At 36.2% G+C, this 72,089-nt stretch overlaps 3 protein-coding genes across 3 annotated transcripts; 2 read left to right on the top strand and 1 right to left on the bottom strand.

Moving 5' to 3' along the window:
• The first annotated feature begins 569 nt into the window (after positions 1 to 569).
• Positions 570 to 2,040, top strand: LOC110441706 (proline-rich extensin-like protein EPR1). The gene is made up of 2 exons (XM_021484925.1): positions 570 to 698; positions 1,324 to 2,040. The coding sequence occupies exons 1-2, from the start codon at positions 570 to 572 to the stop codon at positions 2,038 to 2,040; spliced, it is 846 nt and encodes a 281-aa protein (XP_021340600.1).
• Positions 2,041 to 20,215: 18,175 nt separating this feature from the next.
• LOC110441702 (potassium voltage-gated channel protein Shaw-like) lies at positions 20,216 to 29,530 on the bottom strand. Its single transcript, XM_021484922.1, has 2 exons — positions 28,958 to 29,530; positions 20,216 to 22,089 (listed from the first exon to the last, which is right to left on the bottom strand). Exons 1-2 carry the CDS (start codon positions 29,420 to 29,422, stop codon positions 21,217 to 21,219), a joined length of 1,338 nt encoding a protein of 445 aa, XP_021340597.1. The 5' UTR covers positions 29,423 to 29,530; the 3' UTR covers positions 20,216 to 21,216.
• Positions 29,531 to 37,598: 8,068 nt separating this feature from the next.
• On the top strand, positions 37,599 to 46,095 carry LOC110441705 (nuclear speckle splicing regulatory protein 1-like). Its single transcript, XM_021484924.1, has 8 exons — positions 37,599 to 37,641; positions 38,092 to 38,167; positions 38,501 to 38,572; positions 39,681 to 39,809; positions 40,277 to 40,484; positions 41,235 to 41,328; positions 42,923 to 42,994; positions 45,177 to 46,095. The coding sequence occupies exons 1-8, from the start codon at positions 37,622 to 37,624 to the stop codon at positions 45,796 to 45,798; spliced, it is 1,293 nt and encodes a 430-aa protein (XP_021340599.1). The 5' UTR covers positions 37,599 to 37,621; the 3' UTR covers positions 45,799 to 46,095.
• Positions 46,096 to 72,089: the final 25,994 nt, after the last annotated feature.

Consider the following 72,089-nt stretch of genomic DNA (forward strand, 5'->3'; position numbering starts at 1 on the left):
CTAGCGAGGAAAGACGGTCTTGGTTTGTCTTGGTACTATTCAGTAAAAAATATAAAGTGAAACCGACCTCTGCTAAACTATATAGTCATATATATAGAATCAATTAATTTTCTAATCATGATATTAGACATTGCTTATCAGATTCCTTTTCAGTACGTTAATAAAAGCAGCTCAGAAAATCAAATGAATTAGCCCCCCATCCCCCAAAAACAGAAGGAAAAAGTACATAGTGATGGTTGGTTATCATGTTTATCTCATTCGAGTTAGTTAATTTTCAAATTGTTAAAGACCTCGAACAGTAATGTTGGTTAAAGAATGAAAAATGAGTGTGAAAATTAATATTGTAATTATTCTGTTATGCTGAAAATGTTTCCCAAAAAAATATATAAAAAAAGTGTCGACAAAGATGTAAATTAGAAATCAGTATGGAAAATTCCAATACTATTTCTAATATTTCAGTAGAGTGATCTATCAACATTTTGATTCCATCTCCGTCAATCACCCCCCACATTCATATACCACTATAAAAAGGTGCTTCCACATGTTTCTACCCCATTTAGTTCATCAACATGGCAGAGAAATACTTTTTTGGACATGGACTATATGCCCAATTATCATCCTACAAGGACGAGACCTACGTCCACATCGATGGCCGTAATGGACGGAGCGCGAGTGTGACAGGTGCCGAGTTCCTGAGTGTAATATTAATACTGTAATAATATTATTGTAGGATTGTACTGTAAGATGGATGCAACAGTGCCTGCTATACCAGTGTGAACGCACGGTATGGGTGAATGTAATGCTATGTAGTATACAATCGTAATAGTATTGTAAAATGAATGTAATAATGTATATCACAGTGTATGATGAGTGTCATTGTATGCGCAGTGCGTTATATTGTCTATTATAACAAGGTATGATAGTACGTATGAACAGTGTAATAGTGTGCTTATCATTGTATGAGAAGTGTAATTGTTTCCACTATATTATTGTACGCTAGCATAGTAAGATGAGTGCTTTACGGTCAACCATATCATTGTTATATTGTACTTTATGATGACCTCTTCTTGCGCACAACAGTGTGCCTGAGTGATAATACAAATCTCTGAAAATCTCTGAACCTGTCACAAAACTATGACCTCCTCATGGAGGGAATTAACCGGCTGAGGCGGGTAAGTGTGAAAGTTCTAAACATATTTATATTACAACATGTATCAAACTGGTTATACGAGATGAAAAGCGTTTAACACTTCCAAATCCTGCTGTTTATACTTTATTGTATAATGATCAGTAAATGTTGATATTATATGTGTTATGTTTTAGGAATCGTGCTCGCCAAAAACACCCACAGCAACACCAGGCCTACCTCCGATATCAAAAACCCCCACAGCAACACCAGGCCTACCTCCGATAGCAAAAACACCCACAGCAACACCAGGCCTACCTCCTATATCAAAAACACCCACAGCAACACCAGGCCTGCCTCCGATATCAAAAACACCCACAGCAACACCAGGCCTGCCTCCGATATCAAAAACACCCACAGCAACTCCAGGCCTACCTCCGATATCAAAAACACCCACAGCAAAACCAGGCCTACCTCCAATATCAAAAACACCTACAGCAACACCAGGCCTACCTCCAATATCAAAAACACCTACAGCAACACCAGGCCTACCTCCAATATCAAAAACACCTACAGCAACACCAGGCCTACCTCCAATATCAAAAACACCCACAGCAAAACCAGGCCTACCTCCAATATCAAAAACACCCACAGCAACCCCAGGCCTACCTCCCATATCAAAAACACCCACAGCAACACCAGGCCTCCCTCCAATATCAAAAACACCCACACCAACACCAGGCCTACCTCCGATATCAAAAACACCCACAGCAAAACCAGGCCTACCTCCAATATCAAAAACACCCACAGCAAAACCAGGCCTACCTCCAATATCAAAAACACCTACAGCAACACCAGGCCTACCTCCAATATCAAAAACACCCACAGCAACACCAGGCCTACCTCCAATATAAAAAATTATGAGTAATGCTTTGTGTTGCTTTTCTACTGCAGATACTCTTCATTTCTAACAATTGATATTCAAATGAAAAATGAAAATTATGCTTATTTGACTTTAATACTCTTCATAGACTCCAGACATGGTATTACCACCAGTTCCAGTACGTCAAATTCTGGCACCAGCACCGGCTAACGTGGCGAGTACATGCTATTTTCACTGTTTGATTATATAATAGTTAGCTACAGGTTAAGTACTAAATATCAGATTCCTATACTCCAATGTTCACGTGAGCGTCAAACACTTTTACTAACACATTGTATGGCCGCGCAATCCTATAAACAAATATTGTTTCACTGTCCTCTGTAAGTATTATTCATATTGACCATATTTCGATTTTATATGTATACACCAAACATGATTGAGAAAATACTAATCAAGCGCTTAATCATTTCCAGTCTGACGAGCCACAAATGAAAACAGAGGTGACTTCCCCTCAAAATCAAGCAGCTTGGTAAGTTTCAATACACCATGAATACGTTTTACCTACTATTTCTATAGATTTCGAGGTCTCCAGAAGGTGAGTGTAGTATTTAAGTTCAGCTGTACTCTAATCGTTTTCCCGCACATATTTTAACAAAATATCAAAAAGCGTTTCATCCGTTACTGAATAATTTTCTCACGAAGAATATTCATTTTTATTTCAGCTGACCGTCGACTTTCAGGATATTGAAGTCAATGAGGACGTCATGAAGGTCCTCCTCGCCTCTATTGACTTGTAGGTTATAATTATTTGATTTCTTAATTTGAGTTTTATTGGGGAAAAAATAGATGAAAAATCAATATGTAGTAGTAATATATCCCAGGGTTTTAACATCACACAACTGCCATACTCTTTGTGCATGGCCACAATCCTCTTGTGAAATGTCTTCTTTGGATAAATCACCATAGAAAGATGATTTTGGGGATAACCGAACGTCAGAAAACTTGGAGTCGTCCGTCAAGTACTGGTAATGATAAATCTCCTTCCTGAGCAAGATTTCCCTGTGTTCCGGTCGAGTAAACCCTTCCTAAAATATTTGAAATTGTCGTGTCCTTTTTCTTAGAGATTGGTCACCAATGTATCCAGTGAACTGGGCATAAAACGGCACGAGTCCAAAAAGCGTAAATTCCCGAGTGAAAAGGAGATGTAGTTTTTCATGTTTTGTGCTATGCATGTGATATTTTGCTCTTTGTATTTTCTTATTGCATCCCAGAGTATGTGTCCATCGAACCGCGACATGTTGTGATAAAACACTGGAATGTGTTTTGGGTGTTTAACATTCAAATTACATTTGTTGCAGGCAGCTCCCCGGAACACCCCCCCCCCCCCCCCCCCCCCCCGTCACGTGGTAATGGTCCTTTAGCTTGTCTTTGTTGTTTTTAAAGTACTTGTTGCATAGATAACATTTGTTCGTATTGTCAAAAGTCTCCTGATCTTCTTGGGTCATGGCCATGGGTTCCATGTCACTCAAAGTTTGCTGGATTTCTCTTTCTTCTTCAATGAGATAATTAATAAACGTTTCTACCACGTTAGGTCCACGTTGACTCATAGTGGTAGATACATGTGTACGTCTTCACCCTTGAGGATATGACTGGTACTTTTTATCTGTGTGTGGACTTTAATCTATCAAGAGATATCCGTATTTTGCTGCAGTGGCCGTTTCGTAAGCTTTTGTGAAATATTGAGCTTTGGTAGGAAATATCTGTCTCCCTAAGATATAGACTTGCTGCTTATCTCTCTTGATTTTGAAAAAAACCGATATAATGACTATTCAGAGAAATCGTACGCATGCACTTGCCTTTAGAAAATGCATTTTGTGTCAAAAAGATGACGGTGGTATTGTGATGATGACAGCCGACCGTAAATAAATGTTGTACGTCGACACTATTGCACACCGTTTCCATCAAATCATCTAAAATTAGTAACAATGGTAACCCGTCCCACCACCATTCTTCTAAATTTTCTTTTGTAGTTATCCCTTCGTGAAAGGTTAAGTTTTTATGATCCGTGTGGTAAAGGATATTGTATTAAATAGGTACAGAGTGTCGAATTAAACTGTATGGGTGGTGATGTTTCGATCTTTACACAGTCTGATGTCACGTAATGATGTTTACTCGTAGATATATACATAGGCTGGTAACGGTGATAGATAGCAACACAATAACTCCTGTTAGCTTTAGTATCGTAAAATGGATCTTGTATTTGTCAGATATACTGTCGTAACTGCTGGATAAACATGTAGTGAGCATGATGCTTTCTGTTTCACAATCCTTCTGATCCATGTTTTCGGTAACAGTGACATTCGAAGACTGAATCAGTTACTAGTATTCATCGCCATATGAAGCCGACAGTATAACGACCTGTTCCAATAGTACTAATCTGTTACAAAATTATTTAAATGCTTTTGGCCCCCTACGCGGTAAAATGTCTAATAATTTTCTTGCTCTGTCGAATCGGTTGTTTTCTACGATGATACCTTACACCATGTACTTGGGTAGAATATTGGATTTGAATAAATGATCTGTAACATATAATGTCGGTAGACGTTCTACGAGCAACACTCGGTTCTTTCTTAAAACGGATTTGTGCACACTGTCCATCATAAATCGATGTTCTCCTGTCTGTAATTTTCAAACTAACCCATGTGTCGATATGAACAAAAAGTTCTAACAGTTTTGATTTAAGACGGGTGAATTCAAACGTTGGAAATAAACTGGACATTTAATAATTCTCTTATCTCTGACAAGGGTCTTCAAATAGTTCGGGAAATGTTTAGCACGCTTTTTTTTTGCCAGGGAGAGCACCCGGTGACCTCACGGGTTTCAGAGAAATAAACCGGGCATTTAATAATCCTCTTACCCACACATTTAAATCGACACCTGAAACGTTGTCATACGTTTTGGGTTTTGATCTAATGGTACGGTAATTTGATAATTTTTATTGTATTTGATGGTCAGTGTGTTTGTGATTCAGATCCGGTACATATTTGTTGTGTAGTTTTCGACATCATAATACGAGCCAGGGAAAATATTCTACAAAAGTTTATATATATACCTTTTCCATATTAACACAGAAATATTAGCCATTGTTTTTTCTTATAACTTTTTTCATATTTGGTTTATTTTCACAAACATTAACGACACAATACCAGCACAAACACACACGTACCTACATACAAATGTACCTACCTGTGCATCTAATAAAGGGATGTATACCACGATACTTTTGATAACATTTACTAAGAAATGTTTTTAGACACTTATTCATCTCATTTATTTTCACAGACACAAACATAGAAACATAAAAACATATGAATGCATACATCTATTAAAGTGATATATAGAAGAATACTTTTACAGCATTTAAATAAGTTTCGAACATTTTATGTATATACCAGTTTCATATTTACTAATTTTTTCTTCTTCATTTTCATAGACATACACAGCACAATGCTAACATACCGACCCATTAAACATAGTTAAACTACCACACACGTACCTATAACATACGTCTAATAAAGTGAGGTATACCACAATACTTTGATAACATTGAAATTAGTTTTGTCATTTCTAACAGAGATAAAATATTCTACAACAGTTTTTATATGTACCTGTTCAATCTTTACAAAGAAATTTTAGACATCGATATACAAACACACACGTACCTACATACAAATGTACATACATGTTAATTTTAGAAAGTGATAAAAAGGACAATATGTTAATAGCATTGAAATAAGTTTTATCATTTTTAACAGAGATGAAAATATTCTACAACAGTTTATATATATACCTGTTCATTATCTACTATTGGTGGAGGACACAAGGAGGCGGAAAATCCGCCGGGATTGTCGAACGGTGTTTATGAAGCGAATACCGTTGAAGTAGATATTCTAGAGCTCGGTTCACACACGTGATAGACGTTAACTTTTGATCGTGAAGCGTGTGATGAACGTCGACATTTTTTCACTGGATGCACGTGATTGACGTCAAGGTTTTTTACTCGATGCACGTCACTGACCTTATTTTTTTCTCGATGCACTTGACTGACAATTATCTTTTTACTCGATGCACGTGGTGGACGTTGATTATTTTACTCGATGCACGTGACTGACGTAAACTATTTTTACTCGATGCACGTGGTTGACGTTAATTCTTTTTCTAGATGCACGGGGTTGACGTAAAAATTTTGACTGAATTCACGTTATTGACGTTAAATTTTAAGTTGTAAGTGCGATCTCTCCGTACATAGAAAAAAAGTATTGGAATCTATGTAAAGGTCTGAGATCTGAAGTCAACGTAGTTGCATGACGTTAAATATTTTGAATTGATTCACTTGATTGACGCCAAGTTTTTGATTCGATGCACTTGATTGGCGTTTAATTTTCATCATTACATGTATGTGGTACCGTTCGTGATGCCAGGTTTTCGGTCAGATGTTAAACGCTGGGTGTAGTTATTTTGTATTAGATGTACGAAAACGATGTCAAATTTGATCTCGTTGAACGTGTTTGATGTATCGCCGGTGTAAATAAAACCAAAATGAATCGCAACTCCTCTCGTCTCTTTCAATCAATCAGACCTCGCTTCTTAACCGAGCGTATGATTTATAGCACTACTTGGCAAACTAACTAATGTTGTATAAACGAAAACTGGTGCCCACCCATCCCCTGCACGTGGTCCTAACATGGGAACGCTTCAGACTTCCACTCCATAACCATGTATGCAATTGGTGAGTATGAAGAGATGAATATACAAAGCTAGCAGGATTTGCCCTAAGGGCCTGACACATTCTTGATAACTTTATCCCTCGGTCGTCACATTGAAACTGTCGAAATCGACACCCTTTAACCATATACACATTTAAAGATTTGGAACCGAGGATCGTCCCGATTTCAGATGACTAAATGCCACGATCATAACTATAACAAGGTCGAGATCCCTACCCGAAAACGATATAAACAATTGTTGAATGTTGTACGCTAGACACGAAGAGTTGAACACAATGATATCACAAAGGAATGAAGTACAGGGGTCCGGTTTAGTTTAAATCAATTTTATTGCAACAAAAGACAAATGTATTGGACAAAAGTTATTGCAACTTACTTACGTCCTTTCCGTAACAGAAAATATATATACAAAATTAATGTGTCACGCAATAATCTAATACAGATTTATATATGTATATATATATAAGATGTTAAAGATGGGTTACAACAAAAGAGGTAATGATAGGATTAGGGACACCAACGTATAGTGTTTAAATATGTATTCGGAGAGTTTACTTGAGATCGCGTATGTGATTTTCCCAATCGAGTCGGCGTAAGTAGTATAACTAATCTATACACACATATCCTTCTGCTTTTCTAAAGTTCAATCACATTCCGTGCCGCATTTGCTTTTCTCCTGTGTCACTCCAAGTCTTTCTGTTAATTCTTGTCTTACATACTTAGCCGACTAGATTAGGAAAACCGGACACGCACTCTTTGTCATATGGAAACGGTTATGATATTGATGGACGCTAAGATTAAAGTTAGTACACAGAGATCGTTGGTGTTGGAAAAAGGGAGAGGGGCTGGAATGAGAGAGGAGGGGGAGGGGAGAGACAGATGGGAATAGTCGAAGTAGGTATCCTGGTTATTCAATAAGACTGTTGGTTATTACATGTTAAACCGTTTGGAGCTAAAAATGAACAGTTGTACAGACCTACAAATTTGAACGTTTAGATTGTAGTCAAGGTTTGCATCTCCGAAGAGAAGGTGGTCCTATCCTTGGGAACGGATCCGCAGCGTCATAACATGGAGGTGATTGAGATCCCAAACATATCACATGGATATACATATATGTATACGATTCTCTATCGAATTCGATATGATGCCTTCATTAGAAATGGGATTATATTGCAGTACAAAGGAAGAGTAAAAACTCCCCTGGTACATTGTAGCCAACGTTCAAGAGAGTAGTGCAGTTCATACACTCTCCTGATCGTAAAATAAATCCAAGTCCGTTTACGTTATTACGGGATTTTTCGCGTTATTACGACTTTTATTTTCGCGTTATTACGTATTCACTTCACGTTATTACGTGATTTTATTTCAAAGTCTAGACATTGTTTTTCACAAAACAGTCATTATTTTCCTAGCGTTGATCAATTTGTAGTGAGAATGAACCAATTCACGTAATTCACGCTCATTGCATAACAACGAAATGGCACGACAAACATTTAACGTCGATCTTACACACCGAACCAAATATTTACACTTAAAACGCGACATCGATAGGAAATTTTCACAAGACCGACAATTTGGCGTCGCGCAGTCGCATCGACCTCGAAATTTACAGTTCACCTCGTAATTTACATACGACATAAAGGCATAAAAGGTCTTCTGATAGGAACGAAAATTACTTGTCGCTCACACACATCCGGTCGAAAACTCACACTTCATAAGCGACTTCGAAAGAAAACCTCTACTCGTAACACATCGACACGACCGAAAAGTTGACGTCGTGCAGTCGCATCGACCTCGGAATTTACACCTCGGACAAGTTATACAGAGCGTGCTTAAGGAAGGAAAATATGTGCTGGGGAAGGCAAAGATTAGAAAATGGTTGGAGAAGCAAGAGGACCACGGGGTGCACGCTAAAGTGACCAGGTAGTTTCGGAGGAGAAAAAGTCATCTCTCCTTTCATAGACTATCAGTGGGACGCCGACACGGCCGTCTTGGCGTCTCGCGCAACGGAGAACGACGGGTACGGTTACTTTCTGCTGGCGATCGACGTGTTTTCTCGCTACGTGTGGACGGTTACACTGCGCATGCTGCGGGGATCGGAGATGGTAAAGGCTTTGCGCTCGATGTTACACATGTATATGTAGGTACGTGTGTGTTTGTGCTCATATTGTGTCGTTATTGTTTGTGTAAATCAAAACATGAAAAAGCAATTAGAAAAAATAAACCTATGGCTAACATTTCTTTGTAAATATGGAACAGGTACATATAAAAACTATTGTAGAATATTTTATCTCTGTTAGAAATGATAAAACTAATTTCAATGTTATCAAAGTATTGTGGTATATATCAATTTATTAGATGTACAGGTATGTACATTTGTATGTAGGTACGTGTGTGTTTGTGCTGATAATGTGTCGTTAATGTTTGTGAAAATATGAAAACAGTGATAAGAAAAAACAAACAAATGGCTAATACTTCTGTGTTAATATATATGGAACAGGTATATATATAAACTGTTGTAGAATATTTTCCCCTCATATTATGATGTCGAAAACTACACAACAAATGTTAACCGGATCTGAATGTGTCACTATTATGTTAGCTGAACCTTTTCATTCGTAAAATATGGATCGATATTTACTTGAAAGTACACTTTAAAAAAAACATTTGTAAAACACTTTCGAGAGAAACATGGTTAATGGTACATTTGTATGATCAAATATGTTAATCGTTAAGTAAAGATCTTTATAAGTATCTATATGAACGTATAAATATGTTATAAACAGAGCTCTTCTATCTGAACCGATTTTGGAAGTTTGATTGCGTTCGTGTTTTTTCCTGCCCTGTAAATGTGTATATGGTTAAAGGAGGGGGATCTCAACCGGTATAAAGTTATGACCAAGAAACTAAATCTCTCAAGAACGAAGCCATACCCTGTGGTCAACCCTGCTAGGTTTTTTTTAATATTAATCCCATCCTAATTCGCAATTTCATATATGGTTATAGAAAAAAACAACCATAGCAAAGAGTCAACTAAAGCTTAAAATCGATAAAACTAGAGCCAAAGAGGATTAAACGCAGGGCGTTAATTAACGCAGAATTAGCGGTTAACGAATCGTTAAATTTAACGACATCACCGGGCCCTGGTGTTATTATTTCTGTAATTGTAATGTGAAGGTTATATATGGTGAAGTGGTCATACTTAGCGATGCGATGGTTATATTTGGTGTAATGGTCACACCTTACATTATGTGGTAGTTTTATTTGATGTAATGGTCAAACTTTCCATTTTGATAGTTATATTTGGTGTAGTGGGCAAACTTTCCAATTTGACTTTTATATTTGATGTAGTGGTCAAACTTTCCAATGTGATGGTTAAATGTTGGTGTAGTGGTCACACGTTTTAATTTGATGGTTTCGTTTGGTCAAATGTTGACGCTTTCCAACATGAGTGTTTCATTTGGTGATGTGTTAGCCCAGAATAATAGAGTTGTATGTACTTTTACATATAATTATATTCATCAATTCGCGATTTGTACTGTTCTGAAGACGATACCATGTTATTGAATGTTACGAATTGTAAAACTTACTAGGAGGTTGAAATGGTCGGAAGGTAATGGTTTGGTGCCGCAGATGGTCATTTTGAGACCTGGACATTATCTTCATTCAAAATTTGTATTTCTATCTTACGTATGTAAATGAGCATTTCTGTTATATTATTTAAGGGTGCCTATTTTCAAATCCAAACTCGTGCATATTTGTTTAAATGAAAATGTATTGATTTCAATCAATGCCTCTAATGAATGTGTCATTGAATTGAGTAGACTTGTTCCACATGATTACCCTTGATTGACATGACAAACGAAAGCAATAAAATTGGCATAGAATTGTTCTAGATTTCGCCGTCATATCCTGTGGTATTATTACGCTGAAATATATTATTTATATAAATCTGGTGGTTACACAATCATACGTGATGTTGAAATGCAATATCGTTAATTGAGTAACCATGAAATGCTTAATTATATTTCAATAATACATTTGGATACACGATAACTTGTGTATATTACAGGTATGTTGATCGAGTTGTCATAGCAATATCACTCTTTTCATCAATTTCTAAAATAAAATCTGCAGTCGAATGGAATTATGTATTACACTTTGTATGGGTGTGATACAATCATATGTGAATAAAGACACCTTCAATTCAATGACTGGTATTTTTATATTCCTCGGTATAAACATACCAGGCTCTTCTGAAAATGGTTTTCATATGTTAGAGTTGTCCTAACCCCAGAACCTGTTCTAGGAATTTCTCGATAGCAACTGCAAAGCTTTTTATCTGAGAGGGTTCAGCTTAAATAATGTAACGGATGTCCTGATGACTTTCTTGTTTGATATTTTTACTATCTTTTCTGATTGAAGCATTTTCACTTTGCTTGACATCGTTACTGCCTACCCACATGACAGGATTAACCGAGGTACACTGGTTTTGTTTAGGTTCACAAGAAAATATCATTTCTCTGGATGTCACTATAGTTCATGTTGCAGTCTGTTAGTATTGGCTTCGAGTTTATATTTTGTCATAGAAGAACGGCGTTTCGGATGGTTTTCGAAGACCAAATTGACATACCATCCTGTCTTTGTCCATCGATAAACCAATGACGTAACAATCAATTTATCCTCTCAAGAGAAGATAACTCTGCAATATGCAAAGACGGAATACTACTATTGTCTGATGTTTTTCATCCGGGGTGTTTGATCTTTTCGAATAAATTTTATTTTACAACAATAACAAAACTGTTTCTTTACATTTTAAAATCATCTTTTCTCTGTTAAGAAACTGCAATCCATACATCAGTTAATCTGTAAAAAATGTTTGCTATAGGAATTACAATAGCATCAATAGTGAAGCGATAACTCCTTACTGATTACACACGCATTCAGTGAGGAACAAAAAAGCGCGATGAATTTTCACTTTGCCTCGGATAAACAACGGATAAACGCTTAGTTCTGGTACATATGTATTATGTATATTACTACGAATCCGAAATAAGCCTTGAACATTTTCTTATCAAAGTGGAATGAGGAATATTAGCTAATGTTTAGATGGAAATACCGAATTGATAACAACACGAAGTCAATTTTATCTAAAGTGTTTTGTAAATAAAGGTACCGTTAGATATAAAACGTATCCCCAAAATAAAGACTTTCTTCCTTTCATTCGACAGCTTAGATATGTTGCTTATTTCAATCCCTTGTTTTTCTGACGTCATCTCTCATTTTTGGAATAGAGCGAGCTTCTTTAAACTTGTCTAAGTGTACATGTAATAGATTAGCTTACATGATATCAAATGAAGAGATGTTCGAAGTACAGCATAACTTATATTGATTGATTGATTGATTGATTCACTTTTGAAATATGCATCAGAAGTTTACAAATATCTTCACATATTCAATTAGACTATGAAATAAATATTGTTGCTGGATTACGTGGTATGTAAGAATTAATAATACGTCTGTCCAACTTGTTCATACACACCTGGAACGCATACGCGTGCAGCATACAGGCACAAACTCACGCGCGCAAATACAATGCACGTGTGCGCGTCTTCTTAAACACATTAAAACGCAATATAATTTACCTAAATTGTGAGAGAATTAACACTTCTTAAATAACAATACCTGTTATTTATTTATTATTTATTTATTTTCGAATCAGAAGAACTGATTTTGTTTGAATTCTACTGGAGATATTCGAAACATAGAAAAAAACAATTTACGCGCGATAAAACGTATATATATATATATACAATGTAAGTCATAGTGAACAATAATGGCAAGATTCCAATGACAAATGTAACAAAGAACACGAGCTTTTTACACAACATGTGCTTACAAAAGCAAAAGTGAAATAAGTTGCTCTGGAAGGGTACATACATTTTTTTTTATCTTAAATTATACCAATATCTAGTTGTAACAGGGACCGTTACTTAAGGCGTCCATACTAACACTGTAGTCACAAATGATGCTTCATAAATTATCACAATGCCATAACACATCTGCATACAGAATCTGAACAAAATCGGTCAATATCTAATTGTCAATCAATCAGGACCCGACCTAACAAGGACATATTATGAAAAGAAAAGAAAAAATCAACGAAAGCCACTGAAGTTTTTTCAAGTGTCATTGCTGATTTTAATACAACATTTAAGGGATATAGGACACTGCATAATTGAGACTTTTCCAAAGCTAGGCTGCAACAGCTATTTTGCGGTAGATGTTGACTTTGTGTTTCCCATCTTCAAGAACACCATCAAAATATTAATTTTACCAACCTATATTACAGTTCATAAAACAGAACAGATTTCAATTTTCTTTTGATGAGATGTAGACCTAAACCTTATCACAACAAAAACACCCATTAAAATTCGAATGAGCATTTTGTTCGTTTTTCGTAGGAGCATAAAACTGAAATTCTTAAAAAGTCAGATTTTTCCTAAAAGAATGTTGTCTAACTAATAACACATTGAAGGATCATTTTTGATTTAACCAAAACTAAGGATCATATACTACAGTATACATGTAAAAATATCTTGCTATGGTCAGTTATCAGATATTAACAGACAAATCAACAGACGGAAGCCATCTCAAGTAATGATATTTTCTAGACAAATATGTGTTCATCTTAGAATAAAAGTATCTTATAACTTTTGAATACAATATCTTTTCAAGATGGCCCCCAAAATATTCATTCTACTGCTTAATCAGTTGTCAGATTCCCAGACAATTTTCTTGCAATATAAATGGAATTCAGAGATGTTGTGTTTGTTTGATACTTTGTTTTCATATATTTATTAAAGTTTTATGCCGTATTAACGGCTGATGACATTTACAGATAATGTTTTGCAAGACGCAAGAGTATGATATGTGTTCGATGGCAGAAGGAAGGAAGAAAAACAAAGATGCTTTTGAGTTTGTATTCAAACTAGTGATTCTAGATTCACAAGAAAACAACTTATTTCAAGATTTGTCGGAACATCTTAGCCCTTTGGTGCAACTGTTTTGGATTTTAAATAATTCTAAAATGGCCAAGATAATAATGTATAGTTGATGTATGAGCACACATTCCCATAGTTCTTTGACCAACTGGGCATTGGCAGTAGTAATCTATTACTGGATTATTATCATTTGGTGTCGTGCTGTGCTGAATCCAGACATTATATTGAGTCTGGCTTTTGTGTCTGGAACAAATCTGGCAACAGATGAGGTCGTGATAGTGCTGATTCACCCATATTACATAATCTTTACGAATTCTGACTCTGCTCATTTGGAGAGATTTGGCTGTTTACCCTCTGAGCAAAACAGTTTGTTTCTGTGAGATGAATCTTCAGTTAATGTGCCTGTTCTCTGTCTTTTCTGTCAGTGTCCGGTGATCTTTGATAAATTGGTCCCCGTATCCAATTGAGACATGCAGTCACAATCTTTAGCACTCCCATAAGTATATCAATAGTTCTCTACTCAAATGGTCAGGACGAAGGAACACTGGAACACTGGAACTATAGATTTAGTCAATGCTTGTACTATAGACTGAAAGGTTTTTGGAATACTAGGCAGAGAAATGCCAAGAGCGAAAAACTTAATTACAGAGATATCAGTTTTTATCTTAACCCAAAACAGTTAAAGAGCATTTTGTGCAGTTTTGTTATATACTGAAGAAGAAAGAAATGTGAACAGGATCCGTAAAACAGGTCCTTGATTGTTAAGAAAACAAAACCACGAGTGGTTTCATCTTCAAAACTTTCTGTTTCAATTTCTCTTTAGTCTCTTTAAGTCAGTTTATCCAAGTCATTATATTTTTTTCTTTTTTTTACATTTCATGTACCTTTACATTTATGAGATTTCGCGAAGATAGGATGGCGACCTTCACCAATACATTTACTCTTCATTTTGAGATGAATATCAACAACTGAGTATGAAATATCCCCTAAAAGCAATGTAAAAACGAAAGTCTGATGTTAAAATGTATAAAAAATTATAAATGTGTAAGAACAAATTCTAAAAAGTGACAAGAAAATTACATTTGATCTCGAAATTGATTGTTAATAAAATATTTATCAATCACGCCAAGTGATGAAATAAATTGGAATTTGAAATTGTTTGTGACTTAACATGCACTGAAAGATTTATTGTAGGCTTGCAACGAATTCGTAACCAATGACCTGTAATCAGGTGCATTGCTTTTAAGTGGACGCCAGGAAGATGTCTTAGGCCCTCACCTTATTGGGCACACTGGATACTTTGTTGTGCGAAATGAATACTTTCCACCACATTTTTGTTATGAATTTGTGCAAACATATTTGAAGTAACACCACTTCTTCATACTATGATAATTTTTGGTATAAAAAAATAATAAGAATGAAAAATCCTATATTTTACATTAAAATTTTCACAAAATGTTCAATTTAACTCATATTCTGGATGATAAATATATTATTACAGCACTACAAGAGAGTAAACGTCCTTTCCCAAGTAATACGATGCAAAAAATACGATTATTTTTCAGAAAAATACTTTCAGAATGATATAGCATTATTCGTTCCCCATGCTGTAGTAAGGTTAATTAATCATCTAAATATTTAGAAGAGTGATTCAAAGTAATAACATCGGATGTATAAGGGATTGAAAAAAGTTAAAACAACAGCATAAATCTCGTAGCACTTCTGAAACAAAATTTATGAAGGGGCAGGCTCCTATGTAATTCAACATAGCTGGAAATAGTCCCTTTATAAAAAAGCCTAAATATACCACAATCGCCAAATAGCATGATCCCCGGGTGAGAAATCGTGTCGGGGTGAGAAATCGTGTCGGGGGGAGAAATCGTGTCCGTGTCGGGGGGAGAAATCGTGTCGGGGGGAGAAATCGCGTTGCGAATTTTAGCACGATTTCTCGAGCATATGAGAAATCGTTTCGGGGTGAGAAATCACGCCGTAACAGCCCTTCCTTAAGGTATACCTGATATGACTGAAATTTTGTCTGATTGTTTTTCTTCTAGTACTACTGTTTGGGTGCGATGTGATAAGAAATCTGTGATCCATGTGAGTGTGTTCCCTCCCTGTTATTCCATAGTATACGTGGGATTTTGTCCAATGCTTTGGCAAAGTCCATTATGATGATCTCTGTGTGTTGGTGTTACTATTTTGTGCAAGGTCGCGAAAGAATGAGGTGAGTTGTGTTTCACAAGATCTGGAGGATCAAAAGCCGTGTTGGAGGTTGCCAGAATACATAGAGGATATTTAATGGCGCACTGGTGAAAAATATCAAAATGTTAGTCACACTCGTGAAATATATTTGGTATTACTGAAGACACCATTAAATTTTCTATTTATTGCATTTTTAAAGCATAAAACATTAAAAATGTAATGCATAAAAACAGGGCGGAAATCAGAAGCGTAATAATTAGCACCATATTATAATGACGTCACGCTTGACAACAAGGCTGCGCGCTATTTTGGTTAGGATACTCAACGCAATTCCGACGTTTCTGCTATTTTCTGGTATGATTGCTTATACAAATGTTAATGATTGTTGAATGCACAATAATGATGTGGGAGTGATAATGAGTGTTGATTGCACAATACATATGCGTAATTTGTAATTTATTGTAAAGTATAGTTATCCAATAAGTTGTCAAATAAAAGTTGAATTGTGTATGTGTGTGTGTGTGTGTGTGTGTGTGTGTGTGTGTATGTGTGTGTGTATCATATTGTATGTTGTCTCTGTATTGTTTTGTATATATGTTATGACTGATAAGTCAACCGACTTAAAGTAATAAAGAACTTGAACTTGAAATGTTATTAATTGTATATTTATGTAAATACTTAAGTTTGTGTACCAAACATTTACCATAACAACCACTTATTCTACCGTCGCTTCATTTGAATCTGAACAAAAAAATCGTTGCCTTTGAATGCAGCGAATAGAAGATACCGTTATGATTGGTCAATACCAAGAAGTGATATTTTCAAAGTGTGAAAATATCACTTTTGATATTTGTCACAGTGTGAAAAAATCACTTTTGATATTTGTCCCAGTGTGAAAGATATCAGTTTTATCAAGTTGATAGAATCCGATATTTCACTGGCAAAAATGTAATAAAACATTTTATTGTTTACATTCGCATGTTTCAAGTCATTGGGTAATGTGCCTGTGTTGAGTGATGTGCTAAAAATCCTTGTATGTATGGGTGCTGTGATGTCTTTTAATTCTTTTAGTATTTTGCCGTAGATCTGATTAGGTCCTATTGCTTAATGATGGTTAATGTTATGTAATAACTTTCCTATACCATTGTTGGTGATGTGTATTTCAGGCATGATTGGGTGTGATGATGGTCCTTTGTCAGGCATATCATGGTTCTTTTCTGTTGTGAAGGCACCTTGAAATGGTTGGTTTAGGATATTTGCTTTTGTTGTTGTGTCTGTTGTGAGTTGTCCATCTTTGCGGAGTGCAGGAATGTCAGTGATTTCATTTTTTGATTGTGCTGATGTTTTTTTCCTTTTTGTTTCAATTTTTGCACACTGTCGCCATTTTCTATATGGAATCCAAATGTCCCCTAAAAGCCTGTGTGGTACTGTGCTGAAACCCCTGAATAGTTCCTCTTTGGTTCAGAATTTCCTTTCAATCTTGAATTTCTTTTCAATAGTTGTAGTATAATGGATGAGTGCCTTTCATGAATCTAAACGGTTCCTCGCTTAGCAGTTCATTATATTCAATGTGATTTGTGATTAATATATTTTCATTACTTTTCCATAGTTTTCCAAAACATGTTGGTAAACGTGACTGGTCCATTATTTTACAAGTTCTTTTCGTCTCCTTTTTGAGTTTTTCTGTGATCTCTCCTCAGTCTCAAGGATGCCTTGAATAGTTGATACAAGTGTTGGCTGGTCGTGTTTTCTATTTCTCATAGTAGTTTAGGAAGTAGATCATGCGTGTCACGTGATTAAAAGGTATGTAGTTAATTAACTATTTTCTTTATTTTTTGTTACATTTCGGAATGCGTGTTGTGTGCTTAGTTTCAGACGTTGAGATATCCCCTAGATTGGTTCTGTTACAAAACACTACAAAGGGAATCAGCCAATACGTTTACTTTATACTTTTTGCTAGTCGCCAATCTTGTTTGTTTTCCGTCATGTACATAACATGAATTAAGGTCTTACAGTATATCCGACATTTTTAGCTTTCGTCACTCCAGAATTTATTTTCTTCGAGATTTTCTAAACACCCTTTGCAATATCGCTTATTAATTATTTGACTTTGTTTCTTCTATATACGTTTTAGTGATTTCAACACCTCTGCCAGGTTCGGCTTGTCTGTTTATATAATTAATTACTCTCACCGTCTTGTCATCTAGTGTATTTATTTTCTGACCTGATTCAGTTCTCCTTTTGGGTAAATGATGGTCATATCAGTTTGTATTGGAGCGGGAGTGCTTATGAATACAGCTGATTTTTTTGTGACTTTGAGCGATAATTTTGTTTTATATTTATCGGCACAATCGAATTTCATTATAAGCGACATAGACCTAGAGCCAAATTGAATATGTAAAGTCCGGGTATGAAAGTATCAATTAGAAGGTTCACGAGACAACTGAAAAAACGCTGCTTATCACAAAAATCCCTTGGCCTGTATTCATTAAACCATTCTCATGCTTAAGCATGGATTTTTTGCTCAAGCCTTATTTCTAGTTTCGGTTATAGATTAATAATACAATCTTATTTTGTCAAAGATTTGGATAAATATTGAAGAGACTTATAGCCGATTACTGTTTTCAGTTTTTACATTTTACGTTTTGATCGATTGACATGATTAAGCGAGTAACAAGAAAGTAGGTTTTGAGCACATAATCCATGCTTGAGCATCAGAACGGTTTCATGAATGCATAGTATTGTTGGCTGTTAAAAGTGTACGGCGGAACGGTTTACATTTGTAGTTTCTGATTGAAAGAAGGTCGATTGGAATGGTAAATAAAAGCTATATTGACTATAAATGAAAATCAAGCTTTCGATCCGAATTTTTACAACAACGACAAAACGATGATTTAAGGTACCCGCAATTCCTACCGACACAAGGCCGCGTTCGTTATAGATACATTTCGGAGGCTCAATCTTTTTTTCTCAAAATATGAACGGATGGAGGGAGAGTTAAGTAATTATACATAAAAAAAATTGACGTCTGTCGAAACGTTTTGTTGAAAATATTTTTGATTTGTCTGAAATGTGACATTTGATCTCAAGAGTTTTGTGTATGCTAAATTGCCACATACATATATGTACCTTTGATCGTGACATATCCGTGTAGTTAATGTTATTGAGAAAACTATAAGTACAAGCTCCAAATACCACGTAATTAAAGTGAGGTATACCCATGTGTATATGACACGTATACGAAGCCAACACGACTAATTGAAGGTAAAAACACGCAACGTTGATATATCGTCATGTTCTAACTTCTTTAAGGATGTACACCTCTGAGGGTTCAAACATTTCCTTATTAAATGTTTCTCTGATATGCATTTGTGGAAAAAGGAGTTAATGGCATTCTAGTAGTAGAAATTGCAAAAAGAAATTGTCCGTGTGTTCATTTTTGTGCAATAATCGGTCAAAGACAACAACTTAAGATAATATGTGATTTTAGGTGATTTTTTTAGTTTTGACCATTTGCAGAACATATTCGTACGATATCTTGCAGGTGTGTTATCATATATGTATGCATGATTGTAGATTTTATCAAAATAATCTTTTCTTTTAAATTACCAAAGTAAAATTTCTTAATCTTATTTATTTATCTCAGAAAAGACATTTAACGCTTGATACAGCAAGTTCTGCTATTAATAGAAAATATTTCCTCTTTCTAAAACAGCCCAAAAATGGTGGGTCCTTGTGCTTCCTTTTTGGCCCATTATTATGTGTTATTTTTCACCCTTTTCGAGGTCAAAAATTGAAGTGCTTTAGTTATTGAATATAACAAGTTTGACAGCAAAATTGAACTTGCTACAGTCTACAATTGCGACACAATGACGATTGTTTTTTACTGCTTCTTAATGGAAAATGATCTATTATCCGCGCCTTTGCGATACCATTTAAATGAGCTGTAGCGTGTATCATGTTTCCCCGGAATACAGTGATAACTTATTTGATTATATTTGAAGGCACTCTTTCCGTTTCAAAATCAGCTTTTTATATTTAATGGTAAATTACAGAATGCCATGTAGCATCTGGTTTGAGTATTGTGGAGATTTTTTATATGGGTCTAACAGCTAATGCGCAGAGAAAACGAATTAATGTGCATCAACAACAGACCCGTACAGAGAGTTTAATATTTTTAATGCATAAAATATATATACAATAGTTCTGAAGTCCTTGTTTTACCTTTGTATCAACTCCATAATCATAATCAGCAAAAATATGTATTTTCTGTAACAGTCACGGCTGCTGCTTACCTTGGGTTAACGATATTTGTTTGTTACAGTAAATGTTCTGTTTTTTTTTATATCTTTATATATCTACAACTGCATAGCCTTACCACTATATTGGTTCATCGGTTCATCGTAGTTGACACCGCCTTAAGCTTCTTAAGGTGCTTCTTTATGTAATCCGCTCCACTTCCGGCCGCGTCTGGAGGCATAATACCCTAATACATTCGAATGGGATACATATCACACATGAATGTCATTGCTCGAGTAGCATTCTGGTCATGACGTCATAATGATGAAGTAACAGAAAAGGAAATATGTTTCGGCCTACCAGGATTCAAATTCAGGACTTACGAAGGATAGACGGACGCCCTAACCAATTGAGCTACCGCGTCGACTGCGATCGACCCAGCCCATTGCTCCCTCAGTCGGTCCTGAAGACACACGAGTCTATAACATCTTCTGTGGGTATATCTAGTTTGACGCCAAATATGACAAGAAAAAAACCCTAATGAAGCGACCAGACCGGAACTCGAACACGGAGCCACCCATCTATATATTTTTAAATATTAAAATCAAAATTCTGCAAGGGGTTGATCCCGAACTCTAGGCGTAAGCGTAGCTGGTCAATTGAGCTATCTCGTCGCCAGCGATCGCCCCAGTCAAGTAACGCTAACTAATTCTGAATACTGATAATCCTTCTGAAATATGGCAGTCCAATTCATTAAACAAACATACCCTAACTAAGTTTTGAAAACTTAGTCTGTATTCATGTGAGATATGAATATTCTAAAAAGGATAGTTATCAGTATTGATCTACTTCAGCTCGGCATTAATAGGCAGTATGAATGACAACTAGACAAAGGCTAATTCGACATGAAGTGCTAACGGCTTAGCGTCCTAATACACTACCCACATAGTATATCACAGGCTGGATCGAGTCCGTTTATTTAAATGCAACATGTCTGTCGATATCTATTGGTTTGACTTTTACGCTGCAGCAGATATTTGGTTTGGAACACAGTCCCGTTCGCTTTTCTGATAAAAGTAAATGTCGGTGTCGATATTTGTTGAATTTATAAAAGTCGTGAAAGTTTGACGATGTAATAGCAACTGGAAGTGCAATTAATAAAATCCCAACCAATGTACACAAAGTTCCGACGACATATCCGGTGTCAGTAGAGGGAACATGGTCACCATACCCCACTGTCGTCATGGTGATAACTGACCACCACATGGAAACAAACAGGTCGGAAAATGTATTCGCTTGTAATTCGGCAACGTATATAAATCCTGCGAATATGATTACAAAACATCCAAAAGCGCAAGCAAGCAGACAAAGTTCCCTTGAGCTAGATTTTATACTCAGATAGAGAATCTGCATTCCACAGTTATGACGGACCAATCGCAGGACGCGTAAGATCCGGAACGAGTATAGAAAACCGAACACGCACGAGATGATCCACAATGGGCCGAACTGTAAAGAGTCATGGACTCGCTCAAATGACAGGTTCAACCATATACCTACACAGGACAACAGGTCTATGATGTTCAGCAGACTTCTCCAAAATGTCTTCAAGCTAGGACACGTGCAGATGCGCAGTGCGAATTCTAGTGTCAAAATTCCGTTGGAAATGACATCCAACGCGACCAGTGATGGATGTGGCGATGTGTTCCAAATAAGACGAATTTTTGCGGAACTTGTGTTACTGTCCAGCTTGTTATCGTCATGTCTGTCAACTCGGAACTGCTTGAGCGTTTGGAGGGAGTATGTCAGTATGGATATACTCATCACGAGTGCCAACAGGAAGTGCAAAACCTGCAAGGCAAACACTGCCATTATAGTAGCGACACGGAAACGTTATTATGCAACAAAAACACATCTGTTCCTATGCTCTAAACTGGGTTTTATTTCTGCTAATATTTCGCCCTTTGGCTTTTTTGACAGTTTTTAAAAAAGGTTTTAGTTTAAACGTATGTATTTTGCCAAAAACAATGACATTTTAACATTATCAACGCTTTCTTCTACTTAGCTTGGTTGTTTTGTTATGAGAATTCCATTGGATAATTCTCATTCAGTAAGGCTTGAATTGATATTATTATTCATCTATCTTGAACAATAACTGCAGTTTGTTTCCCTTTCTCCGTCCTGAAGTTTTCCTGATGGCTACCTCCATTGTAAGCACAGTAGTTATGTCTATTTGTATAATGTACCTTTGCTGTATGTATTTTACTACAATGTGTGAATAGTGAAAGTACGTACCTATGTAATAATTTAACACTAGGCATATATATGTGGAAACCCAATTATATTCCATTTCAGCATTAGCCCTTTTTACTAATGAAATTAAACACTGTTCACACCTAGCTATTGCCACATGACTATTGTCAGTAAGAAGGTTAACACATGGACTAATGACAACTGGACTAATGACATGCACACTGTTCATACCTAGCTATTGACACATAACTATTGTCAGTAAGAACGTTAACACATGGACTAATGACAACTGGACTAATGTCATGTACACTGTTCACACCTAGCTATTGCCACATGACTATTGTCAGTAAAAACGTTAACACCTGGACTAATGACATGTACACTGTTCACACCTAGCTATTGCCACATGACTATTGTCAGTAAGAACGTTAACACATGGACTAATGACACCAGGACTAATGACATGTACACTGTTCACATCTAGCTATTGCCACATGACTATTGTCAGTAAAAACGTTAACACATGGACTAATGACACCTGGACTAATGACATGTACACTGTTCATACCTAGCTATTGCCACATGACTATTGTCAGTAAAAACGTTAACACATGGACTAATGACACCTGGACTAATGACATGTACACTGTTCATACCTAGCTATTGCCACATGACTATTGTCAGTAAAAACGTTAACACATGGACTAATGACACCTGGACTAATGACATGTACACTGTTCATACCTAGCTATTGCCACATGACTATTGTCAGTAAAAACGTTAACACATGGACTAATGACACCTGGACTAATGACATGTACACTGTTCATACCTAGCTATTGCCACATGACTATTGTCAGTAAAAACGTTAACACATGGACTAATGACACCTGGACTAATGACATGTACACTGTTCATACCTAGCTATTGCCACATGACTATTGTCAGTAAAAACGTTAACACATGGACTAATGACACCTGGACTAATGACATGTACACTGTTCATACCTAGCTATTGCCACATGACTATTGTCAGTAAAAACGTTAACACATGGACTAATGACACCTGGACTAATGACATGTACACTGTTCATACCTAGCTATTGCCACATGACTATTGTCAGTAAAAACGTTAACACATGGACTAATGACACCTGGACTAATGACATGTACACTGTTCATACCTAGCTATTGCCACATGACTATTGTCAGTAAAAACGTTAACACATGGACTAATGACACCTGGACTAATGACATGTACACTGTTCATACCTAGCTATTGCCACATGACTATTGTCAGTAAAAACGTTAACACATGGACTAATGACACCTGGACTAATGACATGTACACTGTTCATACCTAGCTATTGCCACATGACTATTGTCAGTAAAAACGTTAACACATGGACTAATGACACCTGGACTAATGACATGTACACTGTTCATACCTAGCTATTGCCACATGACTATTGTCAGTAAAAACGTTAACACATGGACTAATGACACCTGGACTAATGACATGTACACTGTTCATACCTAGCTATTGCCACATGACTATTGTCAGTAAAAACGTTAACACATGGACTAATGACACCTGGACTAATGACATGTACACTGTTCATACCTAGCTATTGCCACATGACTATTGTCAGTAAAAACGTTAACACATGGACTAATGACACCTGGACTAATGACATGTACACTGTTCATACCTAGCTATTGCCACATGACTATTGTCAGTAAAAACGTTAACACATGGACTAATGACACCTGGACTAATGACATGTACACTGTTCATACCTAGCTATTGCCACATGACTATTGTCAGTAAAAACGTTAACACATGGACTAATGACACCTGGACTAATGACATGTACACTGTTCATACCTAGCTATTGCCACATGACTATTGTCAGTAAAAACGTTAACACATGGACTAATGACACCTGGACTAATGACATGTACACTGTTCATACCTAGCTATTGCCACATGACTATTGTCAGTAAAAACGTTAACACATGGACTAATGACACCTGGACTAATGACATGTACACTGTTCATACCTAGCTATTGCCACATGACTATTGTCAGTAAAAACGTTAACACATGGACTAATGACACCTGGACTAATGACATGTACACTGTTCATACCTAGCTATTGCCACATGACTATTGTCAGTAAAAACGTTAACACATGGACTAATGACACCTGGACTAATGACATGTACACTGTTCATACCTAGCTATTGCCACATGACTATTGTCAGTAAAAACGTTAACACATGGACTAATGACACCTGGACTAATGACATGTACACTGTTCATACCTAGCTATTGCCACATGACTATTGTCAGTAAAAACGTTAACACATGGACTAATGACACCTGGACTAATGACATGTACACTGTTCATACCTAGCTATTGCCACATGACTATTGTCAGTAAAAACGTTAACACATGGACTAATGACACCTGGACTAATGACATGTACACTGTTCATACCTAGCTATTGCCACATGACTATTGTCAGTAAAAACGTTAACACATGGACTAATGACACCTGGACTAATGACATGTACACTGTTCATACCTAGCTATTGCCACATGACTATTGTCAGTAAAAACGTTAACACATGGACTAATGACACCTGGACTAATGACATGTACACTGTTCATACCTAGCTATTGCCACATGACTATTGTCAGTAAAAACGTTAACACATGGACTAATGACACCTGGACTAATGACATGTACACTGTTCATACCTAGCTATTGCCACATGACTATTGTCAGTAAAAACGTTAACACATGGACTAATGACACCTGGACTAATGACATGTACACTGTTCATACCTAGCTATTGCCACATGACTATTGTCAGTAAAAACGTTAACACATGGACTAATGACACCTGGACTAATGACATGTACACTGTTCATACCTAGCTATTGCCACATGACTATTGTCAGTAAAAACGTTAACACATGGACTAATGACACCTGGACTAATGACATGTACACTGTTCATACCTAGCTATTGCCACATGACTATTGTCAGTAAAAACGTTAACACATGGACTAATGACACCTGGACTAATGACATGTACACTGTTCATACCTAGCTATTGCCACATGACTATTGTCAGTAAAAACGTTAACACATGGACTAATGACACCTGGACTAATGACATGTACACTGTTCATACCTAGCTATTGCCACATGACTATTGTCAGTAAAAACGTTAACACATGGACTAATGACACCTGGACTAATGACATGTACACTGTTCATACCTAGCTATTGCCACATGACTATTGTCAGTAAAAACGTTAACACATGGACTAATGACACCTGGACTAATGACATGTACACTGTTCATACCTAGCTATTGCCACATGACTATTGTCAGTAAAAACGTTAACACATGGACTAATGACACCTGGACTAATGACATGTACACTGTTCATACCTAGCTATTGCCACATGACTATTGTCAGTAAAAACGTTAACACATGGACTAATGACACCTGGACTAATGACATGTACACTGTTCATACCTAGCTATTGCCACATGACTATTGTCAGTAAAAACGTTAACACATGGACTAATGACACCTGGACTAATGACATGTACACTGTTCATACCTAGCTATTGCCACATGACTATTGTCAGTAAAAACGTTAACACATGGACTAATGACACCTGGACTAATGACATGTACACTGTTCATACCTAGCTATTGCCACATGACTATTGTCAGTAAAAACGTTAACACATGGACTAATGACACCTGGACTAATGACATGTACACTGTTCATACCTAGCTATTGCCACATGACTATTGTCAGTAAAAACGTTAACACATGGACTAATGACACCTGGACTAATGACATGTACACTGTTCATACCTAGCTATTGCCACATGACTATTGTCAGTAAAAACGTTAACACATGGACTAATGACACCTGGACTAATGACATGTACACTGTTCACACCTAGCTATTGCCACATGACTATTGTCAGTAAGAATGTTAACATATGGACTAATGACACCTGGACTAATGACATGTACACTGTTCACACCTAGCTATTGCCACATGACTATTGTCAGTAAGAATGTTAACATCTGGACTAATGACACCTGGACTAATGACATGTACACTGTTCACACCTAGCTATTGCCACATGACTATTGTCAGTAAGAACGTTAACACATGGAGTAATGACGCTTGGACTAATGACATGTACACTGTTCACACCTAGCTATTGCCACATGACTATTGTCAGTAAGATAGTTAACACATGGACTAATGACATTTACACGTTGAACACCTGACTATTTGCAGTTCACCTAACTGTTAACTTCTGACCATTGCTGTGTTAGATTCCCATATATATACTAAGGAGGCACGGTAGTCTAGTGGTATGACGCCGGTCGCGTGACCGAAGGGTTGCGGGTTCGAGTCACGGCACGGCACTGTACGTGTTGTATTTTTGAGCAGGATATTTTACTCTGCTTGTTCCAGTCTACTCAGCTGTAAATGAGTACGTGGTTGGGCAGTGCTAGAATTATTGAATGCTATCTGTTAGCGCCGAAATTGCAGCTCCGGCTGTATGCTCCCCGGGAGTTGAGAAAGATATTGTCTGGTTGCAAAGGCCCTATAACTACGGATAATAATTTGTGAACCGCTTTGAGACGACCTACGAACTAGGTTGTGATAAAGCGGTATCTAAGAACCCCGAATTATTATTATTATTATTATTATTATTATTATATATATTACTTTACCAAAATAAATTTTATCAAAATAAGAAGATGTCTTATTAACTACTGTAATGCCGTGAAACATCGTAGACGTGGTTGAACGGTGAGCCGGCTTGGTTACTGAGACCCTCTTTATGTAAACAAATTGTCAATATGTCTTTTTAACGTTGACCGAGATACTTATGTAAACAAATTGTCAATATGTCTTCTTAACATTGACTGAGATATTTATGTAAACAAATTGTCAATATGTCTTCTTAACGTGGACTGAGACATTTATGTAAACAAATTGTCAATATGTCTTCTTAACGTTGACTGAGATAACCGAAGGAAAGGTCAGAACAGTAATTGGTTATTTTATTCATTTATATTGCTGTCTAATTTCAACGTGAACCTGTCGAACACATATATCTATAAGCTATAAGCTCTATTCCGTCTTTTCGTATTGCAGAGTTATCTGCTCTTGTGAACAGGTATTGATTGTTACGTCATTTGTTTGTGAGAGTAACGTCATCATTTTTTGAGAAAACGACGTAATTTTCTCACACAAACCAAGGACGTAACAATCAATACCTGCTCCAAAGAGAAGGTAATTCTGCAATACGCAAAGACGGAATAGGTTTACGGCAATATACTAGGGTCATACTGCAATTTAGCATGGCTTAAGTTATGGTGACTACGTCGTTTAATTGGAATAATCAAATTATTATGACAGCTTCTACTGTCCTGCTTTCTGTACACATTATGACATCTCGTTTTGACTCGTTCCAGCTTTTGTTATATGGTAATGTATTTGTGGCAGATGGAGACGCACACAGTATATCATTTACGTTAACCTACCGATAATGTAAACAAAACAATATAAAGAAATAGATTGTTATTAGTTTTGTTAAGTACCCTGATTTAAAATTTAGGTGTACCTAGCTTTGAACAATCACTGTGAATATAGCCTTTATTAATCAATGTATACAAAAATAATGGTATGGTTCAGTGACTTTTATTATAATATTTAACCATCCCACAGAAATCACGCCAATCTATGTTGGCGTTCCATTACCGTATTTGCTATTTCGAAATTGCGTCTAATTTCAACCCCCAGTGTAAAGTTATGGCTGATAAACGAGGCTCAGTGATGTTGATACCTCACTCCTGACATCCTATCATTTACATTTAAACTTTTAACTATTGACATTTAACTATTTTTTTGTAACTATTATCCTAACTTGTGACATCTAACTATTGATATCTAACCAATGTTATTGATATCTCTTACTTTTTAGCTCCCAATGTTATACAAGCCTTGAGTAAAATTAAAATGGTCTCTGTCAGTTTGACAAGAGAAAACTAAAATAAGCAGCCTAAAAAGGCGTGAAGAGTACTTGTCACTAAACATTTGTATAGTAACAGGCTTAGGGTCGTGAACACATAGACGTCACTCCAAAATATAATTGTATACTTCCCTTTACTTGATTGTTCCCAACTCTCTTCTGAACATTACTTCACATATACCAGTACTAACGATATGCACTGCTGTTCGCATTATTCAGTTTCCCAGTTAATTTAATCTTTATTATTGTAAATCGATCGCACTTATGAATGAATTAACAAAAACTGTGTTAAAAGTAATTATCCTAAGTTTGGCATAAACTACCAAATTTGAAGTCCTGTCGGTCGGAAGGTTGGCTATTCGACTTACCTTTGCCATTTTTGATGACTGGAAGTCTGTAAGCAGCCTCCAGATTCTAACTCGGAGTCGATGGAGCTGAGTTGTACTACTACTGTTATCGGGGTGAGACTCTTCACGACCGCATCGGAGTCGAACCAAGATCTTCTCAAGGACGTCCATATCCTCGTCGAGCTGGTAGAGCGTCTTCCAACAACATTTATTAACAGACTTCAGAGGGATCCCCCAAAAGGCCAGCTCCTCTCTAAAGCTTTCAGCACAGGTCGTATAAGACATGTGTAATTTTCCGGTCGAATAGAAATCAAGGACATTGTGAAAACCAGAAGGGTTTCTGTCGAAAAAATACTCGTCCTTTTCCGTGTTGTAATTTTCGGAAAGATGGGTTAAGGATGCTAACGTTGTATCTGGATAACTTTGTAGTTTCTTGTGTGATGTTATGAACACTGTCCCTCGTAGATTAATTTTCATAACCTCCATAATGGAGAATGTTGCTTGTTTCACGACGGTTTTAGAGGTATGAAAATGTACGCGTAACCATTCCACTCAGAATACAAGTTACAACGTCGATCATTACACAATATCACCTAATGAATAATTGAAGTCGGTCATTTACCAAACGCTATACCCGGCGTTTCAGATATATTCATTAATATGCACAATATTGATCCAACAGAACTCCTATATGACAACCGGATACATGATGTGCACTAACCATAGCAACCCGTCCACCACGTTGACATCTCTAGATCTAAATTATTACCACATGGTCGTACTTCAAATGTTTTGTCGCCAAATCTCACATTGAATTATATAAAGTAACTCTTAAATTCCATATTCCTGACGATCTGCCATGATTCATTAATTACATTTGTTTCGTTAAATTACAAAATTCATTTGAAGATAATTTTCAATATTACTCCCCGGAAGCCTGCCCGTCAGATGTTTGATAATCTGGAAAATCTTATAGGAGAGAAGCGGTCTGTTAAATCATAATGACTAAGGATAAAACACACACACGTTCAATAACCTAGAACTATAGTGACTTTGTATGTCATTATAATAAGTATGCAAAGTACTGTCATAATGAATCCGACAATCAATACTGAAAATGATCCCACAATGGTCAGGTGAGAACGTATAACATTTTCATATCGAAAAATGGCGATGCCTTTTAAATTTCTCTGCCATATTTCCATCGGGAACTGCTCTGGGTGCTCACTGATCATCCACAGGTAATGGCGATCGATCCCCGCCCCAGTGTACTAACGTGATGAAATGTATTCTATTCCATATTGACAGTCAATAGAGAGGCTTGCGAGGTGGCTGCGGCTTATGTAGTGGTTAGGTTTATCAGCCATTTGGGAGTCGCTCATAAAACGATGTTTGACTTGTTGTTTTAATAGTCACTGTACTGAGGATATTATGAACTATGTTTATATGAATTAGAAGCCATATATCAATATGAACATTTTTATAATGTATTCATGTATTGAATACTAAGTAGCACATCCATAATACAATCTTACCCGTAACCAGTGAATATTCTGCCATAAATGCTCTCTTCAATAACAACTTATTTAAAGGAAATAAAGAAAAACAATAAAATGAAGCGGGTGGGTTAAAATGTTCCTTTACATTTTGAATTTGCGGTCTTCTTCCTACTGATAGCAAAAGAATTCGAAACAACTTTAGCAGTGTCGCACCCGCTTTGGAATATAAAAAAAATATGAAAGTAAATAAATATTATCGTGACAAGTTTCAAAGGAGGCATATTATCAAGATTGTGTCATGTAGCTCATCTTAAATGGAAATCTCGCTTGGGATATATTATGGAGATGATATGTACAGAAGCGTGACAATTCTGACATTCCAACCGTCCCCTACCCTACGGTGTTAACATGCCGTAGTTGATTTGGCATCCAAGAACTTCCTCCGAATGTCATGATTTCCGTGATAGGTGTCCACTGCGGATGGTCAAACTAATAACACAGGATTTTCGAAGATGCCGGTTAATGAAGGCCATGGACAAGTGGTCTCCGTCATTATCTCATCGGAAATCATGTTGTCCTTTGTGTAGTTATGACGGTCTTTCTCCTTGATTGTGTTTATTAGTGTGCTTTTTTATTTCGTGGTCATTGACCTAAATTTACACGACAGGTGTTGTCAATGGAGCAGAAGATAACATTCCGAAGCACGCGGTACAGTTCTTCATTCATTTGTTCATGTTCTGCCGTAGTTTAATAATCGATTTTGAGTTTGATTTTTTGTTTGAATTAGGGTGTTTTATTGACACGAAGGTAATCTCTTCTTCGTTTTTTCTCTAATAAAATAAATTATGTAGAGTCATTTGTTTAAAGACGAACATTAACAGTATTACAGTTGTGGTCAAACGGACGCTGACAATTTCGAGAGTTTTTTCAACAGATTTGATTGACTTTGGATATGTGAATTAGATCAGGCTATGCCTATATATGAACACCCTTTCCAAAACTATGTTTAGCAAAATTTTGGATGAGATATATAATAATGCTAACGCCGGAGGTTTATTGGGTCGATGTAGCGTGGACGCGCGATGTTTTTTTTTAAATAGTACAAAGTCCCAAAAATATCATTGTACTGGTTCTACATATCATCAATGATGCTGCTTCACAAACCTTGTTAGAACCCACATGTTATTGTAGTAGAGCGATACAAAACCATAACAAGTAGTAGCCTTCTCACGTCCACGGTTTATTTCAGGGTGGTTAGGCTAACAATTTAAATACATGTAGGTCTAACGAGGTTTGGTTATTTTTGTTTAGCGTCCTACGAGGTAGGTGAAGCATGTACAATGATCATTTTCAAAACCTATTGAAGATTTTAATGATATTTGAAGGAATACGGATTCATCGCATCCAAAAGAGAATGAATGCCATGTATTATACCCTGCAACTACCAGGTCTAATATATATGACTAGTTCATTAAATCTGTTAATCAACTTTAATAGATTTCAAATCAAACTGCACATGGACACTGCATTCCTTCTTTCCTAGTACTCCCCTAGTGTTTTAAAAACTTTGGTTGTTTAAAGAATGCAAGTTTTACAACAAGTTGACCTTAAGCAAAGGTTTAATCAGTTGAATTTGTTGTAACTAAAATAATGAAAGTTTTTTTTTTCAATTTCCAAAACGATTAAGAAAGTCAGCTTATCATACACGATTATCTACATAAAAAACGGTTCTAGATACTGCAACAATGGTTCTAGATACTGAACTTTCCATCTAGTGTCATCATTAAGTGCTACGCACTTTTTGAGTAAGTCAATATCAACCTGGTTAATGTAAACAATATCTGTTTCATAAGGGTTGATACCAGGTAATCATAGTTACATACGCTACACAGATATACTGGCAACCGAGACAGGGCGAGTCAGGACAATCACTACTGTCACACACCAGTGACAAATGGTCCGTTACAGAATCAACAAATCATCACTGCATAATGTCAATTATGTTTGGATTGTCAAAGCTGATGCAAAAGTTCAATCCTGTTTATACCATCATATAATGAATAAAAAGAATGGTCATACTATGTCCCAGATGAAAACAAAACAAATGTGACGAGCAAGTCGACACTGAGATTGTAATGTAATAACCTCGCCATTAAGAAGGATTGCAGTTTTTATAATGGCCAGTCAGGTGTGTGCTTCCTTGATGTCACATGGCAACATCATTGGCGTCATATGGGCGTGGCTGCCTCTCTCTGACAGGCTTGTAGACAGCAACAGCGACCACGACGTATAGCACAAACAGACAGAGCGACACGCCAACAGTCAGGCCTGCAGGATAGAGCACAGCGCATGTTAAATAAGAAGCATATAGGTTGGTTTTCTGCGACAATGTCGCGGAGTGTAAATCAATACAAAGAGTATACATAAATAAATAGTTAGATACATATTTAGTTCAATGAATAAATGAACAATCCACTGTCATATTATGTTTTGAAATAAAAAGGTGAAAAACCCCTAAAAAATATAAAACATGGAATTGACGTTTTCGACTTTAGTTTTGTCTGAACATATATAATGCCACTATAACGTTATATACAGTCCTTTCTGTATTTAATGTACATGGTTTGGACACTATTCAGAGATCTACTGGCTGTAGCAGTCTTCAATATATATTAGATCCACTGTCTTGTGTTAATATAGGTTACATACGCCAAACCTTCCTTTCATTCTTAGGTGGGACGTCCAAGAGTCTTTAAACGGTACTTGTATTTGGACGTCAGATATTTGCCCTACCTCCACAGAAAATTGCAATGTGTAAGCGTACGCTGGAGGTTTTGTATGTGTTAAGTTATTGGTCCATAATTCAAACGGCTCGTTGACTCTGAATACTATAAATACTATCACACGTCTGTAATACCCAAGCATGACTATTACATGTGTGACATTAGTACACCACTATAGCAAGTGGAGTGAGCAACACCACTATAGCAAGTGGAGTGAGCAACAAGGTTAGATGTCGTGTTCATTGACAAAACCACATCCCGTGGTCTGCGGAATTCGAACCTAGCACCTCGTGGTTAACAGATTGATGCTCTACCAACAACTCTATACGACTCATATGTGTACACCATAAATCGTGTTAATGATTAGCATGCAATGCTTTGAATGGTACGAAGGGGCACAAAACTCAAATCTACTGTATTTCTAGCTTAAATATGACTAAAATGCCTGAAAATCGAGCAATAAAAATGGCCGCAACAACCGAACTTATGTATGCTTGCATATATATTTTGACTTAAAAAGGTAAAGTTAGATTGTATTGTGTATTTGCATGTTTTTGTACATTTGTATATGTGTGGGAAACCCAATGCTAACTGAAGTTTGGAAATAAAAGATGTCGAAAATCTTTGATATCGTTATCTACAGTCAATCGTCATAAGGACAGAGTGCACATATGAATTATATTCAAGTCATCTCGCCTTAATGCACTTCATACTTACTTTCCTGTAACTGCAGGGTTGGTTGGGTAACCCTTCGTACAACTATGAGTTGATCTCACGAGAAGCTTTCGGTAACAAAGAGAGTGACCGCGGCACCAACTTAACAACCAATTGTATCCATCCTCTTCCGGTCAATGGAACAAAATCAGGATATAGTACATAGAAATTGCGTTTAGTTTCGGACACTAACTTTGATAGTTTTAACGACTTATTTGAATTGTACTGCGTTTGATGCTGGTAGAAACGTTCTTTGTGCAACACATTAACACCCTACAGGAAACCTTGGCACCTTCATTGACACATGCATCTGCCAGATATGTTTCTCTTATTTTTCGCTCCAGTGAGAGGACCCTTGCCGATGCCAATAAGGAAAGTGTATTGTTGCTTGAGCGCCACTGCTAGGTTGTTTTATTTGTTTGATTGCTGAACTGTGACGCACTATTGCAGCCAGTGACGTTTACTTGATAAAGCAAATTTCATGCATTTGGAAATTTTGCACTGCATCGACGCTTATATGGAAACAAGAGTTGTGTCGTGCCGCTGTGTAATACGGACATGAGTCTTCTACTTCGCATTATTTGGCACAAAATGGCATGAACCCATCTCTTCACAAATGCTTGGACGTCGAGGACTCAAAAGAACTTCCAAGTACATAGAATTAACAATACTTTCCTTTCTTACCGTCACTGGCTGCAATAGCGCGTCTCAGTTCAGTGACCAAAGTGATAAAACAGCTTGACAGGTGTTTGTCAACATAACACTGATCTTCATTGACATGTCAATGGCTTCTCTATATATCGACAGAGAAACACACCTGTTAGAGGTATGGCATACTGAAATATGATACAAACAGTGTATATTTTACAATAGAAAATAGACTTTGTCACCGATTTCAGATGTAGCAAAGTGTATAAATCATGCGTCCATATACTTTCAAGTAATGGTAAGAAACCACGCACACTTACCACATCCTGATCTTCCTCCAGTGACCGAAATGGGATATAGATCCATGTTCACTAAGTGTCACGGATACTTTTATTTTGTCATCTATATCGGTAACTTACGAGGATATCATATGGATATACGATAGGGTACCTTAACCAACACTGCACCAGTAGAGTCATGTACCTGCAGGAATCATACCAACAACTGCCGGAACTCTGCTGTTGACTTTACTTATGCCAATGTATGCAAATCTAGTCTACCTTTTCACAACGAAGAAGGACTGAATATGCGATTTGAATGCAAATCGGTTAGTTAAAATGTATCTAAATACACAACAACTTTTGCAACACATATATATATATATAAGTCTGAAGTAAACTCATCAACTATTATTTCAAAACTGAAGAATCTTGTTATAGTAATACAAGCAATTTTCAGACCATGACATACAGCGTTCTGTATTGCACATGTGCAATACGGAATGTTGTATTTACCTACTAGCCGGAACTTTTATGAGAATCCCCTTGTCATGGTGAACTGAGAAGTTCCCGGTATTTGCAAAAAAAATATCAAAGTTTATGAAATCTTTGTATCGATCTCTACCTCATGTATGAGGAATATAAATCCAAGACCACGCACTTGTGTGTTTTTCTAACGAATCAGAAAGCACTCATTTATTCGTCCGCGCAATAAATGAGTGCTTTCTGATTCGTTAGAAAAACACAAGTGTGTGGTCTTGCATTTATATTCCTCATACATGAAACCCTACAAAAGCCCACTTTATTCAATTTTCTACCTTGTTTTGTTAAAAGGATATTCAAAAATACATATACATATCAACCCGATGGTGGTGGCAGCCATCTTGTATTTCAGACATTTTCGGGCATTATCGTCCATTTCTGATCTAGCTATACAGCAGTGTTAGGCACTCCTCCATATCCCTAACAATTTAATGAACACGTGATTTCCTGGTCACATATCGCAGCTGTTAGGGCCAATGACCATCAGAACACATGCAGCCTCGAGCTCCAGCCCATATTCACACAAAAGTGGAGGTAGACCCTTGGTACGTGGTCAGGTGGCGCAGTGGATAGCGCACTCGCCTTTTACCAAGTCGGCTGGTGTTCGATTCCCCAATCGGAGGTTACCTGTCCGACTACGGGGGTTAACTCCGGGTACTCCGGTTTCTTCCCACATTTAGACCCCTGCGCGCTAACTTACGGGCCAACAAAAGTGACTAATATAAGTTGGAAAATGTTTTTTTTTATATAATTGTTGTAAAATAAATAAAGTATATCTTATTCAGTATATGAACCCTGTCTGAGAAAAAAGATGTATTTAATCAAATAAAAGCACTGGACAGCGGTTCCTAAATATAAATAATAACAATACAGCCAGTATTCCAATAAATCCTTACTGAGTACACAAGATATGACCGCAGATATACTATAAAGTATTTATTTTGATACTTTGTTACTATTTTTTTGCAATATATGTTTTGAGATTCAAAGCACATTTCATATATGTTTCTACCAAGCTTGTTAAGCCAAAATTACATATTAATTTGTTACTATTTTGCAATATATGATATGAGGATCAAATCACATTTCATGTATGTTTCTACCAAGCTTGTTAAGCCAAAATTACATTTCAGTCCGGTGGTGACAGCCATTTTAGATTTTATATCAGAGCTTATATTAACTTAATTAATACCTCGACTAAGTTATGCACATTTTAGACATTTTGAAAATACTTGGTTAAAACTCATACAAATAATAACTTTTTTGGTCAAAATCGTGGACTGACATTTTTCGGTCAGTAATGACTTGAGTAGAGGTTTTCATCAGCAGTACTAATTTTTGACAGTTTTCAATACATATCATAACCAAAGTGGCATTGTTAGTTTGTGGTGCTCAACCACACAAAAGGGAATGCTATCAGCTTTTAAGTTTCGTTTAGATTATTTTAAATGTGAGAAATAGTAATATTGTTCTTTTTCTCTCTCTTGAAATAGCTTCAAATCAGACCTGCTGGCCTACTATGAAAACAACGTATTTGTCATTTTTGTAATTTCACTACTCATATGCACTTACTATACAATTGTGTTTCAATGAATTAAACACAAACAAATTAGCTATTGAGGGTAATAAAAACTTCTCTTTTAAAACTCAACAATTTTAATTAAAGCCAATACAATTTCTTCAACTAATGCTTTTGAGCAAAAGTGCTTTCGTGTCATACTGAAAGTTGACAGTTTTCACTGCATTGACTGCGGTGCAACATGATATATATTTATTACACTCAAAACTTTGCCAAATATTTAGCATTCATTATAACTGGCTAGCTAGTTTGATAGCCAAATATATGTGATTTTTTTTTATATCGTAGCAGTGTAACAAAAATATTACCACACCACATACTGCAGTCAAACTAACAGGGCAATATTGTAGTTAGATATGAAACTATTATTGTACTACGTACGTGCGTACGGGCTTTGATAGATATACTATCGTATGGCAGTTCAAAAATATGTAAACGACACTGTTAACGTTAATAGTAAACACGTCAGGAACATTTGTAACTTTACCAATTTTCTGATTCTTCAGAACGGCATAAGGATCCCCAAGTTCCATTCCATGTGATCCCGATTTCACATTCAGATTCGTACCGCCACGCCCACCTTTCCAAATTTAATATCAACCAATCAGATTTCAGATTGATATTTTCTGCAAATCTGAAACATGGCGGACACAAACAAAAAGTAAGCACCTGTATTATACCATATTTGTTGTGGTACAGTTTATGGTGTTCTTTGTCACAGGAGTATATTTATCCGAAAGTTTACAATGTTTTGTTTATTTCTTTATGGAAAAATACAATGATCATCATATTGTTGGGTTCTAAATCACACTGATCCACATAGTATTTTCTTGATTTCGTCCGCTGTTCGTTTTGGTGTCGGGTGTTGCGTGGCTTGTTGTTGAACTGCACTGTAATTTACTGGTGTCTCCTCTGCCTACACCACTGCATCTAAGACACATTGTACTCAGGTTTAACATTTGAAGAACTGTACATGATTGCTTCGTCTCATACAAATTGATGATAGTGTTTATATTTTTGTTTAGTATTATCAGGTTATACATGTACAGCTGTTACAGAAAGATCAGATGTTACTGAATCCTTTGATTTCAAAGGTTTTTATTCATTTCAGGTATGGTTTGTTCCTCCCGAAGAACAAGAAATCAGCTGTGAAGACTACAAACGTTTTTGATGATGACAGTGATGATGTGAGCTTTGTTTAATACCAAGTGTAATAGGGTTGAGATCGTACCAGTCAGTTATTGCCCATTTTGATCATGATAAACCAAGCCAGCTTGTTTCTTGGTTTACAAAACAAGCAATGTTATAGCTGCACCATATATAGACGCCATCTTCCTGATATATATGGGAATATGTTTAACATTTAATATCCAATGTATTATATAATACCTGTCTTACTTTCAATATCTGAATTCTCCTTTAACATGCATCATGTTCATACAGATATTTTTTATGACGTTCATTTTCCACTTACACGAGTTACATATCTGTGTTTATACTGACTGGTGACTTTATTTCAGGACTTGCCAGGTATGGCTAGGGTCAATGCCACAATCAACAAAGAGGCACAGAAGTCAAAGGTTAAGAGACAGGTATGATAAACAGTTAAACACATATTCAATTCCATTTTACTTAAGAATTGTGTAAATCACGTATATTTTGCAAAAAATGTTACTGTATCGTGCTTCAGACATTTCATCAGTGAGAATTGGAATTTTAATTAAGATATCAGTGTATACATATTATTATCCTTTATTAAGTTAGCAGGATGCGCTTGGATAAGTAATTAGCCTAAAAATCTCATTAAAATGGTTCAGAGTGCAGTTATATTAAGCATTAGATATCATAGTTGTATAATTGTTGTACACATTCTATCAAATGATCCAGCTGTGTTGGTGAAGGCGATTTGAATTGTGATGACAATGTCACTTCAGAGTTCAATCATTTTTCTATATTGTTATATTTTTTAATAAAAGATATACATATACTCAGCAGAAGCTGACTAGACATGGTATTATATACATGTAAAGCATTGGTCAATAACATCAATTATTATATGACTGGTGCTAATTCCCAGCCCTGATTGGAGGAGTGACGTCACATGACGAGTCTGTAAATATGTTACATACCTCGTTCTATAAATAGAAAAGTGTTACAGACCTGGACCTAGAAATAGAAAAGTGTTACAGACTGCTGCTAAAAATAGGCCGAGGTAATTTCCCAGCCAGTCTGTAAATCTGTTACCATTCACAATACTGAATTCAAATACAAATGCATTATCTCATCAACTTCTGAACTGTTAATATTGATGATGTCAATTGTTCAAATAATATTTACTTGAAATTAAATATCACATGCATTGAATCTGAAATTCAGTTTTTGTGTATGTTATTTTGTATTTGAAGTCCTATACTCTGTGATTCCAAAATGGTCCATGCCATCCATGTACTTATGCCATGAACAATTATTAATCTTATCGTAAAATGTCATATAATAAAACAATTGTGGACTTCAGTTTCGGTCTATCCCTGATTTACGGACCTGGTCTGAACAATATTCACCTCGGCCTTCGGCCTCTGTGAATATTGTTCAGACCAGGTGGTAAATCAGGGATAGACCTCACCTGAAGTCCATAATTGTATACCATTACATTTTGATAGGACACAATAAACATATAATGTTATTAAATGATATTTCCAGACCCAGTTAGCCATAGATCAGGCTATGGAGCAAGACCCTAACGTCTACGAGTACGACAAGATCTATGATTCCATGCAGAACACAAAAGCAGCAACTGAAGAGGCTGCCAAGGCCAAAAAGGATAACAAGGTCAGGGGTCAACCAGAGAACAGAATATATATTTAGGGTCTCTTCATATTACCCTCTGTTGGTCCTAGGTGGTAAACAGAGCAATGTTAAATATGACAGTATTATAGTCTATTGACATTGTGATCAGTGAATGTTTTCACTATACACTTTCATAACACAGAAATATGAAGTTTAATACTGTAGTCTACACATGTATTGCTGAAGTATATAAATTACTTATTACTATACATATTTCCTTTAAAATGACACAAATCTGATGATGATCGGTGTGTTTTCTTTATTTGATATTCAAATGTTATTTGAAATTATTGAAATACTTATATTGTGAAATATTTGTCAGTTTCATATTTAAATCAATAAAGTGTGCATAATATGTCGGTGTATATATTAGCAGGTTTTATGATCTTGTATACATTTCACATTGTTAAATGCATGTATTTGTAAATTTGTTTTAAAAATCATTTTAGCCGAAGTATATCACTAACTTAATGAAGGCTGCAGAGAAACGCAAGCTTGAGCAGGAAAAGGTTCAGGAGAAAAAGATACAGAAGGAGAGAGAGACAGAAGGAGGGGAGTTTGACGACAAGGAAGTATTTGTCACGGGCAAGTACAAAGAGAAGCTGCAAGAAATGGAGAAAGAAGCAGAAAGGGAAAGGAGAGAAGCGGCCATGGAAGGTTAGTATAATGTACAGGCATGACATATACTCAAACTTAGCAGTAGCATCATCATCTCCAAGTTTGGTGGGGCTATGACAGCTGGTTTGAGAGGATAGAGTGTTTTACTTTTACTATTAAGACTCCCTGGGCAAATCTTCTTTAAGTTGTCATTGAGTTAAAGAATTAGTCTGTTAGCAACTGATATTAGAAAAGTTAAGTATATCAATTATATCCTAGGAAAAAACTTAATAAGTATTAGATTCAAAAGTTGCCCTTCCCTTAACAATAAACATGCATGTACAATTATAATTTCAAAATCTAAATCTATGTTGTACAGTCTCATTCTTAAAATATTTAACATTACATTTTACAAATACAAAAATGTCAGTTTTCATGCAATAATCATACAACATGTAGCAATGTAAATGAATTGTTTTCTTTTAAAGGGAAGTAACTCATTGCAAAGTAATTTTAACGCCGTCCTAACTCATTGCAAAGTAATTTTAACGCCGTCCTAACTGTCACTGTGTAACAGCTATATTTTTGGGGGGTTTGTTTTCACTATGATTTTAAACATTAATTGTAAACTCCTGCAAGTGTTTTGCCAGTATGAACACAATAATAAAATCAAGAGAATTAAGTGATGTAGCCCAAGATAAGTAAAAACTACCTCACTGCACCTTGTGTTTGATCTACGTTCAACATTGCTGAAGTTTTTCACTGCGATGTTAAAGAGCTCTACATTAACCAGTTTTTATCCTCCCACAGAACTGCTGGATGTGAAGAAACAGAAGGATATGAGCGGGTTTTACCGTTATTTACTGAATGAGAAAACAGGAGAAAGCATCCACAATGGGACAGAGTACGTACACTAAAGTTGACTGATGACGGTAGTGCAATTGTGGAGCAATTAACTAATCGGCTTCTGCTATTGTCATTATAGTTGTCAGGAAGAAGTTAAGTTATAGTTCACAATTATAAATATCTTTAAATCACAAATCATTTTTAGCTCACCTGGCCCCTTCGGGCCAGGTGAGCTTATCCCATGGTGCAGCGTCCGGCGTCCGTCAACTTTTTCCATTAAAATGCTACTTGTCCTGAATGGCTCAGAGGATTTTGACCAAATTTGGTCAGGAGCATCATTGGCCAAAGGGTTCTCAGTTTTGTATAAACGGAGGGTATAACCCCCCTGGGGGCAGAGGGGCGGGGCCAAATAGGGGGAAAATAGGTAAATCTTTAAAAATCTTCTTCTTCTCAACCAATAGAAGGATTTTGACCAAATTTGTCCTAGAGCATCTTTGGACAAAGGAGACTCAAGTTTGTATAAACGGAGGGTGTGGCCCCTCTGGGGGCGGAGGGGCGGGGCCCAATAGGGGAAATAGAGGATTTTTTTTCTCCTGCTATACAAGTGAAGGGATTTTAACCAAATGCAGTCTGAAGCATGATTAGGGACAAAAGAATCAATTTTGTATAAACTGAGGTGTGTGGGCCTCCTTCTAAGGGCAGATGGGTGGGGCCCATTAGGGGAAATAGAGGAAAACATCAAATATCCTTCTCCTTTTGTACCGATGAAGGGATTTTGACCAAATTTGGTCTGGAGCATCATTGGCCAAAGGGTTCTCAGTTTTGTATGAACGGAGGGTATGGTCCCCCTGGGGGCAGAGGGACGGGGCCAAATAGGGGAAAATAGGTAAATCTTTAAAAATCTTCTCCTCAACCAATTGAAGGATTTTGACCAAATTTGTCCTAGAGCATCTTTGGACAAAGGAGACTCAAGTTTGTATAAACGGAGGGTGTGGGCCTTCTGGCGGCATAGGAGCGGGGCCCAATAGGGGAAATAGAGGATTTTTTTTCTCCTACTATACAAGTGAAGGGATTTAAACCAAATGCAGTCTGAAGCATGCTTAGGGAGAAAAGAATCAATTTTGTTTAAACTGAGGTGTGTGGATTCCCCTTCTTTGGGGCAGATTAGTGGGGCCCATTAGGGGAAATAGAGGAAAACATTAAAGATCCTTCTCCTTCTGTACCGTTGAAGGGATTTTAACCTAACCAAACTTGTTTTAGAGAATCTTTGGGCAAAGGGAATTGAATATTTATAAATGGAAGATGCAACTTTGTTACTTGTACTCCTTTGATAAACCTGAATGGTACTCAGCAGGTTTTAAATTGAAAAATAAAATACTAGGTGAGCTATTAAGGCCCCTGGGCCTCTTGTTAAATGATTACTGTGCCAATTGAAAGTATAGATCTATGAAGTGCAATAGATCTCAAAACTTTACCATTAGAAATTTCAATAGATCTCAAAAAATGTCATGCTGTGTAGGGTGTGATAATTGTGAATTATAAACAAATACTAGATCATTTAAATTAGTTACCTGGCATATGAATAACCACTGTATTATTTGTAATTATATATATTTATTTATTCCATAATGTTACTGTTATGATCTTTTCAGTGTGAAAACAGAACCTGAAACTGAAGTAGACACTAGTCGCGTGAAAACAGAACCGGAATCACCTGAAAAAAGGTAATGCTGTATAGTGTTTGATAATTGTGTTATTACTGTAATGACCTAGACACTGTACCCTGACTGTGAACTACTATTTTGTAAACCAGTAAAAAAAAAAAAAAGCCTCCAAGTTTTGACTCAAAGTGATTCAAGTAGGGGGCTTGAGTGGTCTCCCCTTATTGAACTTCATGTAGATTTGTAACATGACATAGCAGAGTAAGAGTGCTCTCCCTTACATTCTTACCAACAGTGGTAGTAATGTATGTTGTATGACGTCACAGAGTAACAGTTATCTCCCCTACATTTTGAGACAAATAAACCACTAATATTTGGATTAGTTCCAGGTTCTGGCCCCACATTTTGGGACTTATTCCCCAAATCATATAATGGAAACTGTCAAGATCCTTACTCCATAAAGATATATAGAGGTTACACAACGAGTGGTTGTTGAATATGGTATTTATTTCACTCGAGTTAGTTAATTTTCAAAAGTTACAAAAAACACCAGCTTTAGCGAGTATCTTTCTGTAACTTTTGAAAATTAACTAACGAGATTGAAATAAATACCATACTCCACAACCACGAGTCGTGTGATCTGTTTCTACCATAATCTCATGATCAGTCGGAAATAACATACGCACATGTGTTTGTTGACAAGGCTGGCGTAGTGATATGACCCATATGTAAAAAGTCACTCATTAATATTCAAAAATGTCTTTTTGTTTTTACAAATCTAATAATTGTCAAAATTAATGCTTCGGCAACGACTTCATGAAAAAATATAATAGATGAACGACTTTAAATATTGGTAATAGCAGTATTGCATTAATTTATATAAATTAACCACAGACTATTTGCGCGTAAGCATATCGTACGAAGTCTGCCTCCCGCCAAGTGACGAAGACGAACTTGTCGCTGTTAATGTCCAAAACCATAGGCCTACGTTTCTTCGTGACGGTGCTATGGTTGACGTTTATAGTGACAGTTCAGCCATAGTCAGACCGTCCAAATAGCGATAACGGGACATTGGGAGAACGAAATATTTTCCGACACTGTGACAGATCTTGTTTTGGTTTCACGACCTGGACACGCGACGGTGTGACGTCGAAACGATATTGAGCGTCTGCAGCTGTTTTGCCTGAAACTAGCGATCAAATCTTTAAGTATCATCTTCTTTTAATATTGCCTTAATAAACCCTTTTCTGCATAACCTCACAAAGTCACCAACATTTGTCGAATGTTGACAGCAGACGACGTAAACAAAACAGATTGTGGCAAAAAGCGCTTGGAAAAAGTCGCCCCGGTCAAAGTTCATCTTTTCGACCAATCAAAACTTGTGTAGGTCATATACCACCTGTGGTATATAACTCATATTTATCTAACAGTCAGCATGTTTATACAATGATCTGAGAGTGGAATAACACAGCGTATTGTGGTAGAAATACATTTGTTGGACATGAAGAGATGTAAACAATCCTACTATCAGGATAGGCTTTGGAGTCTGGACCCACCCTTAGAAACTCAGTCCCTGAATCATAACATGGAAATGGTCACAATCCTGATCCTATTACAGCATTTACAGTTGCTGGGCATGACATACTATACATGATCTTCTTGGGCCCTGCTTGCCCTTGATGATTTCATCCTTGGGTCATAACTTAGAAATATTTCATTGTTGAGATCTCTACCCTGTAATCATGTAGGCATTCTTGATCTAGGCATGCAGAAAAGAAAGAAGACATGAGCATAAAATTAAACTACTGTGAAATCAGATATGTTCTTGGGTCCCAAATTTTTGTGGCCCCCCAAACCCCCACCTCCTCCAAAATAAAAATAAAAACATTTTGTGAGAACATGAATTCATGGTTTACAAGTACCCACTCAAACTGAAAATGGCTTTATATCAAACTTGTAATAACTTCGCGGACCTATGAATTCATGTGGATAACGATTACCCACAAAATCAACAAAATTAAAACCCCACAAAAATTAGGGGTTTCACAGTATATTAATCTCAACAAACTTTGCTGTGACATCTTTAGACAAGACAGATGGAGCCCAGAATGAAGAAATATTCACAATATTACATTTAATGAGAATTTTAACAATTATTGCTTGCATACCCAAGTAAGCAATATATGTCTCTTGGGCTCCTTGTTTTGGTTGCAATTATTCATCATAAATCTGATTTTTTTTTCAGTGCAACTACAAACAGAGCCAAACGCAATTCCTCAAACGATTCTTCTGATGACTCCTCTGATCCAGAACAAGCAGAAAAAAGGTATGAAAAGGGCAGGAACCAAAGTTCAAGGTCACCAGACAGGATGAAGAGGTCATCAGAGAAAAGAAAAAGATCAAGGTCTAGAGAAAGAAGAAGTTCAAGGTCACCAAATAGATCACACAGAGAAAAAGATATGAATCGAAGTAGTGACAGTAAGCACAGACACTCACGAAGGTCAAGGTCAAATGACCGACATTCACATAAGGACAAGAAACATCGTTCATCATCCAGGGATAGAATAAGTAAATCATTGAAACGGTCAAGGTCTAGGGATAGAAAATCTAAATCTAAAGACAAATTATCAGGTTCAAATGAAGGATCTTCAAAACAGCAGGAAGAAAAAGTAGTTTTACTTCCGGAGAAAAACACTGAAGAACAATCGGGAAAATCAGAAAAGTCTACAAAGGATTCAGAAAATAAATCAAAGTATACCAGACATACTACAGACAAAACCCTCAATGATGCTAAAGCACGATATCTGGCCAGACAGATAGCTAAGGAAAAGGCAAGATCAGCAGTGAATACGACAGGAGATAATTAGCTATGGACGCCACAGGAGTTAACACTAGATAATACTAGAGCAAACCAGTTATAGACCCCAACAGAGGTTAACTAGATAAAGTCACCACAGGAGTTAACACTAGATATCACTGGAGCTAACCAGTTATAGACCCCAACAGAGGTTAACTAATTAAAGTCACCACAGGAGTTAACGCTAGATATCACTGGAGCTAACCAGTTATAGACCCCAGCAGAGGTTAACTAATTAAAGTCACCACAGGAGTTAACACTAGATATCACTGGAGCTAACCAATTATAAACCCCACCAGAGGTTAACTAGTTAGAATCACCGCATGAGTTTACCGAAAACGTCACTCAAGTTAACTAGTTATGGACGCCACAGGAGTTAACACTAGATATCATTGGAGCTAACCAGTTATAGGCCCCAACAGAGGTTAACTAATTATCACTCAAGTTAACTAGTTAAAGTCACCACAGGAGTTAACACTAGATATCAGTGGAGCTAACTAGTTATAGACCCCACAGAGGTTAACTAATTATCACTCAAGTTAACTAGCTATTTATGCCACAGGAGTTAACACTAGATATCAATGGAGCTAACCAGTTACAGAATCTACAGAGGTTAACTAGTTAGAATCACCGCATGAGTTTACCGAAAACGTCACTCAAGTTAACTAGTTAGTTATGGCTGCCACAGGAGTTAACACTAGAAGTCTCTGGAGTTAACTAGTTGTAAACCCTATACAATTTAGCTAGTTAGAGTCACCACAGGAGTTAATCATTTATAGACCAAACAGAGGTTTACCCGTTATAGACACTAGGGCTGCAATGACAAGCATACTTCACGGTACGACATTCCTCACAGTAGGATGCTTATGATATGATATGTGTCACGATACACATTGCATTGTTATCAACACTACTGCCCTGTGAGTGATGTGTGAAGTACAATGTAGAAATTTTAAAATAACTATTTGAAAATAAATCACATGATCCTGAAAATAACTTGATCCATGTTGGTTGTGTAAATTGCGATTTGGCATTCATTTTGATAAGTTGGGAATAAAACGTTTTCATTATTACAAGTTTTTATATGTTTCATTTAACAACCATTAACAAAGGAGATTAAATCCATGGCATCATACAACAACTGGCAATAGAAGAGTACTCACATTCATAGATATAAGGCAATACAAAATAGGAATGTTTCAGATAACATGACTGAAAAAAATAGAGTAGGTCGGTCAGAATTTATTTAATTTCTTTTTTTAGCTCACCTGGTTCGTAGGACCATAGCTACATTGTATAGTGAGCTTATGCAGTGGCACAGCCACCGTCGTCAACTTTTTCTTTAAAACCTATCTCCTCCTAAACGCAAAAGAGGATTTCAACCAAATATGGACTGAAGCATCAGTAGGGACGTGCAATTATTTCTTGAATAAATGAGGTTGGTTCGAACACTGAGGCTAGGGGGGCGGGACCCTGAAGGGGAACTTAGCTAAATTTGCTTTGAAACACATCTCCTTCGTAACACCACAGAGGATTTCAACCAAATTAAGTCTGAAGCATCACTAGGGGAGGGCAATCATTTCCTACATAAATGAGGTTGGTTCAATCCCTGAGGCCAGGGGGGCGAGACCCTGAAGAGGAACTTAGCTAAATTTGCTTTTAAACGCATCTCCTTCGTAGCTCCAGAGTGGATTTCAACCAAATTTAGTTTGAAGCATCACATTAGTTTAAAACACTACTCCTAAACGACAGACGATTTTAACCAAATTTGCTCAGAAACTTCATTGGGGGAGGGCAATCATTTCCTAAATAAATGAGGCTGGTTCGACCCCTGGGGCTAGGAAGGCCGGGCCCCAAAGGGGAAAATTAAGTCTGAAGCATCAGTAGGGGAGGGCAATCATTTCTTAAATAAATGAGGTTAGTTCGACCCCTGAGGTCGGGCCGCAAAGAGGAAAATTATCTAATATTTTGCTTTAAGACGCTAATACCCCCGAATTGCCTGAGTGGATTGTACAAAATTTGGTCAAAACATAATTGAAGAAGAACAAGCATATTTATTAATTGAATGAGGTTGATTTGACCCCTGCAATCCTAAGAAATGGTACAGCTAGATCGCGCTATCACAAGGAGACAAACACCAACATATCGCAGCCTCCCCAAATACACACACATACATTACACGCATGCATCTTGCACACAGGGGAGGCCTTCCTTAAATGACCTTAGCTGTTAATAGGACGTTAAACAAAATCAAACAAACAAACAAATTATCATATTCTATGGAGTAGTTTTCATAAATTGTTAAAAATTGGTTTCTAGGTTTATAAAAGCTTATAGTTGAATGAAAATTAAAGTACTGTCTAATTACACCCTGTAATATAAAATATTACTTATTTCAAAATCTGTTAACATGGCAACTCAATGGAGGCCCCTGATTAGTTGAAAGTCAGATATTGTGGTCCCAGTTGGGTTAGAACATAGATCTTGTCTGGTTTTGAGGAAATTTCATATACAGATGTACTAATGCATTCAGTTGTAATGACATATAAAACTAGGTGAGCGATACAGGTCCAATGGACCTCTTGTTGTTTTTAGGAGTGGGGAGGGGGGCTAACTTAAAAAATTACAAAAATCAACGAATATATTTTTAAGGTCTTTTAAATAACAATAGTTGTAACAATTCATGTTTGTTTTTATTCCGTCTTTGCGTATTGCAGAGTTATCTTCTCTTTGGAGCAGGTATTGATTGTTGCGTCACTTGTTTGTGAGAGTAACGTCATCAATTTTTGAGAAAACGACGTAATTTCCCCGCACAAACCAATGACGTAACAATCAATACCTGCTCCCAAGAGAAGATAACTCTGCAATACGCAAAGACGGAATACCTGCCTATAAAGTAGAGAGGGTATATCTTTAGTTGCCTTGTTTGTTTGTCCACCAATTTGTTTGCATCCTGTTAATACGTTATCCCAACAGTGGACGGAGTGCGTTCGAGAGAGATAAAACTTAGGGTCGGGGGTAGAAACATACATGCTTTCATTTGGCCTATACATAACTTACCCAGTAACCTCGAACTTTTATATCTCTAATGATTGCCCTGGCTGAAATCTTTTACGAATGCAATATTAACAAGTACTAATTGTAATGAGGACCATTACAGAAGTTCCCCAAACTGCCCCCATTGTCTTAAAGATGCAAAAATACACCTATATGACGAATGTGAGCAAAATCAACCAATATTTAATTTCGACCGATTGGAAAATGAAAGGTCATTTGCACATCCCCTTACCATGATGAACACTTGTTTAAAGTTTCATTAATTTTGGTCCTATAATTTTTGAGAAACGTGGCGGAAAAATAATGATATTAATAATGATGAGAGACGGAATAAAACCAATTAGTCCCCCACTTGGTTTGGGGGATTTTAATATATCCATTTCTGGCAAATAATATGACTAGTAATATACTAAACGGTTTAAGAAAAAAAGATAAGATAAACGACCGACTTAAAACTAAGAGCTTAAACTTTTCACAGGTTGATTTTTTTTCTGTAGTATATGGTTTAGTGTATGAGCTTCACGATCTACATGGTAGGTTTGTAGTTGTGTCTGCAGCACACCAAACATCTAATAACTTAACCTTTGTCTTAATCACTACCTTAGTCATAACAGGAAGTCCTACTTAAACATTTCCATTTTTTTTAAAAGCCAAAATACTAGCGTATCACGCTTCTGTGTTGCAATTGTTCAAAATTCCAACTAAAAGTTGCCGCATTTTTATTGGATAAATTACGTTTCATCGGTTGCTCATCAAGTTGCTAAACCGTACTATTATCCAAACTTCTTTGTACCATTCTTAATACCATTCCATCAGGGTTTAAGTCCCACTGTGATCCTATATAAGGACTTGAAAAAAGATCTTTTGACCTATCTTGAACCTCTACTCAAAAATGTGTCTTCTATCAAAACTTTTGACTTTTCGACCCTTTAAACTGTCATGCCACATTCCCAACTTTATTATGAGAAATTTCTTTTCCGAGAAATGGTAATTGCGGTATAAAGACATGGCTGTAAATCATTTTGGAGCATATTTTATGAAAATACTGAGGATGAAAAAATGATAATGCTGGAGTTTCTGGTCGACAACACCATTAAGTTCGTTGGCAAGATATTCCAGCAGACTAGGCATTCCTATGGGACACATTGTGTCCTTCTTCAGGCCGATTATTGTGTTATGTACCAGGAAGCAGCTTGGCTGTGTCAAGGCTCTAAGGTGTTACTGCTGCAACAGCAAACGGAAGTAAGGACTGAGTAACACGGAAGTGATGAATAACATGTCGCTATGCTGAGAGCATCAACACGTGTGAATGGTCAACAAATCTCTGAAATGATGATATATTGCACCATAAATTCCAATCACATGATAAGTCATATTTTAATACTCCAATTAAACAAAATCATTGATATATGTAAATCGGATATATTGCACTTGAATTTTAAGAGGCATAGGGTCATGATACTGCATCATCATCATTGCTCGAAAGAGTACTTTGGCCCATTTTCAAGATCACAGGTGTATACGATTTAAATTCTTTAAATGGCTTCTTTGTAAGCAACATGTTTGGATTAATAATAATTCATCTGTAGTACGATGGGATGCATGGCTATAACATTTGTTCAAATAAATAACCTTGACATACTTTCAAGGTCAATTGTGTCAAAACTTAAAATTCCTACCTGAATAAGTAGCCTTGAGATATATCAACTTTATTCACTTTGAAAGTGACAGGGCTGAAACATGTTGAAAAACTTCAAATGACGTCTTTTAAAGATCCATTAGTTCTAAGAGTACTGCTACTTGACTTGTACCTTGCTGGGATTAAAGACTATCAAGTCTACAAACATAGCTCTGGCTCACTGGTGATAACAATGTAAAGCATTTATGTAGCCCATTTTGTTTTATTTTAGAACTACGTAAGGATGTTTACAGTACACGTGTGATCGTTATGGGGTTACAGAAGAACACATCATTACACAACGAAACGAACTAGCGGACAGTTTGTTGAATTTGACGTCAGGTTCATAGATTAGATATCAATACCCGCAAAGAATTGTCCTAAACATCCTTTCGGTCCAAAATAATGGCAGTTATCCTATAGCAAGCGGGACTTCATGGCTAGCAAGTTTGTTCAATTAAATTTCATTGACCATTTTTTTTCTCTCACCAAGGGTCAAATGTGGGAAAATTTGAAACTAATTCTTGTAAAGGTCCTTAAAACGATCTAGTGTAGTGATATTTGGCCTGATGTTTTCTGGGATAACGGGAACTGACTTATGTTTTGACATTTTTGACCTTCACCAATATTGAATACCACATGAATAAGATGCATTTAGTGTTGGCTCTCTTGTTATCGAGTTTGTCAAAATAAAGTTGACCTTGCCAAACTTTAAAATGAGCAATGCAAGCCAATGTTTGAATCACAACTATCAGTTTATACACGAATTTTGTTAGGATCACATTACAAGTTGCACAAGTATTTGTGGCGAACACATTGAACGACTTTGAAATATAATCGGGCTGGCATTCACGGCGTTATAATTGAAGTGTCCAACCTTAACGACCGACTTGTTAACCTGTCAAGTAGAGGCGTGTTTTATCCGCTGTTACACTGTATCAAATGGAATTTCGAATTAAAAGCTAATTTTTCTAATTGACTAATTCCCTGACGTTGAAATGTAGCCTGACTCTATCACACTATCGCAGCCTAATTCCCCTCCCTTATCAGATGCTCTGCAGAAATTCTAATATCACAAAATCATTTTTTGAGTAGTGCTGCATGCATTGTGATGTAATACGCGGTATGCACCCTCTGGTAGATACCATCTAATGTCCTACGTTAACATTACGAATTATTGGAATGAATTTTCATAGCGTATTAAAACATTCAATAGGGCTCTCCTTGATCTTATCTGGTCTGTTTTATCAATGTATTATGGTAGCTATGTCCAGATATGTCACGTGCCTGTGCACTCATTTGATGTATTGGATAAGCCCAGTCCGAATTTCATTCTTCGAGATCACGAACTACACGAACAAACATAATACGGAAGAAGATAATTATTTAACGTAATACACCGGCTTAGATTACTTAATCACCTTCTTAATCCAAATTCCGTCTTGGAGTTATATTTGTGTTATAACAAAGTGTTTGCTTCGATTCAAAAAGCACTTTAAATAATTTAACTACAACATGATAACCTTGTATGAATGTATATCTGCCCTCATGTGACGTCATGGTCCGGACACATCGGTTTAAACCTCATTACCGTGCGTATAGTTAGTATAATATGCAAATAATCCAGCTTGAAACAGTTCAATCAAACTTTATGAGACTCGATCATGATGTATGATTTCACTGCCTGGAAAATCGACACAAACTATTGATGTGTCATCGAGATGTCTTTTTAAGATATTTTTTTTTTTGGAAGGAATGAATTCTTATAAGAAATATCTGGCCCATTTATCTCAGTTTGAAATGTGTCACGGATAGCCATGTATTTGGTTTACTTTACTTATTAAACATTTGTCCAACAAGTGAAGAAATCAAAATGGATGCTTCACACATGAATGAATCATAATATTTAAAGAATTACAGTAATTGTCATTGTCCTTAAAAATGTCCATGTCAATTTTTTTATAACCACTTAATTGATTAAATATCCCAAATATCTGAATTATATATGTCCTCTCGGTCGTCAACATGCACACGGAATAAACTTTTCATGAAGGAATATATTTCATTAAAAGAGATATATGCCCACCTTAATGGTGTTAACCCTTTCTACAGCGACGTGGATGCACACCTTTCTTATGTATTAGGGCGTACAAAGTTACAACTACGTCAAGTACAGGTTACATAAACCTTATTTATTTTACAACAATTACGAGATTTTTATTACTACAGGTTGTAGTACTGTCTTGGTGGTGCTAGGGAGAGAGACAACAGGACATGATTATGGAATCATCCTCTTCATGGGGTCATATAAGCGTACACTTGCATGTAGAATGGCTGAAGAGAAGCTTACAGATGTATTGCTATGCCACTGGGTTATAACCTCGTTAGTATGGGTATGAGTGACCTAGTATGGCCTTGGTACCTAACAGTCATTTCCTGCAAATAGTGTAAGTGAATGGCTGGACGAAATAAAGCTATAAAAAATATCCAGATCTACATGTGTAGTGAAGAAAGTCCCTTCTATAACCCCTACCTCTGTCCATGTATATTCCTTGAAACCAAATAATGGAAATTTACCTCCCGACACATGGATGGTCGAACCTGTTAGCCTAAAGTAAGACATTGTCGCTAAGAATGCGTATGTATCTCCCAGTCCAGTTTGTATGCTTCTCCCTCCTCCAGAACCCGTGCTCATACAAGATTACTCACCGATGTCCCCAACACCATAACAGAATTCTTCTTGTACTCCTTACCTGTCCACTCTGTGTTATTCTGTAATCTTGTTAATAATAATTCACCGAAGTTTAATCCTAAAAGTGACCTTGCTGACAAATAAAAAATAATCTAAGAAGATAGTTTTTAGAATGCCAAATACGAAAAGGGCGTGGTTTCCCTAAAAGAATAGGATGATGTAAAATCTCCTCCAAAATTTCCGACAGACTATATAGGTATTCCTATGGGATCAAACTGTGTCCCTCTTCTGGCCGATTTGTTTTTATTTTCATAATAGGCTGAAACTATTGCTGAGCTTATCAGGACTTGAAGATAAAACCTAGCCAAGTCCTTCGAGTTAACCTTCAGATGTTTCGACAATGTTTTGTCTTTAAATAACAAGAAATGTATCAACCATATTGAACGTACACACCTTCCTGAATATACCCTCAATATTCTACTTCTTCAGCTGTTTTCCTTCGATCTTTACTAACAATATGACCAACAAGGATTAAGCTGTACGATAAGCGGGACGATTTCGACTTTTAGATCGTGAATTATCCCTTTCTTGATAGTAACATCCCAGCTGCTCCTACATGCACCTACGGTTTTAACACGTCGCAGATGATTTGATATTTAACAGCTTGCTCCGAATAGCATGACTTCCGTGATAGATGTCGACTGCTGACGGTGAAACTTACAACACAGGGTTTCCAAAGATGCAGGTTGATGAACAATATGGAGAAGTTTAATGATCGCCATAATGATTTCGTATTGAGATATGATATTTCTTTTTGGTTTTGTTATCACTACCCGATTTCTCGATGTGATGACGTGACATTACTTGAACTCGACAGAGATTTACATGGCGGTTTTGTCGATGAAACAGACGACGCTTGCCCTTCCGGAAAACACATGCTCAAGCGTTGATCCTTTGCTCAAGCGTTGATCCTTTGCTCAAGCGTTATTGGTTGTGCCGGTAATGGGCTAATAAAAAAATATAATTCTCTCAATGAACTGGGAAAAAATGAATAGAAATAAAGCCGAGTAGTGTTTTTAGTGGGGTAACTTGAATAGAAATAAAGCCGAGTAGTGTTTTTAGTGAAGGAATTTGAATAGAAATAAAGCCGAGTAGTATTTTTAGTGGGAGAATTTGAATAGAAATAAAGCCGAGTAGTATTTTTAGTGAGAGAATTTGAATAGAAATAAAGTCGAGTAGTGTTTTTAGTGGGAGAATTTGAATAGAAATAAAGCCGAGTAGTTTTTATAGTGGGGGAATTTGAATAGAAATAAAGCCGATTAGTGTTTTTAGTGGGAGAATTTGAATAGAAATAAAGCCGAGTAGTATTTTTAGTGGGAGAATTTGAATAGAAATAAAGCCGAGTAGTGTTTTTAGTGGGGGAATTTGAATAGGAATAAAGCCGAGCAGTGTTTTTAGTGGTGGAATTTGAATAGAAATAAAGCCGAGCAGTGTTTTAAGTGGGGGAATTGGAAAAGAGGGATGATTATTGTATTCCGTCTTTGCGTATTGCAGAGTTATCTTCTCTTGAGAGCAGGGATTGATTGTTACGTCATTGGTTTGTGCGAGAAAATTACGTCGTTTTCTCAAAATTTGATGACGTTACTCTCACAAACAAATGACGTAACAATCAATACCTGCTCACAAGAGCAGATAACTCTGCAATACGCAAAGACGGAATACGGTTGAGGTGTTTATAAAATATAATTCGATTTTTTTTATTATATTTATTTAGCTTGTGACAACTTTATTTGTTTTACTTGAAATATTATTAGTATGTGTGTTATCCACACTGTAAATTCAAATTTTAGTGTCGCTTCATCACATTTCCAGCACAGATTCGACAGAGCAAAACGGCCATTTTTATTTTCAATATCAATGGATTTAGGTCGTGTAGCTCAGTCAGCCTAAATAACCGGAAATGTGATGTGATTTTACGAAGAATTATACAGCGAAAAGGGAAAAGTGCGTCTTAAACTATTAACAGGTTTTTTACATATAGGAGTGAATATCCACCTCTTGTTCCACCATCTCGACCCAACTTATCCTACTCTTCTTTTCCTTTTCGTTATATTCTCTGTTCTCCCTTTCTTTTTATTTTCTCAATCTCTATCTCAATTCCTCTTTCTTATAAAGACAAGGCAATGTACTCAGTAGACAGTCTGTGCAAATTTCTCATTTAGCTTTTTGTGTGGGACTGATATTTCTTCTCTTTGCATTTATATACAATAATCAGTAGATACAGGAATGTCTGAAAATGTCTAATATAATGTATATGGGTATGTGTGCGTACAACGCATGTGAGTATGGTGAAATCAGATTAATTATGTTTATACATGGACATGGGTGTTTTTGACACGGACATGAGTTATACAGTATGTGGGGTTATATATAATTTAGTGCAGATATTTTTTCCAACATAAAGATATAACCATTTGTTATGAAGGTGGATATACACAAGACATAGCAATGAATGGTTGAGACAAAATATATGTCAGACACATGGATGGATGCATATATGTTGGTAATAAAATGTTGAAATGTAAAAATAGACGGAAATGAGTATGTCAGTTTGTGCTAGAGTGGATAAATATAATCCTGAGAATGTATGTACTCTTTGACAAATGTGGACATAACAGATAAAGGTTTGCTATTTATTTTACATGTACATTGCATTGATGAAAAATCTGAATAAAAAAGATAATTAAAAAAAACCAAAACAATTATGTTTTTTGACTACATGTACTACCGATAATTTATGCTGAAATTAGTGTTCACGTAAACCATATCAGAATCGATTCCAGTTTCCTGGTCACTGCCACCCTCAGAAACAGATTGTCCACCAGTTTACTACCTTGTTGGGTCAAATTATCACTAGCAATACAGCTACAACAATCTGGAGCACCTGTTTGAAAAATGAATCTTGTTTGCAGATGCAAAAAGCCAAACAAAGTTGACATTTTACTTATCATATGGCCATTTCGTCTGTTTAGGACTCCTTAGCGGCGCTAAGGACAAAGGTAATAGCACCCCTAGCTCATTCGGGGCTTAATACGTTAAGAGGCAGAGTCAATAAGTCTCCAAAATCTTTTTGAGAATTATTAACAAGAGTGATTAAATCTCCCAATGTCATTTGTTTGTAGATGCAAAAAGCCTAACAAAGTAAATGTTTACTGTGCCTATTGGCCTTGGCATCCATTTTGGAATCACCAGTAGTGGCACTAAAGATAAAATATCAAGAAGTTCCCAATCAATCAAATATTAATTATGAGGAAACAATATTCACCACAGCTTCAACATTTTAGATTAAAATATCAAGATTTTAAATATAAATAACAAGTTTTAAGTAGATGTAATTATTATATTTATATCTACAAGATGCTTGAATGCTGCAATTTTTGACTCTCTCTATGTATTACATATTACCAGAGGATTCCACTGAAATGTTCCTGGTGACATTTGAAACCAGCTTAGAAACTCCATAACGTTATTGATGACGGGACACTTATTTGACTCTATAAGTCTGTCACGACTCTTCGGTCAGCTCGGAAATTTATGAAAGTCGAATTTGCCATCAATGGGATAGACACTGTTTACATCAGTATTATTATACACCAAAAAGTCATTCGAAGCTATGGTCAAGCTGGAGACGTAGTTATTGGCGATCTGAATATTATCTGTAATAAAAAAAACTGTGAGACTTTTTAATGACAGGTCCAAATTATTGAGAGAATCCTACTTGGAATATGAATTTCATGATACTGATTTATTCTGTAGAAGACGATGCTATTGGATTCACTTTTAGAAAGGGCGTACGGAGTAACATCGTAACACAGCATCATGTGTTGAAAGTTTCGAGTACGGTAATAGCCGGAAAGGGAACTAAAACTCGAACCGATCAACCAGTCAAACTGTACTTCTATTTCACGCTCTGAAAGTGTGACAAATCAAAATGCAATGTTGTGGAGTGAAAAGAGTGACATTGTCTAGGCCTTGATCCAGTAAAAAATAGCGAAGCCTTCATTGTAGACAGACTGTAAGGGATAGTTGACGTGGCTTCAATCTAGATAGTTTTTGGCAAAAGTTGATACGCCTTGATCCACTAACTCTATTTTTCACTGGAGATGAGTATTAGATAGAGGTTGATGCGCCTTGGTCCACTTACAATATCTTTCACTGTAGAAGAGTGTTAGGTAGATGCTTCCATAGTTTGATCCACTGAAAATGTATTTCATTGTAGAAGAGTATTAGGTAAAGGTTGTTACGCATTGATCCATTAATGATATCTTTCACTGTAGAACTGTTTGAGAGGTGTCGATACGATTTTGTCTCACCCTTCACTATCAAAATAGTGTTTGGCAGAGTTTGCGCGGTTTGTTCCGCCAGTAGTAGAGACCAAAGACAATTGAAGGAAGAGTTCAGTGGTCAAAGGTCATAGACATTAAGGAAGAGTTCGTGATAATCAGATCTTAACTATAACGGTAACATTAATTTTAACTACTTATATTATAGGTATGCATTACTGTAACATTTGTGGTTATATTGCCATCTGTAGCCTAGCAACTAGTTCATTAAGAAGGATTTCTGTAAAACGGAGTGATAGGTCCTAGTACATGTAGAAATGTCAAAGTTTCAATGGTTTTATACACTTGTAGCTATCTAGCTTAAGACTGACCTTTTTACAACTACGAGCATACCAAACATAATCTAACGCTGATTAATATTGATTAGAGTTATAAAAACATAATCAGGGTTGATATTCCGGTGCTTCAATATTTCGAGGGAAGCTTCATCTCAGCGGCCCTCACTTCCGGTAATAGCGCCGGAAGTACAATCAGCGTGTAGTTTCTTTGATCTTAGGTTTTACGTCCAAAGTGCCCTTTATAGGATACTGATGTTGTCACACGACATCCCTGATGGTTCCGCGGTACCTTTACAAAAGGAATTATTATACGTCAACCGTCGGAAGTTTTCTTAATTAGAGCTACGGTTATCAAATATAGCCTCGTTCTGGCAATGTCTATGAAATGTATAGGAAATGGGAGGGAGGTCCATATAAATACCAATACAAGAACACTATCGTTCATTTTGAACGAAATCTGTCGCCAATTATATTTAATGCTTTAATATTACTTTTATATATATATAATGCGGCCAATGACTGACACGTGCCCCGTGGAAAAGATGTCGGAAAGTAACGAAGGAGAAAAGAATGAGCGGTATCTGGATACTGTGGTCAGAGGTATGTAAAACACATACCAAACAAACGGCTAGACAGTGCGGCAGAGGATCGTTGATTTAATCAGCTGCTTCCATCTCCGCATAACCTTCATAAACAAATAGTCGGTTTATTTTCTTATTTGTAATACGGTTTTTTTGTATCGTAAAATGTATGTGTGTCCCAGCGATGTTTCATTACTCTTCATCTGTTCTATGGCAATAGTTATTGTATTCAAAACAGGAGACTCGATATATGACGATTATATTTTGACTCTACTTCAAAACCGAAAGACTGTTTTGGCATTATGATATTTCTTTATCAAAATACTTAACGAACCATTTTATTAAAAAAGGTAATATTTTTTTTCAAAAGCGTTTATCTCAAGTAAGATTTAAGGTTTTATGATTTGCGAAATAAAATCTGAATGTAAATAATTTGTCCGACTTTAAACACGGACGAATATACAGGTATTTCTTTGTGTCATACATGTGTCGGTTATTCTCAGTTAAATATCCCGATTGTCAAGAAACAAGTGTTCAATTATTAGAAACATTAAATATTTTAGAATAGAGATCATTTATGAAATGCATAGACTTTAAAAGAATATGCGAAACATTCAATTCATGTATAAAAGTTATTGATAATAGACTTATGAATAACGGTGACTGAACAAACTGTTTGACAAAGTAAAGCTAGTCTTTAACATAAAACTGATGTAAAGCAACTCGCCTAATTTTGTCTTATTTAACAGGTACGGCCATTAATTACTATTACTGAACAGGTACGATGATAATTTCGTCAAGGTACGATGATTATTTCGTCAAGGTACGATAATTATTTCGTTAAGGTACGATGATTATTTCGTCAAGGTAAGGTAATTATTTCATAAATGTACGATGATTATTTCGTTAAGGTACGATGACTATTTCGTCAAGGTAAGGTGATTATTTCGTCAAGGTACGACGATTATTTTATGAACACGATGCAAAACAATACATTTAAGATCCCCGTAACACTGCCAAAAATGTCACTACGTTTTGGAAACTGTCGTTTCCGACATGACTTTGGCTTTTGTTAATCATTTTTGAAAAGAATAAAAAAAAAACTTTGCCGGACATTTATGAAAAAAAATAAAGACGGAATAGAGCAATTATAATCAGCATCACCGTTTTTGAGTGAAAACAAATCATAATGACTAGATGTTGATTCGAACCCTTAACTACAGGTTGTTATGCTATAGATCTAACCGATTGAGCGATCTTGTCAACGTACGTATCCTGGTCAATATTTGCTTCAGTTTCCAAAACCAAATTAAGAGGAGGTTACTGTATACACGAAAAACACATTGTAATTGGACAGGGATCCTTAACATGATACAATATATGCCATACAAGTACGCATGTGCGGACTTCTGTGCAGCTTCTAAAGTGATGTTACTGAATACATCCATTCACACAACGGTGATGTTTATATATACTTTATCAAAGGTACCCCTAAGACGTATTACACTTATATATAGAAGTCTTATGGAGTGCTTATAATGATACATATTATATAACAGCCATTGTGGCTCCTTGTAGCAATCACAATTGTTTAATATAATGTTCGCTGATTCGTAATTATCATTTGATGGATTTTGGCCGGAAGTAGACTTAACACTGCGTTATTGCTAGACGAGGAAGATCTCGTGATTTCCCCTTGATGCTGATTGGCGAATGAGAGGTAACACGAGTGTTAAAGCGCTACCAATCGTTAGCGCAATTAGAAAATAATATGCAAATAACTATGCATATCACTGAAGCACACTTAAAGGGACTTTCATTTTAGCGAACCATTTCGTTGGTGATTTATTAAACCAAAATCGATTAAAATCATACTTTTATGAAATGAAAATGTTATAGTTGTATTGTTTCCCGTCAGCCATATGACTTTTCATCGAGCAACAGAGGAGTGTGAACCTTTACTGTTAACATCAAGGACCGTTGGTTGGGTAAACATTAATGTTACTGTCAACGATAGGAAACTTCATAATCGAACAATTGTGATCATTATTGATATTTCAGTCTGCTTGATGATGGGCATTTTCCGCATTACGGCATCGGTGAGTTCCAAATTCATGACGTCACGTCATTGTCGAGCCATTGTGACGTCACGTCACGTGAAATGGGGTGTAGGATAGAAATTTCCTACACCCTTCTTACCCTGGACAGCTCTTTCTTACACACAGAGAAATGAGAGAAAATGTGTTGTTATTTTACATATGTTTGTCGCAATAATAGCTCTCAAGAGCTAATGTTCCTTGTGTATCTGTATGCGACGTTAAATAAAGTTTCTTGTATCTTGTATCTTCGTATTCTCTATCTTATAATCTTGGTTGTTCTCTTTCACATGGTATTGGTTGTGCTCTATCTTATAATCTTGGTTGTTCTCTGTCACATGCTCTTTCAAAGTCCTGAATTGGGCATGCTTCGAATCAGTGTGTAAAAAAGTCATGAAATATTTGTAACCATTTTGTAAGTAAATGATAATAAAACAAACGAGAGGAATACATTTATATTAGTTAATTTGATTATATATTGTAGAGACTTATAAAAGCAATTAGAATATATTAATTAATTCAATTTCACATCATTTTGATTCTCGTCATAAAAGTACTTAGCTACCTGTTATCTCGAAATAAAAGAATTTTCTGGACAATACGTACCCTTTTCTCTCTTTTTAAGTGAACATGTATAAAATGTACAATTTTCCAATAAAAACATATTCTTTTTAAATATTAATATCTTGTGTACTAATAAAAACAACTGTCTTAAGTTGATATGTACGCAGATGACATGGTAATTTTTTCGGAAACACCAGAAGGCTTGCAAGACATGTTAAATTCTTTAGAAGCATTTACAAAAAAGTGGGATCTAACGGTCAATACAGATAAAACAAAAGTGCTGGTTTTTAGAAATGGTGGTATTTTAAGAAACAATGGAAATTGGACATGTAACGGATGTCCTTTGGAAATCGTAAATGAATTTAATTATCTAGGTATGTTGTTAAATTACAACGGCACTTTCAGAAAAACACAGCAAAAAATAGCAGATCAAGGAAGGAAAGCTTTATTTTCAGTTATGAATGTATGTCGTAATAATTATTTTAATATTGAAACCCAACTATCAGTATTTGATACATATGTAAACAGTATTTTGTGTTACGGTTCAGAAATATGGGGTTTTCATAAAGCCCCGGATGTTGAAAAAATACATATTATGTTTTGTAAAAAATTACTCGGTGTGCGTAAAAATACTTGTAATGCTATGGTCTATTTAGAGCTTGGTAGATATCCATTATCACTGCTGAGGAAATTCAGAATTTTTAAGTATTGGATAAAGATTATAAATACTGATAATTGCATTTTAAAATCATGTTATGAAGACATGTTAGTGCGTAACGACAAATGGGTAATTAATATCAAGAATGAATTATATAGAATAGGTCTAGGTTACATATGGCAAACAGATAACATTGATAATAGCTGTTTGATTATAATTAAAGAAAGACTTTTAGATATTTATAGACAAGATTGTATAGAACAAATTAGAACATCATCAAAAGGATTTTTTTATACATGTCTTAACAAAGAAGTTGGTATACAGGGTTATTTAAGAAAATCGTTTATGAAAGGTTACTTAAAAGAAATAACAAAAATTCGGCTTTCAGCCCATAATTTAAATGTAGAGAAAGGTCGTTATCAAAATATTCCGCGACTTTTAAGAATCTGTACCGCTTGTGATATAGATGATGTCGAAGATGAATTTCATTTTATTCTTAAATGCCCCTGTTATTCTGATTTACGTGAGAAATTTTTAAAAAAGTACTATTGTAAAAAACCGAGCATGTTTAAATTAATTCAGTTATTTAACGGACAAAACACAAATGAATTAGCAAAATTGGCCAAATACATTAAAGCTGCAAATTCAAGAAGAGCTTTATTAACATAAGTAGTTATGCTCTCCGAGTGTTTTGTCTCGTCTGTGTATTTATTAGTATTTTCGATATTTGTCAATGTTATGAGAAAGTATATATATATATATATATATATCATGTATATGTGTTACACTGATGAGTCGCAAGACTCAAAGTTAATAAAGAACTTGAACTTGAACTTGATGTTTTAAAGGAAACCTAAATGCTTTTTTTAGTCGTGATCGAACGACCTTACGTGAACGACCTTACGACTTTACGTGACAACCTTACGTGAACGACCTTACGCTACACATCGTTGTACCAAAGCATTCATACTGTCATACGCAACAGCAAAGTGTAGTCAACTTATAACAGCCAAGCCATATATGCCCATGGGACAGTAGGCGTATGTGTGAATCACTGAGTACATTTATATAGCGATGAGGGTTGAATGACTTCAACGTGTGGTTAATTATCGGCTATTAGATCGTTGTGAGGCATGTTAGAGAATTCATCCGGTTTGGTGAATAGGTGGGTGTGCACTACATTAAAAATCAAAACGGCCTCAGGGAAAATACCACCTGGTATGAAGAAGTTATTATACAAATTACCAGTCCTTAACGCTTTCTTCGAATATGTTGTGGGTTCGTATCCGGAATGGATTTGTTTTCGTACTAGATATGTAAAGGTTATTGCATGGTTTTCGAGTAACAAGGGATTTATTACACCCGAGCGAAGCGAGTGTGTAATAAGTCCCGAGTGACGAGAAATCATGCAATAACTGACTTACTGCATGCTTCCAAACTCGAACAAAACAGAAAAGTTGAGTAAAAAATGTTCACCTGGACAATCTTTTTACCTACCCTATCTACACTGCAGATAATTTACATGTACCTGTGTGTGTGAGTACTAATCACAACCAGGTAAGATTATCAATAGCCCAGTCTGAGTGTATCCTTCATAATGGATACAAGTGTTTTAGGATTACTATCCAGGTCCAGTGTCAGGGAAGGTAAGGAGTGTCTGTTCAAAATACGAAAACAATGTTGAATTTCTGACTTCATTTTCAGTTTAATTTTCAAGATGTGGCAAAGGTACAGGATATTGAAACCATTTTCATACATACAATGTAAGGGTTTATCAATCCCTAATGAATTCCAGTTCTTTCAATGAATGGTATATTTGAATGTGCAATTTTGTATAAAAGAACAGTTCCTAAAGATTATAAACTTTTCCATGAAATGCTTATCCTCTCACGTGATAAGGAAATCTTTTTGTGTTTTTCAATCAGGAAATTACCATTTCAAACTTTTTTTCCCCGTTATTTTAAATGTGTCAACTAAGTTTATCCTTTCCACTGTATTGACTTCATCATTACTCACTGATTGATTATCTCCCCTTTCTTACAGCATTTGTGGCCACAGTCCACTGGGCACACCCCCTTCCATGGTCATGTAATCATGAATGGCCTTGAAAGGGGATTATGTGTGGTAGCAAGTGATTTATTGCCCACACTTTTCCATTGTGAGAGGTGGGATCTATGCAGTAAGATGTGTATACATATATATGTTCGCGGTTTGACAATATTGTCATCCTGACAAGTATTGAAACCGCTCAATCATGATTTTCGGGCCAGTGGCTGGCAAATATAGTCTTGTGGAGGAAGAATACCGTAGAAATAGGATATGGACTTATCTGTTCCAGCGAAGTTCGAACTTAGAGTCGATAATAACTTGAACGACATACATTTGAAAGACACCTTTATCTTCTAATGGCATTTGTTATTCTCGTGAACAAGGTTTGAGTCCGAGACTAGTACATCATAGCCTTAAGCTAAAACCACCAACTTCGAGTATATCGAAGATTCTTGTCATACTTTTGTAACGTTGTTTCTGATCAAGGTATATCAACACACTCATGTAAATCCACCACTCTGAATATTTATCTGTGATAACAGAAATTTGTTCCGAGCGGTGTTTAAAATTGACAGGTAACGTTTATGACGAATCAACATTCCTCCTAAGCAATTGTTCATTACCAACTGTGCACAAAAAAGACGGGTATGAAGTTGCGTTAACTCGCAATATTTACTGTCAATGAATGTTCTATCTGCAGTGCGATTTTCAGGATAAAAACATATAGTTAGCCTGTTATGGTTAGATCAACAACTCACTAATTTCTCAGATAGCCTGTCATACTTTTATTGATATCTTAAGTTAGTTTTCTTTATTTTTGTGTATTTTTTCTTAAATGTAAGAATTTTAGAAATGTGTTACGTGTTCTAACCAGATATATCATTAATTAAATACCGACCATCTTTGGCGAACTTACCCTTATTTTTCCTCCTGTCTTTAAACATTTCCGTCCTTCTAGTGTCTTCTTATACTAACGGGTTGTACAGATATGAGACGTAAGCGTTCTAGAATATTAATGTATGATTTTATAGCAATATGTCTACAGTAATTTACTTTCAAAATAGGATAATGATAGTTTAAGCTCGGGTGCTTAATTGACGTGGTATTCGTAAGAACAAAAGAAACTTCCTTTAATATGACTGATCTCTGACTTCATAAAGTTGAAAGTCAGGCCATACTGACCACAATTAATCAGTGGACATTGTTGTGCTAAATGATGTTAATTTAAAACCTACTGAATAATCTCGCTCAAGTGTTAACGGACACTTTGGAGGGGATAACTCTACAGAATTGTAAAGAGGAATGGCTAACAAGACGATGGTGTACATTTAAGCATTCAATCACATTCTATTCAGAACTATATTCAGGTTTTTCCTGAAAAGAATAGCAGACCTAAATGCGTTGTTTTTATTTTTCATTTATTTTGACAGTAAATTGATATTTAGATTTCGTCATTGTTTTAAAAATTTGACGTATAATTTCATGATATGGAAAATCTAGGAGCCGAGATCGGGCAGCTATCAGCAACGTTATGATTATAACATCACAATTGTTTGGACGTAATCCTAACGCCACACTTAATGGTTCCTAACTCTCTGCTGCTTTTAAAAGGTTAATATGGTGACATTATATATAAAAGTGTTATCTGAATAATTGGTTATTTGTTACATGTGACTTGTGCACATGTCTATTTTATAAACTTTAAAGCAAGTATATTTTGATAAATAACAAATTTAAGTTACATGAAAACATATATAGAAAATCGCCTTAGATATAGGTGACGAGGTGATGAACTTCAGTTCATCAAGTGTATATGTGTTGTAGCTAAGAGGCGCATGCTTTTTAGTTAAACTCTCGTTAAAACACCCACTCTACTTTTTAATAACCAAAACTTGTCTGCGAGACCTGTGGCCATCATGAAGTATCATGTAGCCGGAACATAAAGCATTTGTGTGTTGATTGAGTTTGAGGATAGTCAGTATCTAACTTAACAAAATACACCGAGAAGAATTTATTGGCTTTGTAGTTTTTATGAAAATGGAATAAAGATGTACAAGGGTATTCCGCTTTGAATCTGAATGCTAGTGAGTATGAATGGCCAGAGGTGCCTGATGTTCTGAAACGGCTGTTGTTAATGTGTCCGGTAGATGACGCATGCGTACAGGACTTATACTCTACATTGTTATCACATGACTCATATTTACAATGACACGATATAAAACAGACAAATATCAATTAGAAATAAAAAAAACGAATGGGTCGAATGTTGACACCATCATTGTTTTGGTGTCACAAACAAAACACTTCCTGGTCTCGTCACAATTATTGACAACGAAACATAGAGTCACCACACGCAGGTAAAATGTCCAGTCAAATATTTCTCACACAACGTCTTACAGGCTGTCATCAGCTACACCATTTCTGTATCTAGATCAGAGCGACGCAGGGAACATGCCTAAAGTGTCAAGGTCGGCACTGATGCCTTCCACTGGTTTTTCATTGTAGTTTTAATTCTCTCCTATAACATCCGCTAGTTTACCTCCTTGTCTAACACGCTTTGTGATGCATTCAAACCCTTAAACCCTCCAAACTTTCTGTTTAGGTTCGAATTTACCTCCTTATCTAACACGCTTTGTGATGCATTAAAACCCTTAAACTCTGACAAACGTTTTGTTTAGGTTCGAATTTACCTCCTTGTCTAACACTCTTTGTGATGCAATCAAACCCTTAAACTCTGCCAAACGTTTTGTTTAGGTTCGAATTTACCTCATTGTCTAACACGCTTTGTGATGCATTCAAACCCTTAAACTCTGCCAAACGTTTTGTTTAGATTATTTTGTTTATTTTGGTAAAACATTTTATTTGATACATTCAAACTGTTCAACAATGCCAACCATTTTGTTTGGATTAAATTTCACATTTCACAAACTATTTGTTGCATTCAAAGCATCCCACAATGCCAAAGGTTTTGTTAGGATTATATTTTAATCCTAATTTAACAAACTGTGTGATGTATTCAAACTATTTCACTATGCCAAATGTCTTGTTTGGATTACGTATTACTTTCTGGTGTAACACACCGTATGTATGGGATGTATTCTCACTGAATATATCAGTGTACAACATTGAAGCATTAAAATGCTTTTTGATTAATTCAGTGGGAAATATGTGTCATCGTTATTTAAGGAAAAGTGCGTGTCAAACTTCACTGTGATATTTGTGACATTCACATTCCCTATGAATGCCAACAGAGATGAGAGTCCAATATTTACTTTTACATTATACTTAGGTTTTTTGTGCAGGCGAAATAATTCCCTCTTTAAAACAAATGACATGTGGAACGATACACAAATTTAACATAGGCGTACTCATATTTAACTAACTGTGTAAAATAACAATAATCTGGTAATTTTCTTCATATTTGATAACGATAATTTTATTTAAAAAGGTGTATATATATATATTGTATAAACTTATAATGGTGTTACACAGTATCTCCTATAGGTCTATTGCTACTCTTAATTTTAGATAACTATATACATGTACATAGTGATGGCGTCAATTAATAAACACAACTTATGCTTGCTTGTCTTATAATGTAAAGTATATGCATTGTACATGATTTGAAAGTCGCCTTATTACTGAAGCTTCGGCAGGGCGATTTTCTATAGATCAACGGCAAAGCGTCACTCTGGAGAACATGGCATCACTGGTTTTATCCTCAGCGTAAGCACGTGTTTCTTCACTGCGTCCTCCCTACTACAAAGTAAGCATATTCACTGCAGTTTTAAATGACCATGATTTCATTGTCATACATACGTGTTGTATTATTTGTGTTTACACTAATTGCTGGTCAACGTCGATGGTCAGGGCGAGCACGTGTAACAATTCTCTTCACCGACGGCCACACCAGATACAGGAAACGTTTACCGTCCGTAGTACCTAGGTGTCGCCCTAGTCGTTCTGCAGAGGTTATGCTTTCTCTTTCCTTTGTTGTAATGTGCAATTTCCTATTGCTGCATTCTCGTTTCAATTTAAGTTTCGATTCCATAAAGGATCTTTGCCAAGTTCTTTTGATCTTATCTATAAAAATCATATTTCAGATGTTCAAATCAATGTCATTAGCAGTCTCTATGGGTCAATTTACAAAAAATACAGATGAATCAAGTATTTAGATTATAGTGTAGAGGGAGAGCCCGGAGCATCGCATCACAGCACGTCAAACCGATTGGTTTTGATGGAATCGTGAGTGCTTGTTGCAATAGATGAACTAGGGCTAGTAGGCATTACGAACAAGCGAAACTGACATTTATAACAGTGTGCTGTTCAAAGCAGAATATACAGGGGAAGGTTATTCGACTCTTCGTAAGCACTCGTCGACGTTAATTCAGATACAGACACAACGTCAAGAAATGGAAACCAATGTCACCTGATTTAATAAATGAAGCTGTACCATTACTCAAAGTTGTCGAAATTAAAACGTAATCAAAAGCGCGTGAATTTTGAATGATTGATGGTTTTACACTATCTCTTTATCAGGCGGTCCTGTTAAGACCCCCGCCACCGTCACAACGTTTGAAGGATGGTATTGCACCGGATACCTCCCGCCTCTTATCGATTCCTGGAATTGGCCATACGTTAGATATACAATAATTGTCAAATTTTCATTCACCAAGCACTTTAAACTCGGACACCAATAAATCTTATCTATTAGGCTGTAATGTCTCGGACGGAATGACCGTGCATCTCCGGTAAACACAGTAAGTAATAATGTATTAGCAGGCGAATTCTCCCCGAAGACATGCTGGTTTTTCCTAAAACCCATTCATGTGTTCGGTTAATTGCAATGCATTGTGCAAAGACACGATACAAATGGTCACTTGTATCATTTGGTTTGAAAAGCGATATGGTAAATATAAACAGAAGGTTAGTGTTGAGCCGTGGCCAGGGACAGTCAGGAATGGATTGATATGATGACAGTGTTTGGTTTGTGTTATGGTGATCCTCTCCGTGTGGGTATTCCCGTCTCTTCACTCGGTGCAAACCGCCCGGTTAGCTTTTTACTTGTGAAATTACCTCCTGAACTTAACACCCACGCACGATGTCTTGGTAAAAACCGACTTAACAGATATATATATATATATATATATATATATCACGCCGACACATTTTGATTTTATCGTAAATGTCCTATTTAATATATAAAACGTGTTTAGGATTTATTTATCATACAGCGTTCTCCCAGGTATGTGGGAGTAATCATTTTGTTACAACATTAATTAGAACGCCGATTTCAGCATCAATTAATTATTTCTCCACTTTTTCCTTGAAAAATTAGAAACGTGATATAATATACAATTATGTAATTCTGAATTCGCCTCGGTCAATATAAGTTTTTTTAGATTTATACCACACAATATTTACCAGCACAAAAGTCCATAACTGTTTTGATTATATGATACTGTAACTTGGAGGTTGTCTTGTTGCATACATAACGCGTTTAGGTCAGTGATGCTCAATTCCTCTTAGGCCCTGCCTTTTGAGTTCCATGAACATTGAACTTGGGTAATTTTGTACGGTTGATGATGTCAATTCCTGCTAATATCTATTAAACTCATGCCTTATAGACATGAGAGTGGACTTTTTTGTATATTCACCTTTCCTGGAAAGAGACTCATTAGTTGAATCCAACAGGTCGGCATCGTAGCTTTCAAACACATCGTCAAGGTTCTTTTCCTTAAGATAAGCATGGATAACACATGCAATGCGTTTTTAGTGGGTGTTTTTTTGTCAACAGTCCCCTTATCTTCGCGAAGTTTTCGGATACCTTCAGATGTATCCACCTTCTGTTGTTGTTTGACAGATCGCGTTCCGGTCTACCTGCGCATACGTTACGACAGGATGCGTTTCCATATAGACTATATCTAGAAATCAAAATACACCGGATAACAAGTCTACATGGGTTTTTGAGAACTGGTCACGTGTACAGGATCCGACCAATTAGATTGCGAGAAATGTTCAAGCATATAATAACACAGATTATAAATTGATATTGAAAATGAACTCAGATTTCAAGACTGAGAGGTCTTGGTAAATTACCCATACTCTACACATATTAGATGATGTGCTTTTAATAGAAATCTGATGGTACAAGAAAACCGTTACTTGGTATAATCATGATAATAAATACATATACAGCATTTGATAAAGCGCCCTGTCTAGCTAACATAAGCCACTATAAAACGCTTTACAGTACATTGATATACAATTTATACAATTAGCATTAGCATATATATTAATCAATATAATTTTGAAGAATTCGCATGAGCTGCCTTATCAGGCGCTAACTACTAGTCCTATGCCACCTTGCTAATATATCCCTATGTGTCTATGCCTGCGTGTGTGCTGTAATCTGTTCTGTTTGTAGCCGGACCGTGCTTCTAACTGCATCCTTTATAGTGCTGCTTCACTTGAATGCTACAGCACCGATACCGCAACACCCACCCCAGATCATTTTATACTCCACCTGGATTGTTGAAGTTGTGTGGGCAGGAGAAAAACACTTTCTCTGAATATCCATGCGTACGACGAGTTCGGGGAACCCCGGCCGCCTGTGTGGAAGGCCGGAGTGTTAACCACTCGACCAATCCGCCCACAATAACACACATTATAAAATTTAGTTTAAACATATTTTATTGCAATATAATTACAAAAGGATTGGACACAAGTTATTGCAACTTATAAACGCCCTTTCCATAATGGTTTACAACATATAAATATAATGCAATTTCTAATAATACATAAATTAATTTACAACAAACACATACTTGAGAGAGAGAGAGAGAGAGAGAGAGAGAGAGAGAGAGAGAGAGAGAGAGAGAGAGAGAGAGAGAGAGAGAGAGAGAGAGAGAGAGAGAGAGAGAGAGAGAGAGAGAGAGAGAGAGAGAGAGAGAGAGAGAGAGAGAGAGAGAGAGAGAGAGAGAGAGAGAGAGAGAGAGAGAGAGAGAGAGAGAGAGAGAGAGAGAGAGAGAGAGAGAGAGAGAGAGAGAGAGAGAGAGAGAGAGAGAGAGAGAGAGAGAGAGAGAGAGAGAGAGAGAGAGANAATTATAAAATGTTAGTATACCAGTATATATACATATATAGTATATAATTAACAGTATATTGACATGTTATATAAAGTTCATACATTTTTATGCTAACACTTCAAGTCACCATGTTTAACTTGTTCATAAATATTGAGATATACTCACACTTCTACCTACTCAATGCCGAATTTCACTTTCTGGTAGAAATATTAATTGGTGTGGGCCTGTATTGTCCACTTGCTTTCCAAAGCTGTTTGCAAACACATATCACATCTTTGATCTTTAAATTTAAGCAAGTATAAGCTACATTAAAATAAACTTTTGAAGGAAACTAGGCAAGCTTTAAATACATGTAAATATAATCAGTCTATACCTTTGTTGTAAGATTTTAACTATCTTACACATGGGATTTTGGTTTAGTCAAGGTTATTTATTTGAAAGTTACCTCCCTTGGTCTTAGAATTTAAGTATTTCTTAACAATGATTTTTTTATTTTATTTTTTATTTATTCATTTGAAGTAAACATAAATCCACTGCAGGATATCAGAGTGAAAATGGCTTCAGATGTATAGAGCTACACCTTAAACCCATGGAGCCACGGCAACCAGTCATTTCTGAAAACGATGGAGGGCCTGCATTCCTTTTTCATAGTTGTTTGAAAGTTTTGATGGACTTATAAAAGTCTAGATTTTAAATATATGTGATTATATAATTTACTTTTTCTATTTTTGAGAAAAAAATCTTTATGCTTGCCGTTAGGTATGTAACCTTTCTTTAAAAAGACGTGCGGAAATAGCAAAAATGTGGTGTTTTTGGACAGTTAGCATGCAGAAATGAAAGCCTCCGCACGTACCAACCAAATAGTCCTTTCTATAAATGAACACTGGTATGACAATGTGTCAGCATGTCAAATATTGATGTGTTTGGTTCACGCTTAGGCTTTCTGGAGTGATGCTTTCTCAATTGAAGAGTGTTTAGTGAATTTCCTTATAATTGGCCAATTTTCAACCAAATAGCGCTCAACAGAGGATATTCATGTATTTTATGATGAAATTGCGGGTTTATGTCTCTCTTTGTAATGCTATATCTCACAAACAAGTTGTCGAATGAATTTGAAATTTCATATTTGCGTACTTCATTTATTCCAGATTTCAAATATA

This window comes from Mizuhopecten yessoensis, unplaced genomic scaffold, assembly GCF_002113885.1.
Source record: "Mizuhopecten yessoensis strain PY_sf001 unplaced genomic scaffold, ASM211388v2 scaffold716101, whole genome shotgun sequence".
NCBI lineage: Eukaryota > Metazoa > Mollusca > Bivalvia > Pectinida > Pectinidae > Mizuhopecten > Mizuhopecten yessoensis.

Bases quoted from the DNA above. Each gene is read 5' to 3' on its own strand.
- LOC110441702 (XM_021484922.1), bottom strand. From the start codon at position 29,422: ATGGAGGTTATGAAAATTAATCTACGAGGGACAGTGTTCATAACATCA. The intron at 22,090-28,957 runs GTAAGTCGAATA...TTTGCCTTGCAG, and splicing joins AGTCATCAAAAATGGCAAAG to GTTTTGCACTTCCTGTTGGC.
- LOC110441705 (XM_021484924.1), top strand. From the start codon at position 37,622: ATGGCGGACACAAACAAAAA. The intron at 41,329-42,922 runs GTACGTACACTA...TGATCTTTTCAG, and splicing joins AGCATCCACAATGGGACAGA to TGTGAAAACAGAACCTGAAA. The intron at 42,995-45,176 runs GTAATGCTGTAT...TTTTTTTTTCAG, and splicing joins CCGGAATCACCTGAAAAAAG to TGCAACTACAAACAGAGCCA.
- LOC110441706 (XM_021484925.1), top strand. From the start codon at position 570: ATGGCAGAGAAATACTTTTTTGGACATGGACTATATGCCCAATTATCA. The intron at 699-1,323 runs GTAATATTAATA...GTTATGTTTTAG, and splicing joins CAGGTGCCGAGTTCCTGAGT to GAATCGTGCTCGCCAAAAAC.